Below are 72,089 nucleotides of genomic sequence, written 5' to 3'. Positions count from 1 at the left end.
GCACCAGGCGAACGGCCTACCCGTCGGGAGGCACTAGCCACACGACATTTCATTTAATTTCCATCTGGGATGCTACGGGCAACAATGTGCAACGTCTCTGGATCTTTAGGCGGTTGTAGAAAAAGTGAGTGAATCTGTAGCAAGATTTCATACTTTTCATGTTCTTCCTTTGCCTTGTACAGTCCATCGCAGATGTAGTGTTACATAATATTCCTCTTATTAAAACCCTTCTTTACGTCAACGAGACTTCCTGCTGTCTGATGTTTAAAGGAATTACGGCGATTTCCAAGGCGCTCAGAATTGTGTTGCTTATACACTCTTATTCGTGAGTAATTTATTTGTTTTTGTTGCCCCAGTGAAAAAGAAAATATAGATCTAGGATCTGGTACATGCACTCTACCAAACACTTTATATTGGATAATAAACAAATCTCAGCCCTAATCGTAAAGAATTTATGTTTGTACGACCGACAAATCGACCTGCTTCTGATTGATATAGAACATTCTATAGGCGTGTGCTATCCCTTTACAGCGGACAAAAATAGCGGATAAAGTTTCAAATCGAGAGGGGCGATAACAGAGAGGGGGGAAAACCTGTGAAGTTACATAAGCAACGTTGTAGCCATTTTGAAATCTGTCATCTTGTTTGCAATTCATTTGTTCTTCCCTTTGAAATCTGTGTTTGATCTAGTTTACTGCATTCTTAATGTTAAGACAGAATACCATGGGGGGAGAGGCTGCAACCATAACATGACTCACATCGCAGCTACAGTACACTTTCCTGTTCTTCCGCTCTTAAAACACAAGTTCTAGATAACTTTGAACTGTCTGTGTTTCGTACGTTACTGCTCCAAAGAGTTTCCTTGAGCCGACGATGTTCAAAGTGATCAAATGGCTCTAAGCGCTATGGGACTTAACATCTGAGGATATCGGTCCCCTAGACTTAGAACTACTTAAACCTAACTAACCTAAGGACATTACACACATCCATGCCCGAGGGAGGATTAGAACCTGCGACCGTAGCAGCAGCGCGGTTCCGGACTGAAGCGCGTAGAACAGCTCGTCCACAGCGGCCGGCGTCGACAATGTAAATAGCCTCGAAAGTGATGTCGTTATGCAGTTACAGGACTGAACAGAGTTACGGGATAAAGCACTAGTCTCATGTGCGCATTTAAATGACTGCATAATTTGCTACAAAGGTGTAGGAAGGAAAGGGCGTGCTTGTTAAAGCATTTTATGTTCAAAGCAAGATTTATGTGAATTACACCTGTAGTTTAGTTTGTTACGATGAAGGTGATGCTTGAGCGTCCGTATGGAAATAATTAAGAAAAGTGTTGCTAAGAGCAATCGACATAAATTTTAGCATGAATTGAAATTTACCAACCCCCCTCTCTCTCTCCCTCTCACTCCTTCTCTCTCTCTCTCTCTCTCTTTCTCTCTCTCTCTGTCTCTCTCTCCCTCGCACACACACACCAACACGTAAAGAGAGAGAGAGAGAGCATGGATATGAAAACCAGAATGAAACGAGTTGCCACAGACGTTTGTAAGCCTGAGTTTAGTGTCCCAAGGCATGGGCAAAGTAAAAAACAAAAAGGAGACACGGAGAGAGGAAAAAATTACGACGGAGCTGAGAGAGAGACTGGAACGGATTAGATTACGAAGAAAAAAAACGGCAGCCGCCCAAGTGCTCGCGATAATTTGTGGACAAATATGATTAACGCCGGCAGATCCCAAAATTGGAGTTGGACTGCGTCGGTAGGGACGTGAGACGGGGCCGCAAAATTCCTCAAACCGTAATTATGAGTCGGAGCCAGAAATTCAGCGAAAAGCAGTGGCAGGCCACCATGGGGTGGCGCAGTGGTGGGGGGAGCACGGAAGGAAGCACAGTGTAGCGGGGGGAGGACAGGAAGGGGGAGGAAAAACGCCGGCGGCCGCGGAGAATTGGTTTTGAGGCTCACCTCCGGGTGGCGGTGCGGCGGAATCAGAGTCGTTTCGTGAGAAAGGGGGAGCGGTTTGGAGGGGGGGGGGGCGGCTTTGTGTGGACTCTGGATTGTCGCAGTTGGTCGAAAAGCGACCGGGCGAAAGGCAGCGCCATTGTAACTGCCTCGCCGGGTCTGTCACAGCTGCGGCTCTGGCCGTGACGTGGCGTGAATGCTTTCCTTCGAATAATTTTTATTTCCGAGACAGAAATTCAAATATCGTCAACCTGTAACAGTGCAGAACTGATCGCCTGCGTAGCTTGGTAGACTAAAACAACATGTAAGGTTACCACATCCTACGAGAACTCTGATGTCACTTCACGCATTTAATTACGGTAAAGATTATATGCATTATTTGTAAATGAACATTTATACTACCTTCTGGACTCTCTTCATTTTTGTTGCAACTATCTGTTTATAAATGTATCGTAAATAAAGGAAATTGTCCCGGAGTGCTTTACACTGATCTCATGATCACATGCAAGGCGCATGTTTTATACCTTTGTTGCTGTCAAGTGCTGTTCACGTGACCACTGTGTGCGATGATTGTGGACACGCACTAGCGGATGGATACCAGAGCGGTGTCAGAGAATGAATTGGGCAGTCACAGTGAAACGAAGGCAACGAATGGCCTGTCTGTGCCTACAAAGTTATTGTTATAATTAACGTTTGTGAAAAAGGTAAAGGATTCCAGAATGATATTCACTCTCTAACGTAATGTGCACCGATTCGAAACTTCCTGGTACAGAAAACTTTGTACTTGACTGGGACACCAAACAGGGACCTTTGCCTCTCACGAGAAACTGTTTTATCAACTACATTCAATCCCACAGTGTGTGTGGTCCAGCCAGGTCTTCACAATATCCTTTCATCGAGGAGTTCTAGTTCCGTAAATTTTGTAGGAGAGCTTCTGTGAAGTTTACATAGTGGGAGATGAGGTACTAGAGGAAATATAGCTATCATAACGTATCGTGAGTCGTGGTCCGGAATCTCATTTGGTAAAACAGTTCCCAGCAAAATGTAAAGCCCATGGGTTATAAAAGTAGGAAATCTACTAGCAGTATATCAAATTGACCACCGTGAAGTCTAAATATGCAAATAAATATTTGACTGGTTAAAAATGAACAGAATAAATAAGAAAAAAAATTAATAAGTGGCTTCAATGGAAATTACGTAATCGATCTTTGTACGAATTTTCATAGCCAAACAAAAAATGGCATACCAGAATGACCCATTAAGATCTAGTTTCGCAAAGAAAAGGTTTAATTGCGTGAAGGTAATCAGGGGAGTTACCAAAAAAATTAACAAATTAAGGCAAAATCTGAAATATTTCACGAATAGCTGCTCGTGTCAAGTGTCAAAAAGTTCATTTCTTCGAGGCCGAGAAATTTAGCACATAAAAAGGTGCAGGGGTGTGATATTTAACTCTCAAAGAGGGTTCCTTCGATTCCGTTACTAAATTTAAGACGTTCCCAGAACAGACGGCACTAGGACAGTAAATAAGATGTCAAACAGGTCACGTCTTCAACGCCTGGCTTTAGCGTGCATAAAAAAATTCCTTGGCTTGATAATAAACACTCAAAAAGCCTTCTTCCAATTAAGTACTGGACTTATGACATTTCGAGAGCAGAAGACGCTGGGAATTGGTAAGAGACCACAGTGGTTAAAAGAATTCCGTGATAAACAAAATATTAGCAAATGGCTCATGAAGATGTAAGGGTACTAACACGCCGGATGATGAGAATCATGCAAGAATGTCCACATTAAAACTTCAAATACAAGACGTGTTTTTCTAACACATAAATGTGAACCCTAAAAGTTGTGTAGCTGTCAATGGTAGCTTCCCAAACCTACATATGGAAAGGTACGTATTGGACAATGGAGTAACTATTGTAGAAATTAAGAAACAGGATGAGAGGAGACCAATACTGACATGGGATTTATAAATAGAATATTTTAATTATTGCGTCGGTATGAATAAGATATTTTGTCTTACTCGGTATCTTATGAAGAAGATGACTTCTCAATTAGTCACAAGAAACAATATTTCCCGCAAGACTTCAAAGGAAAACAACAGTGTTCCTAGAAAGTGGCTACTTTAGCTATAAAGATGAACCCAACATTGGCAGTCATGATCCGTATTACTATGTCAAAAGATAGGATCAGAGAGCTCATGAAACTAAACATGACTGTTTTTTTCAAATATTAAAAGTACATTTATGAGTATTAACTTGACTGATGACGATGTTACTAAACTGTTTTAAAGAAAATAAAACTTCTGTATGTGCACTCAAAACCATACAGAAATTTCCCACTTCAGTTTTTTGCAAATACTTTGAAGGATTTCACCCACAAATATAGGACAGGAGAAATAATTCAGAGACACTGAAGTAAATGGACTGATTCTGATATTTATTGACATTCCATGTTCACCTCTCGTCACAGAAAGGCGAACTTATAAGAAATAGTGACGTTTAAGACACCACACTTAAGCATTATAATTTTACAAAGAGAAAATCATTCGTTCTTTACAACAAAAGCAGCCCAGTGCCTTTCCATTCACACAGATTACTTCGCTTCACCTAATTAGCTATTGGAATTTTCTTACGATCTAATACAGTTACCCAAAATGCCGCTGAAGTGTACAACGGTCTTCCATTAGACTGAGAGTGTTAATAAAAAGAAATGTACTTTGTCGACAGTGCATGGAAATACAGATCTTTGAAGCTGGAGGTTAAAACTCTGGGTTTATTAAAAAGTAAAGCCACAGTGTAAAAAGAAACGTAGTTAAGTGCTGCAGTCAACGTTTTCTTTTTCTTTTGTTTTTTCATGTGTCACTACAGGTGACTATATTTCTAGTCAGTAATATGGATAGTGCAGTATACTTCACATTTCACGTTACCGTAGAGCTGAACATACCTTGTTTCACTTGCAGTAAGCTGGATTCTTCACGGACTGATCATGTTGTCGTGACCTTTCTGTAACTACATCATATATTTTTCCCTTGCTTATATCCAAATTTGTTATATCGCTATCTTACACTTCCTACTTGTTACTATATTCATGATTTACCAAACCCTTTTAGGATCTCAGTGAATTTTCTTTGTCACCACTGACATATTATACCCTTGGTTTCGAGATTTTAAGTGTTCCTTCTGTAACGGTTGTCGAGAGTCCTAAGTTATACATAGAAATTGGGCTGTTTGTTATGTTTTATATTATCTAACAGGGTTTCTTGCACAGACGACTTCCTATAATGTGTCCACCACCATAAATGTATACCGAAGTGCTCTATAATGCACCATTTCGTCGTGTACTAGGTTTCTGTTCCGCAGGCATATTGTCAGTAAAAGTTAGTGTGCAATTCTTTTGTCTTGTATCTGACGTTCTACATAGACAGGAATTTGAAATAAGATTTAGGCTGAAGTTTTAACTACAACTTATTGTTTTACTCTGTATGTTTACCTGTACTCTTTCTCTTTCTAAACATATTCTAGCTTTCACTTGCTAGAAAATCTTTATAACTGAATATCAGCCACCATGTTTTATTAACGTTACATATTAATATTTAACTTGTTATATGGGTCAGATGCACTTGACGAAGCGTATCGTAAATACTCGATTTAACTTTGACACGTTAATGCATCTTTGTCAACCATGCAGCTAATGGGTATATGGAGCACATTTGTAGAGCTATTTGGGTACTTGCAATAACCTTTACTGAGGTATGTTTAATAACAATTCACTCTTTGTATTATATTTATGACACTGAATCCCAGCTTCAATAACGTAATACTTTATACTTTGTGTACATTGTCCACAAATCAAATAATGGTAACTCTCTTATACCGAAACTGGTCATCGTAAATAAAGGTTTTACACATGCGATCTAGGCTGAAAAGTTGTGTTTCTTGCTGTTGAATAATTTACTTCCATGTGAACTTACAGAAAAGTATATTTCTAGTCAGTAATAAATTTTTGATGATACACAGGGTGAGTCACCTAACATTACCGCTGGATATATTTAGTGAACCACATCAAATACTGACCAATCGATTTCACAGACCAAACGTGAGGAGAGGGGCTAGTGTAATTGGTTAATCCAAACCATAAAAAATGCACGGGAGTATGTTTTTTAACACAAACCTACGTTATTTTAATGGAACCCCGTTAGTTTTGTTAGCACATCTGAACATTTAAACAAATACGTAATCAGTGCCGTTTGTTGCATTGTAAAATGTTAATTACATCCGGAGATATTGTAACCTAAAGTTGACGCTTGAGTACCACTCCTCCGCTGTTCGATCGTGTGTATCGGAGAGCACCGAATTACGTAGGGATCCAAAGGGAACGGTGATGGACATTAGGTACAGAATAGACTGGAACAGCACATTACGTCCACATGCTAACACTTTTTTATTGGTCTTTTTCACTGACACAGCCGGCCGCGGTGGTCTAGCGGTTCTGGCGCTGCAGTCCGGAACCGCGGGACTGCTACGGTCGCAGGTTCGAATCCTGCCTCGGGCATGGGTGTGTGTGATGTCCTTAGGTTAGTTAGGTTTAAGTAGTTCTAAGTTCTAGGGGACTTATGACCTAAGATGTTGAGTCCCATAGTGCTCAGAGCCATTTGAACCATTTTTCACTGACACACATGTACATTACCATGAGGGGTGAGGTACACGTGGTTTCCGTTTTCAATTACGGAGTGGAATACAGTGTGCCCCGACACTTCAGGCCAATAGATGTTCAATGTGGTGGCCATCATTTGCTGCACACAATCGCAATCTCTGGCGTAATGAATGTCGTACACGCCGCAGTACATCTAGTGTAATGTCGCCGCAGGCAGCCACAATACGTTGTTCCATATCCTCTGGGGTTATAGGCACATCACGGTACACATTCTCCTTTAAAGTACCCCACAGAAAGAAGTCCAGAGGTGTAAGATCTGGAGAACGGGCTGGCCAATTTATGCGTCCTCCACGTCCTATGAAACGCCCGTCGAACATCCTGTCAAGGGTCAGCCTAGTGTTAATTGCGGAATGTGCAGGTGCACCATCATGCTGATACCACATACGTCGACGCGTTTCCAGTGGGACATTTTCGAGCATCGTTGGCAGATCATTCTGTAGAAACGCGATGTGTGTTGTGTTTGTTACAACACGCAACTGAACGTTGGAGGTTTCAAGCGTCAACTTTAGGTTACAATATCTCCGGATGTAAGTAACATTCTACAGTGCAACAAACGGCACTGATTACGTATTTGTTTATATGTTCAGATGTGCTATCAAAACTAACGTGGTTCCATTTAAAAAAACGTAGGTTTGTGTTAAAAAACATACTTCCGTGCATTTTTGTATGGTTTGTATTAAACAATTACACTAGCCCCTCTCCTCACGTTCGGTCTGTGGAATCGGTTCGTCAGTATTTGATTTGGTTTACGAAATATATCCAGCGGTAATGTTAGGTGACTACCCTGTATAGTCATCATTTTGTTAATACATGTAATTAATATGTAACGAAAATGAAATGTTGTGCTTTTATATTAATTTTGGGAACTTTGAAATAATACGTGTCATATGTATGAACGTAGGTCTGATTTAAGAAGATACCCATGAAATACGGCTTTTCCCTTACGCATTTCTGTTGAGCAATGAATACAGCAAAACTACATCGACATTCAGCAGTCCACCTTAAGGTACGTGGCGGAGGGTACCTCGTACCACTAACAGCCATTTGCTCTCCTATTCCATTAACAAATAGAACGAGGGCAGAACGGGCGTCTATATCGCTTTGTTGGAATCCTAATTTCTTGTATCTTCGTGGTGCTTGCGCGCAACGCATGTTGGAGGCAACATAATCGTTCTGCAGTGAAATTCAAATGCCGGTTCACTAAGGCGTTCCAGGGAAAGAACGTTGCCTTCCCTGCGGGGGTTCCCATTTGAGATGCCGAAGACTCAATAACACTTGCGTGTTGTTCGAACCACCAGCAGCAAGTACAGTAGGCCACCTCTAAATTGCTTCGAAGTCTTCCTTTAATTCGACCCGGTGCTGCTCCCTAATCCTAAAGCAGTCCTCAAAAATAGCTCGTACTAGTTTCCTATATGTGGTCTCCTTTAGAGATGAACCATAGTTTCCTAGAAATCTGCGGAAAACCGAAATCGACCGTTCGCCTTTCCTGCCACAACACGCACGTGCTCGTTCCATTTCATATCGTTTTGCAACGTTACGACCAGACTTTTAAACAACATGATTGTGTCGAGCAAGACTCTACTATTGCTGTATCTGAATATTACAGGTTTGTTTTACCTATTCCTTCGCATACACGTAGATTTTTCTAGATTTAGGGCTGGTTGTCATTCATCACAATAACTATAAATTTAGTCTGAGAGATCTTGTATCCTCCTACAGCCGGTCAACTTCGACACCTTTCCATACACCACAGCATTATCAGCAAACCACCGGGGCTTGCTTCCCACCCTGTCCGCCAAATCATTTACGAATATACAGAGTTATAGCGGTCCTGTCACAATCCCCTGGGACACCTGACAATACCATTGTCTCTAATGAACTATCGCTGTCGAGGTCAATGTACTGGGTTCTATAACTGAAGAAGTCTGTAAGCCACTCACATACACTCCTGGAAATAGAAATAAGAACACCGTGAATTCATTGTCCCAGGAAGGGAAAACTTTATTGACACATTCCTGGGGTCAGATACATCACATGATCACACTGACAGAACCACAGGCACATAGACACAGGCAACAGAGCATGCACAATGTCGGCACTAGTACAGTGTATATCCACCTTTCGCAGCAATGCAGGCTGCTATTCTCCCATGGAGACGATCGTAGAGATGCTGGATGTAGTCCTGTGGAACGGCTTGCCATGCCATTTCCACCTGGCGCCTCAGTTGGATCAGCGTTCGTGCTGGACGTGCAGACCGCGTGAGACGACGCTTCATCCAGTCCCAAACATGCTCAATGGGGGACAGATCCGGAGATCTTGCTGGCCAGGGTAGTTGACTTACACCTTCTAGAGCACGTTGGGTGGCACGGGATACATGCGGACGTGCATCGTCCTGTTGGAACAGCAAGTTCCTTAGCCGGTCTAGGAATGGTAGAACGATGGGTTCGATGACGGTTTGGATGTACCGTGCACTATTCAGTGTCCCCTCGACGATCACCAGTGGTGTACAGCCAGTGTAGGAGATCGCTCCCCACACCATGATGCCGCGTGTTGGCCCTGTGTGCCTCGGTCGTATGCAGTCCTGATTGTGGCGCTCACCTGCACGGCGCCAAACACGCATACGACCATCATTGGCACCAAGGCAGAAGCGACTCTCATCGCTGAAGGCGACACGTCTCCATTCGTCCCTCCATTCACGCCTGTCGCGACACCACTGGAGGCTGGCTGCACGATGTTGGGGCGTGAGCGGAAGACGGCCTAACGGTGTGCGGGACCGTAGCCCAGCTTCATGGAGACGGTTGCGAATGATCCTCGCCGATACCCCAGGAGCAACAGTGTCCCTAATTTGCTGGGAAGTGGCGGTGCGGTCCCCTACGGCACTGCGTAAGATCCAACGGTCTTGGCGTGCATCCGTGCGTCGCTGCGGTCCGGTCCCAGGTCGACGGGCACGTGCACCTTCCGCCGACCACTGGCGACAACATCGATGTACTGTGGAGACCACACGCCCCACGTGTTGAGCAATTCGGCGGTACGTCCACCCGGCCTCCCGCATGCCCACTATACGCCCTCGCTCAAAGTCCGTCAACTGTACATACGGTTCACGTCCACGCTGTCGCGGCATGCTACCAGTGTTAAAGACTGCGATGGAGCTCCGTATGCCACGGAAAACTGGCTGACACTGACGGCGGCGGTGCACAAATGCTGCGAAGCTAGCGCCATTCGACGGCCAACACCGCGGTTCCTGGTGTGTCCGCTGTGCCGTGCGTGTGATCATTGCTTGTACAGCCCTCTCGCAGTGTCCGGAGCAAGTATGGTGGGTCTGACACACCGGTGTCAATGTGTTCTTTTTTCCATTTGCAGGAGTGTATTTGGGAACAGATTCCATATGCTCGTACCCTCTTTAACACCTATGTTGGGGCACATTGTCAAATGCTTTCCGGAAATCTAGAAATATGGAATATATCTGCTGCCTTCATCCGTAGTTCGCAGTATAACATGTGAGAAAAGGACAAGCTGAGTTTCCCCATGGACGATGCTTTCTAAAACCATGCTGATTTGTAGAATGTGTCCAAAGACACTGCAGTATATTGATCTGTAATTTTGAGGCTCCCTTCTTTTGCTCTTTTTATACACAGAAGTTAGCTGCGCTTTTATCCAGTCGCTTGGGATTCTGCCCTGGGCCATAAATTTACGATAAATAGAAGTTAAGTAAGGGGCCAATTTCGTGGAGTACTCTTTGAAATACCGCACTGGTATTCCATCCGGAAATGATGATTCATTTGTTTACAGCTCATTTAGTTGTTTCTCTGCACCAGGGATGCTTATCACTGTGTCGTCCATAGAGGAGTCTGTACGATGGTCAAGCGAAGGTATGTTTGTGTGGTTCTCCAGCGTGAACCAATTCTCGAACTTGGAATGTGAAACTTCGGCTTTCGTTTTGCTGTCTTCACTGCCACACCAATGTGGCCAACAAGTTATTGGATGGAACCCTTAGACCAACTCAGCGACTTTACAGAGGACCACAATTTTACTGGGTTCTTTGTCAGATGTTTTCTTAAAGTATGACGGTGGTAGCAGCTGTATACTTCAGGCATAAATCTTTCCACAGACGTACGAATCTCTATTAACCTTGCTTGTCGTCATTTGCGCGTTATCTTTTGAACCGAGGGTACAACAACCTCTGTTTTCTCGGCATTTTCCGAATGTCGTTATTAAATCATGGTGGATCTTTTCCGTCTGTAATCCACTTACTAGGTACATAATTCTCCAGACCACGATTTACAATCTGCTTACACTTTGCGCATAATTCTCTACGTTCATCTTACTGGAAGTGATGCCAGTTCACTAAATGAGATACTAACGACTGTTCATCTGCCGTTTCTAGAGGAAACGCACGCCAAGACTTCTTACCTGATGTATAAACCTTCGCAACCATAGTTACTATAATGACATCATGGTCGCTAATCCCAGTTTCGATATTCATTGTGTAATGGTCGCCTGGTCGTAGATATTGCTAATTGCTATAATCGCACTATTTCACTCCCATTTACGGAGCTTGTTAGCACTTGATGTTAGGTTGGCGCCATTAAAATGCATTGTGTTGTAGTAATCGCTGCAACTTGCTGGATCGCTGCTGTCTCTCGATGCTGATGCTGGCTCTACATCTGGTTATCTAGGGTTGAAAACATGAGGTCCCGTGTTTTTTATGTGCTTTTGATGATAAAGAACGAGCGAAACCAACAAATATGTAAACTTCAAATATTTATTACTCTGGTGGCCATCTTAATTCCACTGTCCACCAAAGACCATGACACAACGCAAAGTAGTATTTCCGTTACATGTTCTTTGCATTGTTTATCTACCTCAAACAATAACACACAAACACACTTTACCAAAGTGACATTCCGACTGCTTCCCGACCGTTCTTGCTGCTTGTATTTATAACATTGTCAAAGAACTACTAAAAAGAGATATAGTTTACAAGTCACATGTACATCTTTTATCATAATTTGTGCAGAAAAGTTATTAATTTGCATCAAGTGACATAATTTAACATGTTATTAAAATGACAGACAGATTTGTTGACATGACAGAATAATTCTCTGTTACAAAAAGGCCGTTTTTTAGAAGTTTGTCAATTGACTTCTCTAATTTGCATAAATAAGTAAATAACATGAATTATTGAGAATTACATTGGTTTTCGTCTAAAATAGGATTGCTTACGTGAATACTGAGTGAAAACGCTCCTAGTAAACAAATAGGTTTCACTGGGTGATTTTTATTTAAGGAGGTCCAAAATAGCTAAGTTGGCCACTATTTTTCGTACTTCATATTAATTATTTAAGATGAACTTAGTGTTTTTACATGATGACATTTGCTGTATCAGTGATCAAGTGATATAAACTTTTGTGTGAGTCAGTTACCCAGTATAATTTAATGGGTCGACTGTTTATGCAGACATGTTATGCAATCATTGTTAACATACACAATAACTTTTCTATAATCATAAATACTCGTTAAACTGGTTGAATTTGGAGGGTATCGCATACTTCGGTAAAGTAAAGCCTTTAATATGTTCCGTTACAATTGTCAGTAAGGTCTGGCATATTTGCAGCTAAAAAAATTTAAGATATTTCAACTGCGTGTGAGCTCCCAAACTAGCTGCTCAGGACAGTTTCGGAAAACTCGTAAAACGTTTTCAAAAGTACTTCGCGTATCTTTCTGACTGTACCCACAGCAACGAATCTACATACTTCCCAGTCTATGCTCAGTAGGTTAAAGACGCCATCAACTAGTAATGTATGATCTGTGTATTTACGTGCTACTGACCGTAGATATTCTTTTACTGACTCCACAAGCAAAATCGGGTGGCCAAAAAAACATCCAACCAACACCTAGCTTTCACTAGGCTTGTTCTGTGGAACCAGATAACTTCACTATCACACTCGGCGTCGACCTCGTTAGATACAGCATTTTTGTCAACTGCAGTAAACCGTCCCCCTCCTTTACCCTTTAATCTACCTTTCACATATACGTTCTATGACTCGAAAAGGACTCAGAGCTTACTGCTTCAGGCTATAGCCAACTGACTCTCCCTAGAATAATTTGAACGTGAGAACTTTCCTGGAGGACAGCAAACTGGGGAAATTTGATACGAATATTTCGGCATTTTACTGATCAAATTTTGTCAGTTGAAGTGGCTTTACTCTAAACTCGGCCTGACTTGCCTTGCTGCTTATCGATGGCGAGTGTCCGACATAGTAGCACAAACTCCCATCTAGCCAAAACAATCCTCATGTGCACTCCATAAGTCATCTGACACCCGAGTAGCTGCTTCCTTTGTGTGGTGCACCCCCCTGTCTAATCAAGGGGAGCCCCACAAATCAGCAACTGATAACGCAGGTCCAAAAATCTGAAACCTAGTCGGTCACAGAGTCTACGAATCCTTTTGCTGAGACCTTCCAATCGGCTCCAAATCGGACACCGATAAACTATCGGAACAATGTTGGAAATGGCGAGCTCTGCTTGCGGCCCATGCATGAGGCCAGCAGCCTTCACCACTTTCGCCAGCCGCCTGTATGAACTGAGGGTAGCCTCAGAACACATGCGACAAGCGTCGTTCATGCCAGCGTGAGCCAAAACTTGCGACTGCACCTTGCACGCTCGATAGCCGCAGCCAGGGCTGCTTCCACATCTCAGATGAGGCCTTCCTGAAGGCATATCGCGTGAACATTACCTTTCTTTCCAGGCCTGAACGCCTAAGCGGCACTCTAATGTTCCTAACGTTGGAGTTCCCGATAGCTAGTAAACTCCTCCCCCTGTGCCTGCTCAGACTTCGCTGAAGGAGCGGCCACCTGTCCACCCACAGGATGAATGAACGAAGCCAGGCAACGAGTCTCCACATCGGTCCTCCGCCTTGAACGACGTGAACGCGTTACCATCAGCCACTCACTCTGCTGTGAGAGCGGATACACTGAGTCAGGTACATCAGGATGTGCCTCGATAGCAGGGCCTGCGGGTGAAACAAGTGACACGTGACGTGTCCCACGCGGAGTGCCAGATTATGCGCCACTGCTACACCCTGAAGCAGCAGGCTGAAGTTGGCTGACCGTAGTCAAAAGCGCATTCAGCTGTTTGCGAACTGGGCCAGCTGCTGCTACATTCATACACAGTATACGCTCACTCTAATCGTCCTCGCAAGATTAACTAAGAACTAAACTATAAAAGCAGACAGAGTCCTAGATATGCAACATGCCACGTTCGTAATGTGTCACCAATGGGCGCTGATGCCTGAGCCATGTTGCTGGCTTTTCTGAAGAAATGAAAACTGCGCTACAGATTACCCGAACTTACACTTACAAAATTCTAGCTTACTCCTCTTAAACTGAAACACACGAAATTAATAAGTATACTACGAGGAAAACACAGAAATAGATAAACACTTAACTTGCCCCTCTGTAGATCTGTATCTGGCGAGAGCTGGATCCTCGATGACTGGCTGACTAAACAAACAGATACTTGTCTTCAAAATAAAACAAATGAGCAACTACTGCGCCACAGACTGAATTAATTCACACTTCCAGAAAACGCGAGAGTAAACATAATAAACAGAAAAACAAGCATGAAATTAAATAAATAGACTACGAGGAGAAGACATGAAAAGATAAACACTTAACATGCAGTTCTGTAGATCTGTATGAGGCGAGAACTGGAACAAGATCGTATTGAAACTTGGTGATAGAAAATTTGAAGACAATTCTAGTGGAACGGTTGTTTCATACATCGCATGTGCGAATAGCGGCTGTGATGATTCGTTAATTGTGTGTAAGGCAACTGTTCTACGGAAGTTGGAAAGATTTAGAAGTTGAGTTATATTCACAGTAAGGTAATTCTAGTGATAAAGAAAATGTTGACTTGATTATATATACAGTCACGGGCCTCCAATTTTGTCACTCAGGTAATTAATTTAGGTCAGTGATGACTATCTTCAGACCTAATAATAAGCATACAAAGGTAGACTGACGTGAAAATGTCTCGAAAACACTGAAACAGAATCAGAAATTATTTCAAAAAATTGTGACTACATTTTCATATCTGGATAGATGCAGTCACTGTTTCATTACGTACAGGGAACCCAAAAGTCAGTTAACCTTGGAAAATGCACTGACACGCGGAATAATATCGATAGAGAGGTAAATATTGACACACTTGCGTTGAATCACATGGGTCTTTTATTGAAATCGAAATGGATTTTAAAATTCTGCCAACAGAGGGCAATGAACAGAAACTTATCTCTCACTCTACTGAAAATCCCAGAACTGTCGTGAGAATCTCACTGCATGACAAGAAAGTCATGGTTTGGTATGGATTTACCACAACAATCGCGATCGGGCCCTTTTACTTCGAGGAAATCTGGGTGATTCTTTTCAAAGAATCAGCGTGATCGGTGCGAGGTACGTCGGTATGTTACAGAATCACATCATCCCTAGACTGGCTGATTGACACCTTCTGGAAGGTATGACTCGATTATTTTTTGAGGGTTGTCTGAAGTCGCAAGTCTATCGCGATCGTCCGACATCATTAGGCATGCTAACAGACAACATCCTGAGGACGCTTATCACCATACCTACAGATATGCTGCACTGTGCGGTTCACAACATTGCACCTCGACTACAAGTATTGTTGATGAAAGACGACCGACAAGTTGATCATTTGTTACAAAGAACACCACTTTTGCTAAAAACCACCTGTTATTCTAATTATTGGTTTTGTATCATATGAAGCGCGGCCTGTTGATGATTTTGTGCGCTCTTTTGGTTTCAGTAGGAATTCGTGTTCTATGTGTGACATGTTATTCCTTGAAGGATTGAATTTTCAAATGTTGACCGACATTTGGGTCACACTATATGCAGATGGTACACAAACAAAGATTGTACATGAGTATTGGGACAGGGCTGTTCTGGGACACTCGGAATTGTTGCCAGATATATCAAAGATGGAGGCGAAGACGTCATCCAAAATGGTGATGGGTAGACTTGGCAACATGGCATGACGTCATCTAAGATGGCGGCCATGATGACATTCAAGATGGCGGATTTTGGTGGGAAGTTTGAATTTTGGCCGCAAAGTGCCACACACTTCTCCCCAAGAAAAAGTTCTAATTCCAACAGGATAATGCATCACACCACAGTTATCTCTATTAAAATAAGAAAATAGTGGGAAGATAGGTTAGTGGAGGTCAGCCAAGTGGCCTAAGACACCCGACTGCCACCTCCTCCAACCTATGGGCGCCAAGTTCTAATTCCAACAGCATACTGCATCACACACCGGTCATCTCTACTAAGCAATGAAAATCGCAGGAAGATAGGCTACTTGGGCTACCTCCACTAACCTGTCACCAGACCGCCACTTCCTCCTATGAACTTACCCCAAGTTTTAATTTTGGTGGCAAACAAAGATTATTTCGCATATCTCAGCTATACTAAGAAAATGACCCTAACATTGGCATACCTCCACTATCCTAAGTCATCTGACGGCCACCTCTTCCTAGGAACTGGGGACAAGTTTGCATTTTTGCAGTACACAAATGTCACTTGCATTTTCGCTACCAACCTAAGAAAATTAATGCAAAGAAAACACACTTATACTAACCTCAGTCACCTGACCGACACCTCCTCCTTGGGATTCATGGGAAGTGGAATCCTCCTGCACTGGGCTGCTGGAGAGAGGAAGTACTTCATTTATTTTCGAACAAATTATTTATGGACGGAGTATATTTATCACAGTGATACAGAACACTCGCTCTGACATACTACACAGCATACAAACCTGCAAACTACTACAAAATGACTCATCTATAATGTACTACACACACGCCTGCTAATTGTAAAGTGTCAAAATAACGTATTGAACAGACTACAGACATGCAAACCACACTTAAGTAATGCAATACATTTACATCCAGAGAGCCAAACAACACCCAAATTCTCAAAATAATAATCCATCTAAAACACTATACAAATTTGCTTGCTAATCGTCACCTATTGAAACCATACACCAGTCTTTATTTAAACAATTATAGACAGCACCACCATCCAGTGTGTTAGTCAGGAGGATGGGACACCAACTGACTTAGTACACACTACCACCGGCAGAGTGTGCGGTCGTCCATGATGTCATCTGATGCGGCAACTACCATTATTCAAGATGGCCACAGACACTGAGTTCACCACGAGGCCTAGTACGTATTTACTCCTCTAGAGAGCACTACCATGGACTTCAAATGCAATTTCGCCAATGCCATTCTCACCTGGACTTGGAAGGAAATAGTTATAATCACCACCACAATCCTCAACCAAACTTCAAGCTCCCTTACCAACCCATGTTGTCGGGATAACATACACTAAGATGCACTAACATGTATTTACATGTACTAAAGTGTACTAACGTGCACTAACATGTACTAACATGCACAGCCCATGATCTAACCCAAGATGGTGGGGGATAATGGGGGAACGACTCTCCCACTGCTGAATATGAGTTTTTATTTTGCATGCATTGTCTACACCATGAGTCCTAGACTCCAACTGACCTAGTACACAGTACCGGCACCAAAGGGCACTGTCATCCATGACATCATGTGTTCAACGACTTTCTATCTATCGCCATTCTAATGGGACACGTCCAACGTTCGCTATTGATGTCACAGAGCCAAGCCCACACGCTCATACTGACCTTACAGATCATGCAGTTTAAATCTGCTGCAGTTCAAAGGAACACATGGGCCCCGCTGCCCCCAGCCCTGGCCCTCCCTGGCCGCCTTTGGGCACTAGAGGCGGTGGCATCTGCATCATACTTGACACACCTGACAAATTCCTCACCAAATATGTCATCACATACGCGCCTTTGATGACGTGATCGTGTGGTACCGAAGACCTATTTTCAAAGTGTAGTCACTCCAAGGTGGCCCGTGTGCACATGCGCACTTACGAAAACACTCTTAATCATAAGAGCATTGTCCTTGTTTGGAAATAGATCACTGTCTAAGCACAGATGAGGGCGATCATACCAAACGCATCTAACAAAGTTTTCACCTTTATATTAATATCACATGACGAAGTAAAAATAAGATCCAAGTCGACCTCACGGAAATTGTATTATTGTCCCATAAATATCGTCGTTCTAATGGCTTTCTTCATGTCTCAGCATGTATGCATGGAAATTCTTGCCCTAAGAGAAACTATTTACAAAAATAGCGCTGAATAACTTCTAATGCAGTCTTCCTCATGGACCTAATGAGGCACCCCATTCTATCACGTGATAGCCTTCCTGCTTTCAACACACACAAATGGCCCCTCTGCTATGTAGAGGCCTCTGTATCCCAACACAAATGATGTGAATGAATTGAGCTTTATGATTAGCTCTTACCGAATTTACCCGCCAAATACCGCATGCCGCTGGTATCGAAGCACCATCCATCTTTTCTTTCTTTCTACAGATAGGACTTTCAGTGGTAAAATTATTTTGCACAAGTCACTAAATTGCACTCACAGTTAAACACCAAAGTCATCTTACACATCATCAAATACATACCATACTCACATGAATATTGCAAGCTGGAAACACATTTACCATTCTTACTACAATTAAATATTATCACTATTTCTGCAACAGTCTGACACTGATCGATGACAACATTAAGCATATTAACATTACAAATCATATACACATTTTATACACCATAAGCCACAGTAACTTCACAATGCAATATATACACATTTTACACAAACAGTCCACCTATCCTTTATATGTGTACAGCACCTGAAAAAAATTATCGTATGCCTACACTCACACCTGCTATATGTGACGATGCTCCTCAGTACTAAGGAAGCACTGTCCATCTTTTCTTTGTTTCTACAGACGTGACATTCAGTGGCAAAAACGCTTTTTACACTGATTTCCATATTGCATTGACAACTAAACAACGCAAATTGCCATACATATCTCCAAATACGGAAAGACTCTTACTCAATTACACTGTTCTCCCACTGAGGACAGGAGTTTGAATATTAGGGCGTGAAACCGATATCCAACCCAGAAATATATCACCACATACCTTTTCGATGTAGAAAACATACAATTCGTATCTTGCGCCAAACAAAATCATCTCTTTTACATCATTCGTATATATAGCACAAAGATGGCCAGTACGGCATATACTCCTCACAGCATTAGATATTTTCCCACAGCCAACAATCACAAGTCATTCACCCCCGACATGCCACCAGAGCACCATCAGCAGACCAAAGTGGCTCTCAGAACTGTTCTACAAATTCGGGATCGTTTCCCCTTTGCACAAATGTGTTACTGTTTCTGCTCCAAACCTGCTTCAAATGGTTCAAATGGCTCTGAGCACTATGGGACTTAACTTCTGAGGTCATCAGTCCCCTGGAACTTAGAACTACTTAAATGTAACTAATCTAAGGACATCACACACATCCATGCCCAAGGCAGGATTCCCTGCTACCTCGCTTTTCTACACATTTCTCCATACTCGAGGATTACTCACGTATTTTCGCCGTAACATTAGGCCATTTTCGCGGTACTTCCTGATATCAAGCACTAGGCAGCATCCTGCCGATCGCTAGCAATAATTCACGAGATAAAGGCTGGAAATTTTTTCTCTACAAACCCCAAACTTTACCAACATGCAGGTTCTGTAAACTACTGACATACTAGAAAAAATTTACGAAACTGATGTTTCAACTCTCGAATACCGATGTCAGTGTTGTACCATATTCCGAATAATCCCTATAATTTACAAGCCAGATAAGGTCTTTCCCATGTCTAGAGAACAGGTCAACACTTCTTCCACATGCTAGATGTACACGCCACAATCGATCTTCTCTCAACTAAATAAAGGCGATAAATGTGCAGAAGCAATCAATATAACAATTTACATGGTAGGGAATAACAGTCCAGTGCAAATGCATCAACATACACAATCTTCTAAGAATCTCCATTTGATCATGAAAGCAGTCCACCACATACTAAGTATTAGTTTGCTATTCGGACGTCTAGATGATGGCAAAGTTAACTTAGATATATTCCTACACTCACACACTCTGCATTCAGATGGCTGCTGCCGTTAACTGGAAAAGTGAATGATTCCCACCACAGGCGAAGCAAACATGGAATCATTCTAGAAAGCCAGTCACATATATATTTTATCATTATACTTACAATTAAATGTTACAATTTGGTCTCAATTGAAGGGCATTCGACAATGAGCGAAGTATCAGAAATACACCCTGCCCTCGGCAATGGCTCTGGAAATAGAAATATCACTATCTTTCTTATGATTTGACACGCTATTCCCTTTGCTATCACAGTACTCCAAGTCAAACCGATACCGTCCTTATGACTGGAAATAGTCATTTCCCTTCCACAAACACATACATTATAAACCTGATGCTCAAATACACTCCTGGAAATGGAAAAAAGAACACATTGACACCGGTGTGTCAGACCCACCATACTTGCTCCGGACACTGCGAGAGGGCTGTACAAGCAATGATCACACGCACGGCACAGCGGACACACCAGGAACCGCGGTGTTGGCCGTCGAATGGCGCTAGCTGCGCAGCATTTGTGCACCGCCGCCGTCAGTGTCAGCCAGTTTACCGTGGCATACGGAGCTCCATCGCAGTCTTTAACACTGGTAGCATGCCGCGACAGCGTGGACGTGAACCGTATGTGCAGTTGACGGACTTTGAGCGAGGGCGTATAGTGGGCATGCGGGAGGCCGGGTGGACGTACCGCCGAATTGCTCAACACGTGGGGCGTGAGGTCTCCACAGTACATCGATGTTGTCGCCAGTGTTCGGCGGAAGGTGCACGTGCCCGTCGACCTGGGACCGGACCGCAGCGACGCACGGATGCACGCCAAGACCGTAGGATCCTACGCAGTGCCGTAGGGGACCGCACCGCCACTTCCCAGCAAATTAGGGACACTGTTGCTCCTGGGGTATTGGCGAGGACCATTCGCAACCGTATCCATGAAGCTGGGCTACGGTCCCGCACACCGTTAGGCCGTCTTCCGCTCACGCCCAAACATCATGCAGCCCGCCTCCGGTGGTGTCGCGACAGGCGTGAATGGAGGGACGAATGGAGACGTGTCGTCTTCAGCGATGAGAGTCGCTTCTGCCTTGGTGCCAACGATGGTCGTATGCGTGTTTGGCGCCGTGCAGGTGAACGCCACAATCAGGACTGCATACGACCGAGGCACACAGGGCCAACACCCGGCATCATGGTGTGGGGAGCGATCTCCTACACTGGCCGTACACCACTGGTGATCGTCGAGGGGACACTGAATAGTGCACGGTACATCCAAACCGTCATCGAACCCATCGTTCTACCATTCGAAGACCGGCAAGGGAACTTGCTGTTCCAATAGGACAATGCACGTCCGCATGTATCCCGTGCCGCCCAACGTGCTCTAGAAGGTGTAAGTCAACTACCCTGGCCAGCAAGATCTCCGGATCTGTCCCCCATTGAGCATGTTTGGGACTGGATGAAGCGTCGTCTCACGCGGTCTGCACGTCCAGCACGAACGCTGGTCCAACTGAGGCCCCAGGTGGAAATGGCATGGCAAGCCGTTCCACAGGACTACATCCAGCATCTCTACGATCGTCCCTATGGGAGAATAGCAGCCTGCATTGCTGCGAAAGGTGGATATACACTGTACTAGTGCCGACATTGTGCATGCTCTGTTGCCTGTGTCTATGTGCCTGTGGTTCTGTCAGTGTGATCATGTGATGTATCTGACCCCAGGAATGTGTCAATAAAGTTTCCCCTTCCTGGGACAATGAATTCACGGTGTTCGTATTTCAATTTCCAGTAGTGTATATCACACACTACTACTAAGTATAATACTTTGTCAATAGACGATTGCCTATGATACCAAATAATACTAACCAAAATCAACGATGGGTGAACGTGTCTCTTAGATTTCTTCCTGCAGCTGCTACCAATGTGTCTTAGAAAGAGAGACATAATCAGCCTGATGTTAAAAAAACCCAATCACAAGAACTACTGCATATTATTGTCACAATCGATCTTGGTTCTACAAATGCACACAAGTATCCATATTAAAAGCCATACACACTTTACGAGGTATGATATTACCTCTGAATGAGGTGGTTTTTTCGAGACAAATACCGTGACCCTGATCGTAGGAATGTATATTATCAGACCACGATCTAAACTCATGATAAAATTATCATACTTTGAAAGTAATTCTTCTAAGGAACGTAGTATGTAAGCTGTATTCGGAACTCCCACAAAACCATAATCCTATATTATTTGTACCACATTCTGTCTCGAGACCATATCAGAGGTTCCACGATATATCCACTGAGTTGTAGGCGATGACTGATTGAGGTGGAACACAAACAGTAGTAGTAGATGATATGTCGATTGAGGTCTTAAGAAAATGTACACTCGCTTCTCAGATCTCTAGTGTTACGCTATCCACAAGAAATAATGTCCATTATGTGGATTGGAGTCTTTCCAGTCAAGCACATACCGGCATTTGGTGATATTGACAATTACTTTAATTATTACAACCCCTACTCAATCATATTTCTGGCACTCTCAAATCTCGAAACGAGTCACCTTTCCCAAACCTAGCTGCTACAGTAAAATTCCAAAGTGATTTTAGTCACCCCCTATGCATCTTGCTACTGCTACCATTTCTACAGCTTTCTGCATGTGAGCACTCGAGTTTATGTCAGAACTGACACTAAGTCAGAGAAAGACATACCGACCACCTTCTGCAACCCATGTAGAAACAGAACGACCTGAGGTACTGCAACAGGCCCGTGTTTTGACCATACGGTCGAAATGTGCACAACGTGGTTCGTATCCAAACTAGATACAGATACTTCAGCCCAAAGAAAATCCGTGTCCATTCAAATCAGTAAGCCCAACATGCTATCATCGTTATTCTCGACCGTTCAACAGAGAAAAAACTATAAAAGCTCAACTAACTTCATCCGATAAAAAATTCACTTAGGCACCAATGCTGTCACGATGATGGGAAGCTGTGGTGGGGCTCAAGCGTGGAGAAAGAATGTTCGCAATACGCCCCAGAATAGTGCATTGTGCAGCCATCGAAGCATTCCTAGTGGTATACACATTCCCTCTTCGAATTTACACCTCAAACTGCTGCTGCTACTGTCGCCTGTGTCTTACAGCGAATACCATACCACGCCATACATCAGATGATTTTAAATAAAAGATACTTACAACATAAAGAAAGTGGAGGAGTTTGATCGCTTTGTGCAGAGTCCCCAAACTACAGTCCTTAGGTCATTCGCAAGCTATACATTTTGACTCATCTCTGACACTGATGGAATAGAAGATAACTCTGCGTTCCATTTCGACTGATTCCTCATATTGATGTCATGTAAGTGTGCACTCTTTCGTTCCTAGGAGCCTTCAGAAGGTGCCATCCATCCACAAAGCTCATTCCCCATCTCAGAAAAGCACTGTCAGTCAATCATTATGTCATAACCAACAGCGTGGCAATGCATGGATGCGATAAAAATGACAGTCAGTGATCGATTTCCAAATAAGGTGAATGCTCTTATGATTAAGGGTGTTTTCGTAAATATGCACTCACGCATGGGCCACCTTGGAATGTCTGCACTTTGAAAATAGGTCTTCATTCCTGTAAAATCGCATCATCAAAGGAGCCTAGGTGATTAAGTATTTGGAGAGGAATTTCTCAGGTGTATTAAGTATGATGGGGATGCCACAACCTCATGCATACAGCACCTAAAGGGACGTCTGTGAGTGGTTTGACATGTGCTGGCAGCATGACTTTGCAGGAAGTGCCCGGCTGGAGTCGGGGTGGCGCCCAGGTGTTCTGTTTAAATCACTGGCAGACATCTATTGCACGATCTGTAACATCAATATGAGCATGAGGGCTTGACTCTGTAACATCAATAGCGAGCGTTGGATATTTTCCGTAAGAGAGGCGATAGAAAGAAAGTGGTCGAACAGATGACGTCAGCAACGACAGCGCTCTCTGGTGCCAGTACTGTGTACTACGTCAGTTGGAGTCTAGATCTCATGGTGGAGACAATGCATGCAAAACAAAAACTCATGTTCAGCAGAGGGAAAGTCGTTTTCCCGCCATTTACCTCCACAATCTTTGGTCAGGTCATGGGCTGTACATGTTAGTACATGTTAGTGCACATTAGTACACTTTAGCAATCATTAGTGGACGTTATTGTACGTTATCCCGACAACATGGGTTTGATTTTGACTATTTCCTGCCAAGTCCAGATGGGAATGGCATTGGCAAAGTTTCATTCAAAGTCTACAGTAGCGCTCTCTGGTGGAGTGAATATGTACTAGGCCTCGTGGTGAACACAACATATGTCTTTGCTTGGTAGAGATAACTTGTGTGTGATGCATTATCCTGTTAGAATTTGGACTTCCCACTATTTTATGTGGGGGGGGGGGGGAGGGGGCGTGGCACTTTCCCACCAAAATTCAAACTTCCCGCCAAAATACGCCTTCTTGAATGTCGTCATGGCCGCCATCTTGGATGAAGACATGCAATGTTGACAAGTCTACACGCTGCCATATTGGATGATGTCATCACTGCCATCTTGGATATTTCTAGCAACAATTCAGAGTGTCCCAGAACTTTTCTTGTCCCAATACTTACATGTACGTCGGATTGGTGTTGATAGCATTCAGATTGTAAATTTACGAAGAAGCTTGTGTGGATAATTATTGGGAGAGTATTATATATAAGTGAAACTGCACGATAGGTACAGCATACTGTATCTACTGAGCTATGGAAATGTTGTCACACTTGGTTCAAATGATTTGTGATTCTATATGTGTAAATTTTCGAAACATGTGTACTTCTGTGTTTTTTCTGCATAATTGCATTTATTGCTTTAAGATGGCCATCAATGACAGAAACTTATAACCTGATTGATAAATGTTTATGGTCTGTGACTGGATTTATAATACATACAAAAAAGTGGATTGAGTGTCGCCGAGATATTTTAGCATAGTTTTTCCAAGCTAGGACAGACGGACGCACTACATGGCAGGCACAACGATTCTGGCAGACAGGTGACAGTTTCGATGACATAATGACTCTTTGACACTCTACTTCGACTATCTACTGTACAACGAATTTGCTTCTGAGGCAGAGTAATGAGATCTGTAACGGATAAAAACATTTTAGCGGACAATAACCCACCAGAAGAAGCGGCTACTCGTTTCTGTAAAGAGCCCCTTAAACGATCAAACATGTTTGACCAAATCTCTCTTATCTAGCTATCGATATTCATATTCGTCTGTATTTTGAGAATAGCCATAAATGCAGACAAAGCGGTCTTGTCATTGACTTTGGCTCTGCGTTTAAGGAAGAAGAAGGTAACAAGACTCTAGTCCAATGAATTGCTTGAAATGAGACATTTAACCATGGAAATATGACAAAGAATGTATTACTCTCAGAACCCGATGACTGCACCAACTTTCTTCGAATAGACAATGAGACGTTTTAAAACTTAGTAACTTCTTAAGCGTTGCTTCACTCCCACATTGAAAAAGAAGACACAAGTATGGGAAAATTTATTCTCTTCTACTTGGTCCTCTAATGACATGTCCTTCAGATACTGTAACATACCGAACATATAGATCACGTCGTTCTTGGAAGGACCAGAGAATTTCGGTTTCTTTTAATTTCATTCCACTCCACTTGTATGCCGATGTATTCGTAAAACATAGATTTTGTTCATAATCTCTTCATGCGTAATATATGGCTGAAAAAATGTGGCATCCCTGCCATTTTTGTAACTGTCAGTGATATTTTGTTTTTATACTTGATCGTAGTTTTCATAGCAGTGGAAAACTCACGATGCAGTGAGATAAATTGTAATAAAAGAAGTTTTCACTAAATACATGCAGCGAAACGTCAATACAAGCAACGCCTACCATCTTGTCGAAATTTCTGTAATTAAAATTTTCATGCAGAAACGTCAAACACGATCTATACTTGACAAACACGTCAAATTGCACCGCATTCGTTCAAACATTTGGCAAGTATAGTTAAGCTTGACAAAATGTTTGACCTTCTACAGGGTCGGTAACACATAGCTCTCAGTGATGACGGGCGGAGACCAAGCACAAGCGAGATGATACGGCGTAGAGCGAGGAGACAGGGAGGCAGCCATAAAAGGGGAGGCTGTGAGGTGCGACAGTGAAACATGACAGGATGTCTGCAGGCAGTGGCTGCAGCGCCGCGCAGAGTGGCGGCTGGCACGCAAACAACGGGACTGCAGATGAGCTCCACCTCCACTTAGCAGAGTGGCTTGGCCAGACCTCTTGGATAATGCTTGTGGCAACTCGCAGATTGCATCCACAAACACCTGACAAGAACAGTGGCCAATCATCAGAATAGAGGAAGAGCAATGGCTTCCATAAAGGAAAAGCAGATAGAGGAGAAATAACAGATTGGTACTGGTACATAACTGGAGAAGGCTTCCACGATCAGTCATTACTTTTTAAATTAATGGAGAAATGCAATCAATGACTTCTTCTCCAGAAATGTGAAACAAACTTTACGGTTAACACAAGACTGGGATCGAGTGAGGTGGCTTAGTGGTTAGCACACCAGACTCGCATACGGGTGGACGAGGGATCAAATCCGTGTCTGGACATCCTTATTTAACAATTCCGAAGGTGGCTAGAGCTGACAAGTGCGAGAATCATCACACAATCAGCTTAACAGCTCATGCATCGCAGCTGCTTACAAGAATATTATACAGAAGAATGGAAAAGAAAATTGAGAATGCGCTAGGTGACGATCAGTTTGGCTTTAGGAAAAGTAAAGGGACGAGAGAGGCAATTCTGACGTTGCGGCTAGTATTGGAAGCAAGGCTAAAGAAAAATCAAGACACTGTCATAGGATTTGTCGACCTGGAAAAAGCGTTCGACAATATAAAATGGTGCAAGCTGTTCGAGATTCTGAAAAAAGTAGGAGTAAGCTATAGGGAGAGACGGGTCATATATAATAAGTACAACAACCAAGAGGGAATAATAAGAGTGGATGATCAAGAACGAAGTGCTCGTATTTAGAAGGGTGTAAGACAAGGCTGTGGGCTTTCGCCCCTACCCTTCAATCTGTACATCGAGGAAGCAATGATGGAAATAAAAGAAAGGTTCAGGAGTGGAATTAAAATACAAGGGGAAAGAATATCAATGATACGATTCGCTGATGGCATTGCTATCCTGAGTGAAAGTGAAGAAGAATTAAATGATTTGCTGAACGGAATGAACAGTCTAATGAGTACACAGTATGGTTTGAGAGTAAATCGGAGAAAGACGAAGGTAATGAGAAGTAGTAGAAATGAGAACAGCGAGAAACTTAACATCAGGATTGATGGTCACGAAGTCAATGAAGATAAGGAATTCTGCTACCTAGGCAGTAAAATAACCAATAACGGACGGAGCAAGGAGGACATCAAAAGCAGACTCGCTATGGCAAAAAAGGCATTTCTGGCCAAGAGAAGTCTACTAATATCAAATACTGGCCATACTTTGAGGAAGAAACTTCTGAGGATGTACGTCTGGAGTGCAGCATTGTATGGTAGTGAAACGTGGACTGTGGGAAAACCGGAACAGAAGAGAATCAAAGATTTGAGATGTGGTGCTATAGACGAATGTTGAAAATTAGGTGGACTGATAAGGTAAGGAATGAGGAGGTTCTACGTGGAATCGGAGAGGAAAGGGATATGTGGAAAACACTGATAAGGAGAAGGGACAGGATGATAGGACATCTGCTAAGACATGAGGGAATGACTTCCATGGTTCTAGAGGGAGCTGTAGAGGGCAAAAACTGTAGAGGAAGACAGAGATTGGAATACGTCAAGCAAATAATTGAGGACGTAGGTTGCAAGTGCTACTCTGAGATGAAGAGGTTAGCACAGGAAAGGAATTCGTGGCGGGCCGTATCAAACCAGCTAGTAGACTGATGAAAAAAAAAATTCTAAGTCGCTTCAGCCAGAGGCCGGGATGGTTTCTTTGAAAGGGCTCAGCCAATTTTCTTCCACATCCTTTCTCAGTGTGATGGGACCCGTGACCTTGCTGTTATTTTATTTTCATTTACACTTCAAGATCGGTAGGACCAAACTGAGGAGCAAATATCCAAGGTCATGGAAGATGTCAGCACATGAAATAACAACATAAAAGTAATAACAGACAAAAATAAAATGTTTATGGACATGAAAGTAGTCAGTCCACAAGTTTAAGTAAACACAATCGACAATACAACAAGAATCAGGTTAATTATTCAAGGACTCCTCGACAGAAGGAGTGATCCACGAGGCAACTCTTCGGCTTCGATTTGAAAGAGCATGAATTACTGCTAAGATTTTCGAATTCGAGCGGTAGCTTATTGAAAATTGATGCAGCAGTATACTGCATACATTTTTGCACTGGAATTAAGGAAGTCCGATCCAAAGTCAGGTTTGATTTCTGCCGAGTATTAACTGAGTGAAAGCTGCTTGTTCTTGGAAATAAGCTAATATTGTTATCAAGAAATGACAGTAGGGAATATATATACTGAAAGAGCCGAAGTCAAAATACCCCAACTCGAAAACAGGGGTCTACAAGAGGCTCAATAACTTTCACCACTTATTGCCCGAACTTCCCGTTTCTGAGACAGAAATATCCTTTTAGAATGGGAAGAGTTACCTCAAAATATAATACCTTAGACATAAGCGAATGAAAATATGCAAAGTAGACAAATTTTCGTGTCGGGCGATCACTCACTTCAGATACCGTTCGAACAGTAAAAATGGCAGCTTTGTCTTTGAACAAGATCCTGAACGTGGGCTTTCCACGACAGTTTACTATCTAACTGAAAACCCAGAAATTTGAAATATTCTGTTTCACTAATCATATGTCCATTCTGTGAAATTCAAACGTCAGGTTCTGTTGAATTGTGTGTTAGATACTGTAAAAACTGAGACTTACTGTGATTTAGCGTTAGTGTATTTCCTGCAAGGCATGAACTGCAATACGAGGTGCATTCAAGTTCTAAGGCCTCCGATTTTTTTTTCTAGTTAACTACTCACCCGAAATCGATGAAACTGGCGTCACTTCTCGACGTAATCGCCCTGCAGACGTACTCATTTTTCACAACGCTGACGCCATCATTCCATGGCAGCGGCGAAGGCTTCTTTAGGAGCCTGTTTTGACCACTGGAAAATCACTGAGGCAGTAGCAGCACGGCTGGTGAATGTGCGGCCACGGAGAGTGTCTTTCATTGTTGGAAAAAGCCAAAAGTCACTAGGAGCCAGGTCAGGTGAGTAGGTAGCATGAGGAATCACTTCAAAGTGGTTATCACGAAGAAACTGTTGCGTAACGTTAGCTCGATGTGCGGGTGCGTTGTCTTGGTGAAACAGCACACGCGCAGCCCTTTCAGGACGTTTTTGTTGCAGTGCAAGAAGGAATTTGTTCTTCAAAACATTTTCGTAGGATGCACCTGTTACTGTAGTGCCCTTTGGAACGCAATGGGTAAGGATTACGCCCTCGCTGTCCCAGAACATGGACACCATCATTTTTTCAGCACTGGTGGTTACCCGAAATTTTTTTGGTGGTGGTGAATCTGTGTGCTTCCATTGAGCTGACTGGCGCTTTGTTTCTGGATTGAAAAATGGCATCCACGTCTCATCCATTGTCACAACCGACGAAAAGAAAGTCCCATTCACGCTGTCGTTGTGCGTCAACATTGCTTGGCAATATGCCACACGGGCAGCCATATGGTCGTCTGTCAGCATTCGTGGCACCCTCCTGGATGACACTTTTCACATTTTCAGGTCGTCATGCAGGTTTGTGTGTACAGAACCCACAGAAATGCCAACTCTGGAGGCTATCTGTTCCACAGTCATTCGGCGATCACCCAAAACAATTCTCTCCACTTTCTCGATCATGTCGTCAGACCGGCTTGTGCGAGCCCAAGGTTGTTTCGGTTTGTTGTCACATGATGTTCTGCCTTCATTAAACTGTCGCACCCACGAACGCACTTTCGACACATCCATAACTCCATCACCACATGTCTCCTTCAACTGTCGATGAATTTCAATTGGTTTCACACCACACAAAGTCAGAAAACGAATGATGGCATGCTGTTCAAGTAAGGAAAACGTCGTCATTTTAAGTATTTAAAACAGTTCTCATTCTCGCCGCTGGCGGTAAAATTCCATCTGCCATACGGTGCTGCCATCTCTGGGACGTATTGACAATGAACACGGCCTCATTTTAAAACAATGCTCATGTTTCTATCTCTTTCCAGTCCGGAGAAAAAAAATCGGAGGCCTTAGAACTTGAGTGCACCTCGTATTTGATATTGGGCAAATGTTGCACGCAACATCTTTTACTACCAAGTTAATGTCGTCAGCAAACAGAAATATTTTAGAGGTACCTGTAATTGTGGATAATGACTTTCGCTGTCTGTTGGTAAAGTAAGAGGTGAACCAATTGTGAGCTACGCCCCGTATTCCGTAATGGTCAAACTTCTGGAGCAATATTTTGTGATCAACACAACCAAACACCTTAGCTAAATCAAAAAATATGCCTAGTATTGGAAACCTTATGTTCAACCAATCCAGTACTTCACAGAGAAAAGAGAATATAGCATTTGCTGTTGTTAAACGACTCGTAAAGCCGAACTGTACATTTGATAGCAAATCGTGTGATACAAATTTATCAATTATCCTCACATACACAGCCTTTTTAATAACTTTAGCAAACGATGATGGCATATAAATAGATCTAAAGTTGTCTATATTATCCTTTTCTCCCTTTTCATATAACGGTTTTACTACTGAGTGTTTCTATCGTTCAGGAAACTGACCATTCATAAGGAAAAAATTACAAATATGGCTAAATACGGGGCTAACATGTGCCGCACACTACTTAAATATTCTGCTAGGCACTCCATCATATCCATGAGAGTCCTCAGTCTGCAATGATTTCATTACTGACTCAATCTCCATTTTGTCTGTGCCACAGAGGAGTATTTCAGACATCAATCACGGAAAGGCATTTGTCAAAAAGTTATATGATTCCCTGTAGAAATTTAATTCACCAGCACTGCTCAGAAAATGATAATTAAATACTGTACATAATCTGCTTTATCAGCAACAGAGATATTTCTACTATCAACTCACTTTATATCGTCGACCTTGTGCTGCTCACCAGACACTTCCCTCATAATTGACCATATGGCTTTAATTTTATCCTGTGAATTAGCTATTCTATTTGCATTCCACGTACTCTTTGCATTCCTAATAACATTTGAAGCACCTTACAATACAGTTTGTAATGGGCTACTACTTCTTCATTGTGACTTCTTCTAACAGTTAGATATACTTCCCACTTTGTTCTACATGATATTCTTATCCCACTAGTGAGCCACCCAGGCTGCCTAATACTGCTAGTACCCCATTTAGAACTTTCTAATTGAAAGCAACTCAGAAAGAGCATTAGAAATATGTTAAAGAAAGCATTATATTTATCATCTACATTACCGGCACTGTAAACATCCTGCCACTTGTAAAGTGTCAGGCAAATCGAACACCTTCCATGAAATCCATAACACGATAGCAAATCTGGCAGTATGTCACATAGCTCCGAATAAATCCTGACATTAAATTAACCAAAGTAATACGATCAACGAGTGAGCAAATGCAATACCACAGACTAACACAAGAACGCCTAAATGCATGTCATACCTTCCCACCATGAAACAAACGCAGTTCCGAGGGGAGAAACGAGAACAGAAGCCGAGAGCAGAACCGTGTTAAGCTAGAAGGCCCTACAACAAGGGACGCACACCCACATCACCGGCTGACCGCCAAGACCACCCCCTAGCCCATGTTAAAAGATAGAGCCCTCCAGAAGAACAGTATAGATCTTACAATAACACTAAAAGGGCCACACCAGCTGCAAGTTTTAGCGTGAGACTATAAGTGTGTCTGTTACAGTGCAAAGGTTAAAAAGGTGCCCCACCATGAAAAGTATAACGTTTCTCATTGGACAGACAGAATTTTTGTAGGCGGAGCTTAAGGTTAACACTGAGACCCTGATTGATCGGTTGAAAACACAGCCATTTAGCTTTTCTTAAACCAACTTCGGTAAACTGTAGTAAGGAGAAGTTAGAAAGAGTTGCTTCTGAGACGGCGAGGTGTGTGGAGCTGCGCCGCCCGCCACCCCCTAACGCTGAATAACCACCGACAAGGTAATGAATGAACGCGATAAGAGTCATTAGGCTTCACTCAGAACTGCAGAAGTCTCATCTGTTACACCCCCTTTTTACGTAATACTAGTGTCGATCGTCAATTAAACTTCACGGTATTCACATTTGCTATTAGAAGCTAAAATCTGAAACGCGATAATTTTTCTGTAATATAGTTATTGAGAAGCCACATCAGCCACTGTAATTTATGACAAGTCAAATAAGTAATTAAACATAATTGAGTGTCACTGGAGACCTTTTTGATAGTTTTCTCTTTTACGAAGCTTAACGTAAACCTAGATTATAGATGTGATATGGCTTAGGTCATCCTTCGATCCATTGTAGAACTTGGAAACCCATTCAGGGAATATTCGTTCACATTTTTGTTGAAAGCAGTTGGTTTTTTCACCCTGTATTAAAATATTTCCTTTTATCAGTAGTGCAATTTATAAACAATGTTTTGTGAGTAGAATAAAAATTCCAATGCTAAACTTAACTACTTTCTCGACGTTATTTTACCAGCTAACTAAAGATAGGAAAGCCTTGAACCCCTTCCACAAAATTTAGTTAGTATTAAGATTCTTTTATAGGGAGTGAAGTGGAGCTGACGCTGAAATCATTAAGTATTTGATTATATCAGCGCTAGTCTCACTGAACTCTACATGTCATGTGTGGTGTGGCGTATCCTTACCAGCTACTGGTCCTAGGTTCAAACTAGTCAATTCGCTAAAAAACACGCTCAGAGCATCATTGCGTGTAAGTGGTAGGAAGACACGACTTAGAACAAACAGACACCACGCAGAATGTTAGACACTCTTGTTCCTTGAGGAGGTTTAAAGAACTCTCTATTGCTGTTGGATTAACTTTCCTACATGGTTTGTAATTATATGGACATTTGCTTCAGTACAAAAGCCTTTTAGTGTTAAAATTTGTGCATCACGGTCTGAAAGGCCATTCACCCTCTTACTAACTGAATGCCCATCTAGTAATGAAGAATGAATAAAGATATTGTCTATGGCTGAGGTACTGTTTCCCTGCACCCTGTTTGGAAAAAACACGGTCTGCATCAGATCATATGAATTTAGGAGATCTACCAACATCTTTTTTCATGCACCATCGTATAGAAAATTAATATTGAAGTCACCACAAATAAGTAATTTCTGTACGTCCTACAAAGCGAATCAAGTACCCTCTGTAGTTTGAGAAGAAATGCTCTAAAGTCAGAGGTAGGGGACCTATAAACAACAACAATTAGAAGTTTTGTTTCACTAAATTCAGCTGCCCCTGCACAACATTCAAATATGTGTTCAGTGCAGTGCCAGGATACATCTATGGACTCAAAAGGAACTCCTTGAAAAACAGCCAGCTAATCTGTATACCGATAAAGGTAGTCTCTGAATTATCAAATTATTTGTGTGGTGCTCTGATGTGTCAATAATTTCAGAATCAACATTTATAAGCAGTTCATTAACTTTATCTCTAATACCTCTTATATTTTGATGAAACATGCTAATTCCTTCTTTACTTGGAAACATGACATCCTCTGAAGGTGAGCTGTTAGTTAAAGAGACTTCCTGTAAGCAGGTACACTTATCAGCTGACTTCAGTCTGCAAAATATGTAGCTTTAACACCAACTACTACAGGAATTTTTCCATGAGTAGTCCCACCATCATCCTCCACACTGTCACCTATAAGCTTTGCCAGCCTCCCCTTCTCATACCTACTGAGGTGCAGGCCTGGGCAAGTGAAACACGATCTACTGATGGACCCAAATGGCACCACTGAAATTTGAACCATACCCTTGCCATTAGAGCCCTCTCCAGCACTATGTTAACGCGCCTAACAGCCGCATTAAGATGAGTCCGATCATGACACTGAAACAGTTGCACGAAATGCACATTAGTGCCACCAGTTTGAATAGCTATTTTTACCAGGTGACCTCCTACTGTAAGACGTCGTGGTCTCCTGACCTTCATTGCTTACATATTCCACCCTCACAATCATATTCAGCACATCAAGACATTTCATTCGAACCCAAACTCGATAAGATAAAGTCAGTGCTGTATGAATTCATGTAAATGATATGCAGTTAACAAGTAAGCGCACCGTGGTTGAATTACTCCAGGCTGGCGCACACACATACATTCCAGACACGACGCTCACAGCAGCTTTTAGTTCGAGAGAGGTAGACCACACACCAGGAGGCCGGTCCCTTCAGAGGACAACCTAGCCTATGTCGGCCGGTGACCGCCCATGGAGTGGACAGCGTGGGCTTGAGTAAAAAGGGGGAACGACCCCATGTACGGCTTAAAAGCAAATTCCGCTAAATTGTGTGGGAGGGGCCAGCCTACGCATTCTTTACACATAGCACGCAGTTTCAGAGATTTTCACAGGGAGACAGCAAACACCAAACGCCAGTGCTACAAGTTTCCAGATTGGTCGCCTTAAACAAAACGCCATTCTCCCAATTTAGAATGGCAATGGTGATTTTCAGACGATATATCTGACGCCTTCAGCTGAAGGAATAATGGAAGAGACCAAAAGATATACCTCTTCATGTCTGGCATGGAGAGGCGCCGTTCCGTTGTTACTCTTGTAGTGAGGAACAAGTCTCTCCTCAGTACTTCACTGGGAGAGCACCTCTGTCGAGAGCGAATCGAAGTGCTACTCTATATTGAGTCCTTGCGATTAGGCGTTGTTCACTGTGTTGGCCGACACACTTATTGTGCAGTGTGAACATACAGAACCATAGCTAAAAGCTTGCGAGCGAAATTTGAGTGGTATCATGGTGGACTGGTTATGTGACTGGTGTATCATGCCAATAGACTAGGGGCGAATAGGAATCCTTGATTTCATCAAGGCATAGGAAGAATTTGATTGGCGAAGATCAATCTAGAAAGAACGAGAGTTCAGCGGCGAGGGGTGAGGGGCGCAGACAGCTGTAATCGCAGCTTATGGTATTGTGCGCTACAGCTATTGCGAGCCCCATATTTCCTCCACAACAGCACCCTTCACTGCATTTCACATGCGACAGCCTCGACCGTACCTAGTAACATTCTAAAGGATAATTATTCAAGTTGGGTAGGCGCGCCTCTCAGCTATTCTGCGAAGTCAACAACCATCTTAAACTTTGTATACAAATTTCATTAGGGAATCCTGTCCTTGAGAGGTAACTTCACATTTCGAAAATAACGTGGATGTAACTTGTTCAATTCATAACTAAAAGTGCCATTGTGATTTCTCAGAATTTTTGCAAAATAAATAATAACTCTCGTTAGTTTCATGTTTTTCTTACACTAACTAGCACTACTCCAGTACCCAAGTATCCGACTAGTTACATAAGAAATTTTGTGAATTTTTGTGTCATTTCCTTACAGCGGACGACTCCAGAAGATATTTATTGCTGAACGTTTTCCAGGCATTTCTCTTTAGAACGCTAGGAGCGTCTGTCTGACTTCTGTAGTAGTGTGGGGGTGGAAATTGCATCTTGCAGGAGGCACAGGGTAAAAGTTACATCTCAAATTAATCCGTAGCGCAGAATAAAAGAATAACAGTAAGAGATCAACCCCAAACGTCAGAAAATGGCGGCCCTGCCAGGATAGGTAAAATAGGTAAGCTACCAGGATAGGAAAGTGCAAAATATTTAGGTACGGCAGGTCGCAGCAGTAGCACTTTGAAGAACTTTATTTTATGTATTAAATAGCTATTTGCTAAGATTGGGATCAGAATAGATACAGGTAGTGAAGAAAGCAGAATTGTAGGGAAATGGGCGTGTGTTATTTTGTTGGAGAATTTTGCATTTCTTTACAATTTTTGTGTAGCTGTTAGGGCATAGAATTGTCAGGTGATAGGCACAGACGCTGAGTGACGCGGAGACGCCGTGTGACGCAGCATCATAAAAATTAGAATTAAGAAATAACATTATTTCCCCCTTTGCAAGCGCACAGGTAGAGATTGGAGACTGTAGCAGAGCAGACAAAACATTAGCCGAGAAGTCACGGCGTTGTTGTTGTTGTTGTTGGTTCATCCAACTGGTAAGTGGTCGTACAGTTTTGTAGATAGGGTTGTGGTGCGTTGAAAGAATTTCCATGTTAACGAGAGCACAAGCGAAAAGGTTACGTGAGAGACAGCAAGCAGACAAGATGAGGGAGAATCAGCCAGATACACAGCAAGTAAACGAGCTTATTGAGAATAGGGTAGAAGGTGAATCTGAAAATAGGACAGAAGGTGAATCAGAGAATAGGACAGTCGGGGAGCTGCAGAATCAGCAGGCTCAGTTAGACTGGGATAAAATTGAGACAGATCAGACAGATGGGAATCGAAGGGATGAGAACATCGGATTTCGAGAATATGACATTCCAGGTAGGGCACATTCTGAGCCAGAAATAGACAGCCCACGTAGGAAATGGCGATGATTAGAAGCGAAACGAGCACAGGAAACGCGTTTGTTTGCCGCATATTCCGGGACAGAATACGCGTCAATACAGTCAATGAAACGGCAGTTAGCTAACGTTCAAAAAGAAGTAGACAGTAAAGAAGAGGGGGAACATTTAGAATACGTCGAACCTATCGTACACATTCTAAATATGCCCCAACAGCAGACACAGAATTTTGCGGAGTTACGAGCGCCACGAAAAGGTTCCGTAACAGACGCAAATGTACCTGCCAACACAAGGCATACACAACAGAGAGGGCAGAATGCGGAGTTGTTTGCGTCACGTAATAGTACAATGACAAACCCAACTAGTCCTCAACACAGACAGCACGGGTTATTGCAGTTATCAAACTTAGAAACGCCACAGCATAGCCCAGTAAACGACGTAACTGGCCGAGTGGAAAACAATAGATCGAGAATACATGGTTCAGCAGAAGGTAGTGTTGCAGGACAGGACGCGATCATGGAGATGTTACAAAAAATGAACGCTAATATGACGAAGCAGAATCATGCCATTAAGACGCAGATACAACAGGATAATCAGAAATTGAGACAAGAGATTAAGACACAGATCCAACAGGTTAAAATCCGGATGGAAGAAGGGATCGCCAGAATTGTTAGTCAGATCACTCAGATAAACAAAGACGCGAAAGAATCTAGAGAAAGAATTCAGGTACTAACACAAGGTCAGCAGCAATTACCCACTGACGTGGACAAGGTCCAATTGCCCATCGTAAACGTTGACAAAAAGGTTGAACATTTTACGAAAAAAGCCACTAGAACAGCAATACAAATTTCGGAAGAACAAGCAATTCAAAGGAAGGTAGCAAAGGTGGCACTGAAAAAGTATGATCAACGGATCAATAAAATATAACTTAAAATCAAAGATCGGTTTGAAAAGCTTCGAACAGAGTTGATACAAACTATCGAAGAAAAGATCGAGACCGATCACACCTGTAGCGAAACAACTGACGCGTAAAGCATTAATTCAGTACACGAACACGCGCCGTCTCAGAAAGTTCAAGTAGAACCAGGGCTAGACGTATCACTCGCGCAGAAATCGAAACAGGAAACCCCGATTGAAGTAATACATGACATGCCACAGGACCAGGCACAGTATCTACAAAAACGGAACACATACATTCAGCCGATACCAATCGAAAGACAGGCAACTGAGCCAGTAAATCCAATGACACAACATAATAGCAGCATATGTAATATACAACGAACGACGAGAGTGGAAACACACGAACAATACTTTTGTTCACCAATGATACGTTATGACGCGGATATGAGTCAGGAAACTGAGAATAGGCAGACAGGCAATAGATTAACAGAGAATAAACACGACGACATAAGCAGTGGCAGATTATTTGAGTCCATGAATCAGCCACAAACCGGATATACGAGTAGATATGATACAGACCACTTCCTTACATAAGAAAATTTCAACATTTCAAGGAAGAAGGCGGTAGTTTGCATGCACGCACATTCATCGACCAGTTTCAAGTAGGCTTACCAAACCGCTGGAGCGTAGCTCACGAACTTGACTTCATTTGTGCACACATGTCAGGGACAGTAGCAGAGGTTATGCAAAAGATCGCGGGTACCTGTACGTCTTACCTACAGTTCAGAACAGCATTTCTCGAAAGATATTGGTCCAAGGAGCCGCAAAACCAAATTAAATACGAGTTACTTCAGATGACACCTTATGAAAACTCAGGAGAGAAAAGCGTGGTAAAATTCTTTGATACAATGGACAAAAAGAATCAATGCCTAGACAAACCATACAGTAACGGAGAGCTGATACGGCTGTGTAGAATGAGATTACCGGTAAAGTATCAACAGGCAACAGTAGGACAAATGAAAATACCGAAGATTTCAAAGAGGTTTTAAGGGAACTTGAATTTATGTTTTGAAGAAGACGAGGCGAAAGAAAAAAGAAATGAGAAGGAACAGCAAAAGGAGAGGGCTAGGAACGAATATTCCAATAATAATAATAATCGTAATCCTAACACCAATAATTTCAGACAATTTAAGAGACAAGGACAGTGGCACAATGGAGACAATTGGCATAGAAACGATAACCAGAATAATTGGTACCGATAAAGAAACGGTAGTGGACACTCATACAGTGGCGGATATGGATTTAGGAATCAAAATGCCAACGGTCAAGGGTACTTTGAAAAAGGTCACGATGTTAGCAACTCGCGAGACCAGAGCGCGAATAATTACCAAGGAAATTATGGTCCACAAAGACAAGAACAACACAGCAAAGGGAAACCAGAAGTAGAGATTAGGCCACCAAATCCTGAAAAACGTAAAGATTGACGGGAAAATCAGGAAGAGGTTAGGCAAACTGACGTCCATTCATTAAAACACTCAAAAAAGAACACTCATGTTTTGGAAGCAGTTAGATCAAAATAGAAAAAACTGAAAATACCCAAAATTCAGACAAACGGCGACTTACGAAAATTTCCGATAAAGAGTCAGCACCAGATACACTTAAATTACGCTACATAGCCTGGGAAAAAAGCATAGAATGGGAAAATTCTGAAAGCGAGGATGACCTGCCACCACTTCCGTGTATGAAAGAATTAAGCGATGAAGAACTGTTAACCGGACTTAGAAATATATTTGACGAGAAGTAAGTAAGTGAATGCGATAAAACAGAGCAGAGTATCCTAAATAAAAACAAAACACAGACGCCACGAACGCAAAAGACGTATAATGTATACAATATGGGTGGCTATGAGGAGATAGAGAGAGAGTACATTCGGGAATGTTTGGAAATGAAGGAAAAGGAGAGACAGGAGCTCGAAAACAGACGAAAAGAGGTAGATAGGTCGCAAAAGGTTTTACTCACGGAGTTAACATCAAAACAAACAACAACACAAAGGGAAGGTACAATTATCCACAGGTTAAGCTATGAATCTATAGCAGAGGATTTGATGCAAGAAAAGGAAATCGTAATATCCACAATTATACAACCCATATTAAAAATAAACCTTGGTGAAATCACGACACAAGCAATCATAGATAGTGGGAGTCAAGTGACGGCTATATTAGAAAGCCTAATTGAAAGGTGCTATAAGAGAGAAAGAATTACCGATTTGAAGGACAAAAAGGATAAGAGTTTATGGAGCCTTAGGAAAAAATGCAACAGAGGTGAAATACGAAACACTTCTTTCATTCAATTGCCTAGGTTATGAATCTGAAAACTATTTTATAATCGTACCAAACTTACAGCTGATATGATAATCGGTGTAGATTTCATTAATGAGCGCAAGATTCACATTTGCATACCACAAGGCTTCGTAACAGTAGATGATGTAATACTATATTTTATTCAAACTTTGAACGATGAAAAAGAACAGGGAAAGGTAACGCAATTACATTTCATTGAAGAAGGGAATGAAATAGAGGAGGAGAGACACCCTACATATAAGTTTGAGGAAAACCTTGACCCACTCCCACCCGAAATAATCAAAGAAATACATCAAGATATTAGTAAGAAGATAGATGAAATAGATGGTATTTAGCTCCACGATAAAAAAAAATTAGAAAGCATATTGAGATCACATTCACAGGTATTTGCACCAAAGACAGGTAGTATTAAAGATTTTCAATACAAATTTGAGGTCAAAGATCATAAACCCTTTTGTGTTCCACCTTATTCCATACCATATAGTTATCGAGAGCAAGTATTTCTTGAAATCAGAAAAATGTTGGATGATGACATAATAGAACCCGCCAAGTCACCACATAATTAACGCTTACACGTTGAAGTAAGAAGGATGGGAGCATACGTTTGGTACTCGATTCAAGACAAATAAATACAATTATAATTTCGGAAACAGATAGACCAGAGAAATTGGAAGAGTTGATTCAGAAGTCTCATGGAGTACAGATTTTATCATCCATCGATTTGCGTTCAAGTTTCTGGCAAATAGAATTGCAGCCTTCATGTCGAAAATACACAGCCTTTATTGTCTTTGGTCATTGCTACCAATTCAAACGTTTACCGTTTGGCCTTAAAATTTCGTTACCTGCCTTTATTGGCAGTCTAAATTCTATACTAAATCTCGACATACTTCAGAAAATTACTTGCTATGTGGACGATGTTCTTGTGGTGGAGGCAACGTGAGCAGAACATAATTATATACTGGATAATTTCCTACAAATTATGAAAAAACATGGGGTCACCGTCAACATTACTAAATCGCATTTTGGAAAATCAGAAATTTTATTTTTAGGACATATCTGCAAAAGGTATAACGCCAGACGAGAAGAAGATAGACGCTATTCGTCATATTCCTACTCCCTACAACAAGAAAAGTCTAAGGGTATTCTTGGGGTTTGATAAATTTTTACAAAAACTTGATATGGATAGACACACTTGCAGCACCTAGACTGTGTGCACTGACAGGAAAAAACAAGCAGATCAAGAATTTCATAAGTTGAAGGAGGCATTGAATAATGCTCCAGTTTTATCACAACCATTTTTAAGTCAGGAATTCTGTCTAGTAACTGATAGTGCAAAGACCGGGCTAGGGGCAGTACTATTTCAACAAATTGAGGAAAAAGGTAAGAAAATACATAAAGCAATAGCCTTTGCAAGCAGAGTACTATCGAAAGCAGAAAAGTATTATTCCATAACAGAATTAGAAGCTCTATCCGAGGTATGGGCGTTTCAAAAATTTTGACATTTTCTGTTTGGCAGAAAAACACAAGTATACACAGACCATAAAGCATTAGAGTCTTTAATCTCCTCCAAATTAACCCACCGACGTTTGGCAAGATGGACGCAAATTCTGCAGGAGTATGACTTTTCAATCACATACATAGCGCGACCTGAAAATATTCTGGCCGATGCATTGTCTAGTTTACCACAGAGAATGGCAGAGGACCAAAAAATCAACATTGAAGATGAAGAACGGACTAACCATTATCTAAAAAACGTACCATTCGAAAATTTTATCACAAATGCTTTAAAAAATTTATCTGACGAACAAAACAAAGATCAGACCCTCCTCAAGATCAAACACCAATTTACTGATAAAACCAACACTGAAATTTTTCAAACGTAGTATTGATGCTTTACAATGGTTAGCATGCATCCCTGACGAACTTATTAATTAATACATTTGGTACACCCACTTTAGCAGTGCACATTTTGGACCCAAGAAACGCTATCTAAAAATGAAACAAACAGTACACTTCCCAAACATGGCGCGACGTATTCGACGCGTTCTTAAAAGTTGTAAAAAATGCATACAGTCATAACATGTGACATATCAGACCAGACCCCCAATGTTTCCAATTAACCCTGATAAATTGAGACAGATTGCTGCAACCGATATTTATGGTCCAATTCCATGAACTAGCATCAAAATACACTACACTTACACCCTTAAAGAAAGCCACTGGATTTACCATTAGTAACGCATTTCAAAAGGACTTTATACAACAAGTTGGGAGAGAGGAAAGGAACATCTCAGATAATGGGACCCAATACAGATCAGTGCATTGGAAAAACACATTAGACAAATTAAAAATCAAACCCACCTTTATTTCCAAATATAAACCAAGTGGAAATCTGGCCGAACATACCATGAAAGATTTGGGAACACTTTGTAGGCTGTTTTGTAGAAAGAACCATTGTATTTGGGACCTATATCTATGAGACTTCCAAGAGGTAATTAATGAGAAACCAAACAGTAGCACGACTTATCCACCAATTACAGTATTAAAGAATATAGATCCACCTTAAAAAATAAAAGAAATAATTAAATTTCCAGTTATTCCCCGAAAGCAACATAGACAAATCGTCGCTTCTGCCCTACAAAACATTCGCTCAGCAGCAATGAGACGTAAAATAACTCAAGACAAATCTGCCACAAAGAAACGCTTCACAATGGGCCGAAAGGTAGTCGTAAAAATTCATTACCCTTCACAGAAGAGTCAACATAAATGCAGAAAATGTTTGGCAATCTATAAAGGACCAATGATAATATCCAGGATCGCTCATGAAAATGCCGTAGAGCTAACGAATCCTAAAACAGGTACAAGTATTGGCATCTACCACGTGAGCCACCTAAAAGAATGTGAATGAAAGAAATGGTAAAAGAGATGAAAGGGGAACCGACAGAGGGGCAATCGAAAATCGTGTACTAATCACTAAATCAAAAAATAAATTAAGAATCAACAAAATGACACATTAATTAAAAGAAAAAAGAGACACAATTCACTCCAACAATATCTTGTAGAATCAAGTACACTGCAACATACACACACACAAACAATAAATGGTGCACAACAATTAAAAGAATGAAGAAGTGGTAGGACACAATCAGAATAAAGAAATATATGTATCTAATGATTTCTGCCACTTTCAGAAAATTTTTGCATTAAATGAAATCAGAGTTTTTTTGTAAATAACAAATATATGTAAAACAAAAACTGTAAACATTTCTATGCGTCAGACGGACTTGGCGACAAACACCAATTACCAGCTCCCTTAACACCAGATGCTTCGAGATAGCGACGGAGAGTGTACAGACATGTTGAGAAAGCACCTAGGACAATAACAACAACATGAAGACCAACGCCACACTGGAAATGCAGGTTGCAACCAGGTTGGACTACGGGAGGACAACGTGCAGCACGGACATTTTATATCTCACGACCACTGCTACACAACGGAAGAGCGTGGGGAGAATCAGAATATGATGAGACGACAATGAAGGTACAAACTGCAAACTCATCAAGTAACAGTTGGAAAGGCAGTCAGATCCTACAAATCCTATATCACTCCTACACTAAAGTTCACATGTTCTTAGCCCAAGAAGCACAGAAGATGCAAGAAAGAAGAGGAGAACAGAAGATGCAAGATGAGCAAGGGCAGAAGACAGCAAGATACCTTTCTCTCCTATCCTACAAAGCAAATTGCTACAAACGTCTTTCCATGAACTTTGAGGCATGGCAACTACTACAAATACCTCTCCAAAATTAAACCTTGAATCGTCAAACAAATACAAGCGAAAGGCAAACGGAATATTAAGGAGTACCAACCAACATTATCTAGAAATAGATTCAGCAAAATGAACGGTAGTCTCCCTACCACATCATCAAATCACCATACCGAACCAGGTGTGAAGTACCAAGACGTCACAGCACAATATTGGGTGACGATCGTTGTTAGTCAACTACAATCATCGAAGTGCCATACCGTCCCAGGTGTGACAGCAAAGGAGTACCAAGACATCACTGTTTATGCAGTAAACCACAGTCATCATCATCGGTTAAAAGTACCACTCCATGATGACAATGTCAACAAGTAGGACCTGGCATCGCATGCTAGAGTGCTTCTCTCATGATTTGTGACACCCATACAAATGAGTCGACGCCTTCCAGTGTTTCAGTGGGGATCGTAGAGCACAGAAACTGAGGCAGCAGAAAAAAAATGATAAAATACGAATGTAAAGTTAAGAACATGATGTATTTGTAAAAACATTTTTTTTTCCTTTTTTGTAAAAGTAATAATTTATTATGTATGTAAAATCCACAATTTATAGATACCTTAAACCTTTTGTAAAGAACCTTGGTTGGTATAGTTATATAATCTCACAAAGTCAAGGAAAGTCTATTTATTTCTTTTATACGTAAAATTAGAAAAGGATTTGTGCAGAATTTTTCTTCTTTAAGTAACATTCAAAAACACCTTTTTGGGGTAATAATATCAGTACCGAAGATAGAATTAAGAGGAAACGCTTCTTCATTCTTACAAAAAAAAAAAAAAAAAGATGCATAAAGAAAAAGATAATGCCTAAATAAATAAAACAAAGTAACACAACAGAGATTTTGCGAACACTTACGCAAGCTTAACTACATAAAACATATAACCATACAAAAACATGATACACTGTACACTTCTGAGTTAAAAAAATTAATATTGTAAAAACAATTTTTTTGCAAATGAAAAAGAAAAACAGAGACACGTACTGGCCATGAGAAAGAATAACAACATTTGTAAAGCCTAAATTGGCTTAACAACAAAAAATAAATTGTAGAATTCAAAATACAGAAACAATAGCTATAAAAACCACTAAAAATTGTTAAGAATGGCTGAGAAAAGTTTACTGGAAAATCTAAAAAAATAATTTTTTCCTGACTGTCAATGTTTTCTTAGGCATTCACAAACCCCAGACTAAAATTTTGTCAGAAGGAGGGAGGTATGTAACACATCGTGGTCTCCTGACCTTCATTGGTTACATATTCCGCCCTCACAATCATATTCTGCACATCAAGATGCTTCATTCGAACCCAAACTCGATAAGATAGTGTTGTATGCATTCATGTAAACGATATGCAGTTAACAAGTAAGCACACTTTAGTTGAAATACTCGAGGCTGGCGCACACACATATTCCAGACATGACGCTCACAGGAGCTTTTAGTTCGAGAGAGGTAGACCACACACCAGGAGGCCGGTCCCTTCAGAGGGCAACCTAGCCTATGTCGGCCGGTGACTGCCCATGGAGCGGACGGCGTGGGCTTGAGTAAAAAGGGGGAACGACCCCATGTACGGCTTAAAAGCAAATTCCGCTAAATTGTGTGGGAGGGGCCAGCCTACGCATTCTTTACACATAGCACGCAGTTTCAGAGATTTTCACAGGGAGACAGCAAACACCAAATGCCAGTGCTACAAGTTTCCAGATTGGTCGCCTTAAACAAAATGCCAGTCTCCCAATTTAGAATAGGAATGGTGATTTTCAGACGATATATCTGACGCCTTGAGCTAAAGGAATAATGGAAGAGAGCAAAAGATATACTCCTTCATGTCTGGCATGGAGAGGCGCCGTTCCGTTGATGCCCTTGGAGTGAGGAACAAGTCTCTCCTCAGCACTTAACTGGGAGAGCACCTCTGTCGAGAGCGAATCGAAGTGCTACTCGATATTGAGTCCTTGTGAGTAAGCGTTGTTCACTGTGTTGGCCGACACACTATTGTGCGGTGTGAACGGACAGTGTTATAGTTAAACGAATGCGAGAGAATTTTGAGTGGCATCGTGGTGGTCTGGTTATCTGACAGGTGTACCACGCCAATTGTTAGACTAGGGGCGAACAGGAATCCTTGATTTCATCAAGGCATAGGGAGAGTTTGATTGGCGAAGGTCAATCCCGATGGAACGAGAGTTATCTTCTTTGTCAGCAGCGATGGGTGCTGACTGCAGTAATCGCAGCTTATGGTACTGTGTGCTACAGCTATTGTGAGCCCCATATTTCCTCCACAACAGTACACTTCACTGCATTTCACACGTGACAGCCTCGAACGTACCCAGCAACATTCTAAAGGATAATTATTCATGTTGAGTAGGTGCGCCTCTCAGCCATTCTGCGAAGTCAACAACCATCTTAAACTTTGTATAGAAATTTCATAAGCGAATCCTATTCTTGAGTTGTAACTTCACATCCCGAAAAGAACCAGGTTATAGCTTGTTCAATTCATAACTAAAGGTGCCACTGTGATTTCTCAAAATTTTTGCAAAGTAAATAATAGCTTTCGTTAGTTTCAAGTTTATCTTACACTAAATAGCACTACTCCAGGACCCAAGTGTCCCACTAGTTATGTAAGAAATGTTGTGAATTTTTGTGTCATTTCCTTATAGCGGACGACTCCAGAAGACATTTAATGCTGAAAGTTTTCCAGGCATTTCTCTTTAGAGCGTTAGGAGTGTCTGTCTGACTTCTGTAGTAGTGTGGGGGTGGAAATTGCATCTTGCAGGAGCCACAGGGTAAATTGTACATCTCAGACTAATCCGTTGCGCAGAATAATAGTAACAGATCAACCCCACACCTCAGACTACATCATATTCTTCGTGCCTATCAAGACTCTTTCCTGCTCTACCCACTATCACTACCTTGTCGTCCTTCGTAATATTCCTATATGACTCCCCTATGCTATCAGTCCTCTGAGCCAACTCTGCACTAGGCTTCTCAATGCTGGTTACTTGGCACTAACTCCCCAATGCTTCCCATAAGTTTTGGCCTACATCTCTACCATGTGAACCATTTAGCAGCAGGAACCTTCTTCTTTCTGTTAGGCTTTACAACTGACTTAGGCCTTATAGCTGCTGGCGAGTACTGCATATACACTAGATGTACATCGCCAAGAAGGTCCCCTCCACTCGAGTGTGGCAGTTAATTAAATCTATATCATATACGCAAAGTATTACTGTCTGAATACCCCTAATTCCTAGCTGCCTTCTTGCCAACTGCCGGTTTCCATTCCCCACCACCATTCACCCTCCTCAACCTATTTAGTTCCTCCTTTGCGCGTTGTAACTGCACCTGAAGGGCAAAGATCTTACACTCCTGCTCCTCTATAAACTTACTTCTACTAAAGATTCTGCATTCCCAGGAGAGGATCTCGCTAGAATCTGGCTTCCCCACTGCATTCCAATACTTTGAACAAATCCCACACCGTAATCCACAACTCACAAACCTATGACAGAGGGCACACTTCTCACTCATGGTAAAATTTTACAGTTACTGAAAAACCTATACTTTTACCTTACCTAACTTCAGTTGCACCAGTAGAACTACTTATAGAACCAACAATAGGGATCTCGAAATTCTCTGTCTACTAAGAAAGAACTACTTGTATTAATACTATTACAGCACAGCTAATATCAATATCAACAAATCTTCACAAAATTATTAATTAAAACCAAAAATTCTAGTGGCCACTGGAACACTCAACAAAGTTAAAACACTGAATGAAAATTTTTACTCAGATATTTCACTAGAAATAATAAGAAATGTCAACGGAAAACTAAAGTTTCAACGCACAGTAAACTCTAAAAAACACAGGGAGCGAACGTTTCCAAACGTTTATTAAATCGTTATTTCGCCACAAACAACAGTAAACACCGCTAAAAACTATTACATTTCATAACTGTATAACACTGCAGAAAAAACTGTCCCCGAAATTAACTAAGCAACAAAAGTGGATGAGCTTAAGAGTGTTTGGGAGTGCATTACGCGACAGAGAGGATAGTAAAACGAAGTAATATTAATTTGAACTTTTATTATTTCAAAGGAAGATTCAGTTCACTATTAATTCTGAATATTTTGCAGGTGTAAGATACACACATTCCTGTTAGGCAAATACTTACATTTATTTATTATTGAGGCATGTTTCCTACGTAAAGCTCATGTACTCGAGTCCAGTAGCCACTTAGTAACTTAAATAAAAAAGTAGTTTTACAGTGACGATCTTGACAGGACTACGGTTTTTTTTTTGGTGAAAAATAGTGATTGAGAACGCAGTAATGAGATGTAACTTTGAACAGTATTCCAACGGGTCCACCAGTAGGGATAGCATCATCGTCAACAGAACTGGTTGTGAACCGGAAACTTACATAATCTTGGATAGCAATGGTTCAAGGCAATCTCCTCAGTGGCACAAGGCTGCAGCATTACTGTTGCAAGAATGCCAAGTGCACCTTGTTTTGCTGTTGGGGAAATTGTTGAGTGATTTGGCATGTGATAAATTTGATGTGGTGGAAGTTAATTAGCGTTGTGTTTGATATTTTTTAACTCTCAGGTGTAAATATTTCGTGAGGAAAGGAGTGTGTACGAGTAGATAGGTTGTGCGAGCTCGGGTCGATAAAGAGAGTGAATATGATACTGCTGGGTTCCATGATTCCCTATTTGAAGATTTAACTAATAGAGAATCTGTGAACGTGGAATTAATAGCGAAATTAAGTGTGTCAGAAATTCAACAACACAAATAAGAGACGGGAAGCTATAGAGCGGACCCCACATAGCTACAAAACAGTATATCAGTTGCCTCCAAGTCAAAGTCAGTTTGGTATAGCAGCTAACTTCAGGGTGTTACAGGAAGGCAAAGAGAATCGAGAGAAAATGACCAGAGACTACATAAAGGAATTCTAAGAATTTCCGGAAAGCCAAGAAAAAATTGTAAAATGTTGTAGAATCGAGAGAAAGCAATAAACGAATTAAAGAGAAGTCAGAACTAATTGGAAAAACGATTAAATGAATAATTTAAAGTAACATTTCAGGAATGTCGAGAGGAAATGGCGAAGGTATTTAAACCTAGGATGCATGGTGCCGAAAACACACATGAATGCATATGCAGGGCCTCCAAGGCCCTGCCCTAATTTAAAATTTTCCTCTTTTCATATAATCATTCTCTGGAGTTAAATTTATTTCTGTCAAATTTATTGTCATATTGAAAGATTCCTAAGAGACAGTAACAGGATCTGGTGGGCCTGATTAACATTTTATTAATTTTTAAAAAACTCTAAGAGTGAATTTTTATTAGTTACATCCATTTACATACAATATATTATTATTATTATTATTATAACGATTGTTCCCCTTTAGGAGAGCGATTGAACTTGAATTCATAATTTCATCTTCAGATGTTTTTCTTCTTTGCTTCCCAAAACCTCCTCATCCTCTCAGAATGCTCCTTCTTCCGTTCCTCTGTCCATTTTTTACCAGGCTGACGCGATGTTCTTTCCCCAAACTTCACACTTGTGATTTTATGCCGGCACTCGGTGCGATCTTCGAGATTTTTTATGTTGATCTGCTGTAGATCCCTCTGGACTTCTTTCTGCCATTCTGTGCCACATTTACTCCTTGTTATAATATTGAATTATTTCTTTGCTGTTCTGGAGTCTTCCATCCTGTAGATGTGTGTATAAAATTTGGCTCGGCGCTTTCTGATTTCACCTGTTACTATGTTGATCTTCCTATAGAGCTCGTTTGTGGTCTCTTCATCCAAATGCCTTTTTTGTTGATTGGACCGTAAATCTTCCTGAGAATTTTTCTTTCCTGCTTTTCTATTTCCTTAATTTTAGAATGACCATCAATCACCATTGTTTCAGCTGCATAGATTGCTTCTGGAAGAACCACTGTTGTATAGTGCCTTAATTTTGCGTCTGTCGAAATGCACTTCTTGTTGTAATGCGTCCATGTTAGCTTGTAGGCTTTCTGGAGCTTGGTGATTCTTTGTTCATTGGCAATTCGGTTTAATCCTGAGGTCTGTATAGTTTCACCGAGATATTTAAAATGGCAGACTTGTGCAATTTTACCATATTTTGTTATTAAAGGGGATTTATTTTCTGGCTGCCTTTCCATATATTGGGTTTTTTCATAATATATCTGTAGTCCGGTTTTTTGTGAAATTTCATGTAGCTTTTCCACTGCGTGAATCGCTTCTGTTCTGTTATTTGTGATAATTGCAATATCGTCAGCGAAAGCAAGGTATTTGCCTTTAATTCGGTTCTCTTTCTTGATACCAATTTGGATACCCTTTACGTGAGGTTCCCATTCCCTGATTATCTTTTCTAGAACAATATTGAAAAGGATTGGGGATAGTCCGTCCCCCTGTCGGACTCCAGATTTGATTTCGAAGGGTTCTGATATTTCGCCCATGAATTTCACTTTGGCCGTTGTTCCTGTAAGTGTCTGTTCTGTGATTTTTAGTGTCTTTCGGTCGATCCCAAATTCTTCCATGATTTTAAACAGGGTTCCACGGTCCACTGAATCATATGCTTTCCTGAAGTCGATGAATGTAACTACTGTGTTTCTGCATTTCCTCATTTGTAATATTGTCTTGAAGCACCAGATCTGTTCCGCACATGACCGTCCTTTTCTGAATCCGGCCTGGTATTCACCAATTAGCGTATCTGCTTGGGATTCTATCCTGTTTAAAAGCGCTTTGGAAAGGATTTACATACAACATATACAAATAATTTTATTAATTCACTTATAAGCCGCAGTTTACATTTTATAACATTTATTACAACCAATTTCTTCAATTAAAACATTCTTATTATTCACAATATTATGTATATAGGCAATATTTTGACAAAATGTTATTATTCAATGTACACATAAAATTGAATTTTTGTTAGTTTTCAACCTGTGAAAAACAAGAAGCACAAAGAACGCCACTATGTTCCTTACAAATGTTGGTTTTACACTTAGTGCATGCCCGCATCTCGTGGTCGTGCGGTAGCGTTCTCGCTTCCCACGCCCGGGTTCCCGGGTTCGATTCCCGGCGGGGTCAGGGATTTTCTCTGCCTCGTGATGGCTGGGTGTTGTGTGCTGTCCTTAGGTTAGTTAGGTTTAAGTAGTTCTAAGTTCTAGGGGACTTATGACCACAGCAGTTGAGTCCCATAGTGCTCAGAGCCATTTGAACCATTTTGGACTTAGTGCATGACATAGCACTTTTCCTGTGTTTATTATATGGACAATAATTGCATCTTCTTCTTTTTCCTGAAACAGGTAGTTGGTTCGGCAATGTGACATATTTTGAACACCACATCCTTGCATGACATCAACGATTTTCTTTGGAAGATTAGGGATCTGAATACGAAGTTCCATTAGTGGTCTTACCATTTCCTCTGCTAAATCTCTTAGGAACAAACGCCTTTTATCACTTCTTCCACTATGGTATGTCGGATGTTGGGCGGAAAATAAAATTTTATTGTTCATTGCTGCGACGTCCATCATATTCATCCATAATGCAAATAGCCATCTTCTTGTTTGTCTCTTGCAAGTGTAATAACGAATTTTATAGTCCATTTGATCACCTCCACCCTTCGTGGAGTTATAGAACTTTATTATACCTGGTTTCCTTTTTGCATTAGTTTAATCAATGTTTCTGTCATGATGCATTGTGCTAATGAGAACTACAGACTTTTTATTTTTGGGAACATAACTCACCATTGTAATGTCACCGAATAGGTTCATGGGGCTTCCTTCCCGCGTAAACAATTCCGTCTAAAGCACATGCAGATGTCGCATCACATACCCAAAATATATTTATGCCATACTTGGCTGGTTTAGAGGGCATATACTGGATGAAGCTGCATCTTCCACGGAATGGGACTAGCTGTTCGTCAACTGTGAGCGAATCATTGGGAATCATTCTATTTCTACACTTGTCAAGAAATAGTTCCCATACAAAGCGAACAGCTGCAAGTTTGTCATCTGCTGATCGAGCTAGACGGGTAGGCCTGTCATCAAATCTATTCATTCTCCTTATATCCTCGAATCTGTTTACTGATATGGTGGCCTTATATGTAGGATTTGCCTTTTAATCCAAGAATAATTCTCTAATATGGACATCACAGCTCTTCTCAACACCAGAAAGCAGTAAAAGACCAAGAAATACCTCCATTTCAGGAAGGGAAACGTTTTTCCTAGTTTTACCACGTAAAACAGCCACTCTTCTGCTTCAATATTTGTGCGGTTAGTGATTTCCTCTAGTATTTCATTGGAGATGCAATAGTCCCAGGCATCATTAGGTTTACAGGTTTTCAAACCACGGGCTGGACCAGGTGCCTTCATTACGATATTATGGACAGGTGTACGAAAAGTTGCAGGAGGATCTAATTTCCAAATAGTTCCATTCCGACTAATGTATGTGTGGTCTTCTATACCTTTTTGTGGTGGTTCTTCATTTTCAGACTCTGATGAAGTAATATTACTGGAAGGACTGTCATCTGCCTCAGTATTCACATCTGCAGGTTCATTGGCTGATTCTTCACTACTTGCATCTTGAAAAATATTTTCTTCCTCGCAAGAATCATCTTCTTCAAACCACTGAGCCACAACACTTCCAAGATTAGCTGCATTTGCTCGTACTGACACTATTGCTGTCTCTCGAACAGCAGCTTGTGCAGCACTAAACGAGTCATACTCGTAACAATATGGGCCTTGCAGCAACAAACAAACTACAGTAACAATGAGGCTGACAAGAGTAGCACAGGATAACAATACTATGCAATAAGCAAAAAGTACTATGCAATAAGCAATAAGCAAAAAGATCAATAATACACCGAGATTGTCAATATGTTAAAGTAGTGTGTATTATTTTTTTGTTATACTATTACTACTACAGCTACTGCTGCTGTTGGCACTCCTGTGGCTGGAAATACCACTACAGTCTTTGTTGAATTAATAACTGCTCCGAAAGAAATGCTGAAGACAATGTAGGCTAAAGAACATTTATAAATGTTTGAGAGCTTCTGAAGCCCTTCTTATGCATTCTCGGTGTATGGGTAAACGTATTGAATTATACAAAAAACTTAAAAGGGTATCTCGTTCAGACTTGATGGGAGGAATGTCACAGTGTTAGTGAAAGAGTACTGGAAAGCAGTTTGAAATCAAACTAAATTTTTTATTTTAAAAATGAAGACATACAAGGGCCTCCGAGGCCCTGTATATGCATCCTGGGTTTACGAAATGTGAAGAGAAGAAGTAAAGTCACTATAGTTCTGAAGAAAATGCTAACGTATGGATTCGGATTTATTGTCAGTAAGTGAAGAATGTACGCTGAAAGGGAGAGTTTAAGCAGAGAATTCAATTATTATTGTCAAAGAGAAGCTGGAACAGACTGTTACGAAACGAAAATAGGGTTTAGAAGAGAAATACCTGAGTTTCTTAGAACTCGAGAAAAAAATTTGAAGATGTGTTATCTTTGAAGTAACAAGACGAAAGTTTATCTCAGCGGTGTTTGGTAAAATTTTCTTGCAAAGACGCTGATATATAAGAAAGAGAGATAAGGGTTCAAATTATATGTACTCTGGTTCATACTAGCATAGATATGACAAAATTTACTCCATTCTTTTGAGGTACTGGGAAGATATTATTTTGAAGCAAGCTGTGAAGTAAGTCAATGTTGTATGCTGGTTAGCGCAATGCGTACTGCGTGAAGGTAATTGGTATCTGCCTAGCATTATTGTGCAGAGTGGGAAACATTGGGAAGAGAGATTATCATCATGAATGTGAACGGGACAGTTACTGCTCGTCCAATTACAGACAGAAACACAGACAGTGGTGGAATTACAGCAGAGCGAGAGTCGTGTTCAAGCATATGCACACGGCCACTAGCGAAGGATACCATACAGAGCCGAGGCGTTACGTTATCGCAAGAATTGTTAGAAAGGTGTAAATATCGTCTAATGGAAGATGCAAGAAGAAGTGGAAGAAGATTGGCAGGAGGCTGACATAGATGCACTGGAGGATAATAAAAGGCAACAAAATGGCTAAGTGGTACTCGAAAGTAAGAAAACTAAGAAACATTTTCATTCAGTATGCTGAACAACCACTCGAAACTAGATTGAAATAAATTCGCTGAAATACGTATGAACAGCGATTTGTTTAATATTTCTGAGTGTCTGTAGTAATGCTGTATGCATAGTGCCAGCAGCAGTGTAGACTGTCGTTTTAATGAACAGAGGTGAAAATGTACGTTCTGAGGACGCTGGAGTTTTACGCGCTGCAAGTATTTGATATCTTCTCACGATTGTAGACGCTAAGGCATTGTGCTGTTTCGACTGCTTGTTCGCTGCGTGAGTGATGTTGCGGAGCGGACGCACGACGATGCTGCACCGCTGTGGTACACCACAGTGAACTGAGGGTCGATCAGGACAAATTTCGCAATCGCTGTGTTAACTCTTCAGCTTAACGTGGGTTGTCGCCAACTTTCAACCACGCCGCCGGCCACTATTCAACAATCGTGAGGCTCCATACACTGGCCCGGTATTTTGAGCTACAGAATAAAGTTGGAAACAGCTCCTAACACCACTTGTCAACGAGTATTCGCGTTGCTTAAACTGTTATTTAGCAAAGTTAAACGCATCTAATGCGTGTGTTTGTGACTGCAAAATGATCTTCAACTTCTATTAACAGCATTTTTCTTTTATTATTTCGAACTATGTGTATCACAATTTTGCCGGTTTTACGTTACTTACACAAAGAATAAATTTTCTTTTCTTTTGATGTCTAATACGCACAGTAATGACTTTCGTGACGCTTTCTTTAATCTTAACGTAGAAATGAATGGTTCGCGGGAACAACTGCCGCTATGCCTCTGTGTCGGCTCGAATCACTATTTTAGCTGCACCGTCTCGTCGCGAGATATACGTTGCAGCAAACAATATATTGGATGACTCTTCTAGTATCGTACGTTCTCGAAACTATAATGGAGCCAACACTGTGATGCAGAACGCCTCTCTTGCAGCTTGTGCTAGTGGAGTTGAATGAACATTAATATTTAGCAACATTCCCATGTCGCAAATGTTCTTTATTGGATCGAAAACGGCGCGTTACACCCGGGTATAGCATCATCAGGTTATCTGGATGTTCAAGAGAAAATAGACGTAATCAATAATCGGGTGTGTTCCTTTCTTCAACTATTATATTCAAAAGTAATGAACAAAAACGCAAAAGGAATAGGAAAGCCCGCTTTTCAATAATTAGTCACCCAGAATGGCTCAAATTGAAAGAGGGCCAGTTAATGTCACCAGCGTATAGCCCAACTCACAATTAGTTCATAACCTAAAACGGGCGTGTAACTGTGCCGTCGGATCAGGAGTCTTCTCTATAAAACAAGACAAAACTGCAAGCCACAAATCAACACAAATGATGGAAGTGGATGCGTGTATGTATGTACGTACGTGCTGACATCAATTAAACTATATTAAGTAAAATCGTCATAGCTTCTGGACGGTTTTGCGTTAAGACTTGCAAACTGCATGGTTGTCTGCGGGGCACGTTGGGAATTAGCATGCGCATGTATGGTTTGGTTTAGCGACGAAACCCACTTTCATCTGGATGGCTTAGTCAATAAGCAAAATTGGCGCATTTGGAGGACAGAATCTCCATTTCGCGATCGAGAAGTCACTTCACCTTCAGTGGGTGACTGTGTGGTGTACAGTCTCCAGTCACGGAATAATCGGTGAGACATTTCTTGATGGTTCATGCAAGATGGAGCTCGCATGCTGGTTCTCGGGTACCCAGAGGACACTGGCATTGGCATCGATTGGTCACGGTATTCTCCGAATCTGAAAACATGCTACTCCTTCGTGTGAGGCTCTATTAAAAGATAAGGTGTACAGCAATATCTCATAAACCATTGCTGAGCTGAAAACAGCCATTCAGAAAGTCATCAACTGAATCGATGTTCCGACACTTGAGCGGGTCATGCAGAATTTTGCTGTTCGTCCGCGCCACATCATCGACAATGGAGGCAGTCGTATCGAACATGTCATCACCTAAATCCGAATATCTGTAGTGGCGTTTAAATGTTGAATGAAAAGTGTGCAGACCGTAGTTTTATCTAATTTACGTTTTTTTCGTATAGTTCAATAATTGTCACCCTGTAAGTATGTATTTTCCACATCTACTCCTAAACCAACGCATCAATTTAACCTAACTTTGTACACATACCATTTACCGCCTGGAAAAAATCACTGTGAGTTAGGAACCACCTACCTATCAAACTGATGGGGGTTGGGAGAATAACCATTTTTTTAGCTATTTATTATTTGAGAACGAGAGTACTTAGAGACTTGCAACATACTTTATACATAATTTCAAATCTTTACGAAACTTTTTCTCGCTGACGAGCCCCACAAAATGAAAAAGCAAAAAAAAAAAAAAAAAAAATGTTGCTTCCTGCTTTTTCGCTCTTCATGTAGTAGAACTACCACATGAAGCATGACGTTTAATTTATTTTTTCTTTACTGTTGAAAGAACTCGTTACTCATTTTGCAGACAGTAGTCACATGTACTATTGAATAAACCAGAAAAATTACATCACTGTACGAAGGTTATTTCAGGAGATATGACGTCATAAACACTGAAAGCGTGAAAAACTACCACATCATGCAAGACATTTAAATTTATTACTTCGCTGCTGCTACCTCTATGCACAACACGTTTGACAGACTCTATCTACATTTGCTGCTAAATGTACCTACAAAACTATATGGCTGTACGAAGCGTAGTTGAGGAGATATGACGTCGAATATTGAATGCGAGAAAAATTGCCGCATCATGCATGGCCCTTTTTATTACGTTGCAATTAACTATATTCGAAACATATTTTTCAGATATTATCTACACAACTGCTAAATGTACAAACTAAAATATATCATTTTATGACACATAATTGAGGAGATATGACGTCAAATATTGAGATGCTTGAGAAACTGCCTCGTCACCCACGACGTTTTAATTTACTACTTCTTTGTAACTAACTGTACTCACAACATATTTCGCCAACAGCATCCACATATGCCGGTGAATTACCTTGAAAAATATATCGATTTAAAACATTTCGTTCAGGAGATACGACGTCATAAACAATGAGATGGTTAAGAAACTGCCACATCATGCACGACGTTTTAATTTATTACTCATTTGCTACAGAGTCTATATGCAGCACATTCTGCATACGGTATCGACATATGCCACTGAAGCTACCTAAAGAAATATATCATCCTACGAGACACAGTTCAGAAGATACAACGTTACAAATGCTGAGATATGTGAGAAACTGCAGCATCATGCGTGACCTTTTATTTTATTACTTCCTTACTGTTAAGTCTATTCACGACATCTTTGGCAGGCGGTAGGCAAATATACCACTGGATGTAAATGCAAAATTATATCATTGTACGGCTTATAGTTCAGGGGATACGAAGTCATGAGCATTAAACTGCGTGCAAATGAATCTGCAGGGCGATATTCGCTAGACATACAGCTCTGTAGAAATACGAGTGAAATATGTTGAATATGTATGAAATACGTTTGTCATGTATGTATGCAAGTAAGGCCATGGGTTAACCTCTGGAACGATTTCAATGAAATTTGGTACACACGTTAGCTACAATTTGGAAAGAACTGCAGTAAGGGTAAGAACCAGCAGCCCCTATGGAGGCCAGAGTCATAAGATAAAGGGAGCACGGGAAGATGGACAGGCAGCCAGAGGAAAGGACGAGACAGGCACAGAAAGTAAGTGGAAGAGGTGGACAGCGATAGAGAAGAGGGAAATGGAGTCAGTGGAGAGACGAGAAGAAGTACAGAGAACGGAAAGAGGAGGCGATAGACACAGACAGGGGGAGTAAGAATCAGAGAGTTGGGGGGAGAGGAGATTAACAGACAGAGGTGGAGGAGAAAATGGACAGAGAGAGGTAAGAAGAGGATATAGACAGAGGAGAGAGAAGGAGATGGTTACAGAAAGGAAAATAGAGGAGATAAACAGGGAGACGAGTAGGAGGAGATGAACAGAGAGACGTGACCAGGAGATGGACATGGAAGGTTGGAATAAATACATCACCTGGCAACGCCAGGTACTCAGCTAGCATTCGATAAAATAAAATGCAATTACAACACTAGGGGTTTTTGAGGTAAAACCGTAAAAGAAACATAAAACAAGCCTTTTAAATTGAAAACATTACCTTCAGAATTAAGTGTTATGTACGGGGCGAAGGGTAGAAGGCATATACTGAAGAGCACATATCAATATAATTAAGTAAAATGACTTAAGCAAAAGCAGTGGCTATGATTAAGAAAAATGTATAGGCCTATAGAATTAATTTATAAGCGATTAACTTCAAGTAGACTCTCCTGGGAACAGCAGGACCCTTGAGGATGAAAGAAAAGAAACTACAAACCCCAGGTATGCCGTAGTGAATTATGTAGTTACAAAACCAGGTCACTCGTAAGGTAAAACTATAGACACAGGTATAAACGCAAAAAGCCTCATTGATTAAAAACCATTGCAGGAAATTAACGTTTCCTTAATGACATGGAAAATAGTGTCGTAAAAGTCCTACTTTCTTTTTGGCCAATTGATCAGTTAGACATTCTCCGCAGTATATGAATGCTTAACGATTTTAGTTTCTTCCAGAAGGTTAAGTCTCCTCCCTCCGAGAACGCGGTGTGAAAGCGTGAGGTTCCTGAGCTTGGGTGGCTGCTGGCCACTAAAAAAAAATGTAAGCTAATGTGCTTGGAATGTAGTTTTAATGATCGTTCTCAAAATGTTCAAATGTGTGTGAAATCTTAAGGGACTTAACTGCTAAGATCATCAGTCCCTAAGCTTACACGCTACTTAACCTAAATTATCCTAAGGACAAACACACACACACCCATGCCCGAGGGAGGACTCGAACCTCCGCCGAGACCAGCCGCACAGGCCATGACTGCAGCGCCCTAGCCCACTCGGCTAAACCCGCTCGGCGATCGTCCTCGTTTGGCTGATGTAAGCTTCATTACACTCCTTACACCCAAGCTTGTGAAGGGTGTCTCTCACAAGAACCGTTTGAACCATTTGAACTTTCCTCCCTCCCCCTCCCATTTCATCTTCACTTTATATATATTCAAATAACTTACGGTTTTGCTGCCGGATGACCACCGCCAAGTTAAGGTCTCACAGTTTATATATAATTTGTAATTGCAGTAGCAACCCGGCCCGGCTTGGCATGCGTAGCATTAAAGTATGTAAGGCGAGACGACTTGACTGGCGTAGCTTATTTTGTTTGCGGGCCAGTGCTTACTGTTGTAAATGAATTTCAGAGAACAACCTTAAGTAACAGAATATCATCACTTTCATATCATTTACGTGATGCAAGCAGCCCACGGCAGGAACATTATCTGGATTCATAAATGTTATGTGTTCAATATTGAACTATTGTTTCACGTGAAATCTCATATCACTGATGGGAGCACATTGTGCCGAAAGTGTTCAGTAAACGTAGATCCGTTTTGCAATTATGAAGTGTGGGACTCCGTATGCCCGATTAATTGTAAAAATAATATTCCAACAGCCGTTATTTTTATAGCTTCTTATTTAAACTGTTCAGGGGCTGGTTGTTACATGTACGAAGATCATACTTTTTCCGTGAAGTCTTATACGGAAACCAGTCGCAAGTATTGGTTCCCTGTTATACCTGGTGTTCTCGTAAGAGCGTGGAAAAATGTAACAGGACGTAGAGGATGAGCCTCTGAACAATTTGAGGTAGGGAACCTGGGGTTCGAGAAAACAGCTTAAGGAGATAATTGGTATAAAATCACAGTACTGTCTACTATTTTTCTTACATTAAATACAGTTAACTGCAAATACCACGATTAGCACAATGAACGTACAGTTTGTACTGCAGCTTAGAAAATGTGCTGAAACTGACGGCCATCAACCTCAATGCAAGCATGAGACAGGCGAACATGATTCTGATGCACCCTGACAAATATTTCTAGTATGTTTCGAATCGCATCACAGGTAGCTACAGTTCTGGCAACTAATTCCTTCTCCACATCCATTGAGAACTCATACACAAGTGACTTCAGATATCCTCATAGGAAACAATCAAGAGGGTTCAGGTCAGGTGAACTCGCAGGCCACGGAATAGGACCTCCCCTTCAATACAGCGACCAGGAAATATTTCCTAGTAATGAGGCTCGTCCTCCTTGTTTCTTGCAGGGTGTAAAAAATTGTTCAGATGGCTCTAACCACTATGGTACTTAACATCTGAGGTCATCAATGCCCTAGACTTACAACTACTTAAACCTAACTGACCTAAGGACATCACACACATCCATGCCCGAGGCAGGATTCGACCCTGCGACCGTAGCAGCAGCGCGGTTCCGGACTAAAGCGCCTAGAAACGCTCGGTTACAACGGACGGCCAGAAAGTAAAGAATGTACGTGTAAATAAACAGCACAGTCCGTGTAAATTTGTACGCAGTTAATGTAAATAAGCAGGAAAACAGTAATGTTTAGACCAAGCAGAAGACAAGTTTGGTTCCATATCTCCTTAAGCTGCCTTCTCACCATACGTTCCCCATCTCAAATTGTTCGGTAGAGCATTCTCACCGCCCTCTTACATTTTTGCACCCTTTTACGGAAACACCTTGTGCGCATGTACGACTGGATGCTTTGTATCGTTCATGCTACAGATCCTGAAGATGACTCTGTTGAGGAGTCGAAAGTGGTAGCCTAAACAAGAAGGTATAAAAGTAACAGATGTTGGAATATTGTTTTTATAAAATGAGAAAGAATCAAGGGTATACGTTTGTATGAGTGATTCAACACGCATCTAAGGCTGGCTGAAGTGGCAGAAATAGAAGCAGAAATAAATAACACTCATAATGTACATGGTTAGCTCGTGTTACAGCACTCCTCTGGTCAAGCTTAGTACGCCCTGTAACACATTCTTGAAACTCGTTGCCACAGTTATTCCTTGTCGTGGACTCTTCATATCAGAATACTTCGTCCTACCTCGCAAAGAAACTTGTCTCCGGGCACGGTTGATTGAAGAAAGGCAGAAGTCAAAAAGTCGTGTATCTGCAAAGCTGCTGAAACAATGTACTGCAAGGAAAGAAAGCAAGTTTGCCGAAGTTTCTGAAGCTGTTCTCCATATATTCTAGAGGCAACTATTCTCAAACGGTTCCATGGAAACTCTTCATTTAGTATATTTGATTGTTTTAAATTGTACGGCTCCCATCTCACATTGATGATGGGGTAGTTATCTTTCCGTTACTGATCATATTTAGTACTGTACATCAAAGTTGATTAACTAAGTGCCGGTTTCTCGGAGAATTTTCTGTGAATTAAAAATGCGAATTCCAGTTGGTAATCTGAGGGAAGCAGAAACTGGCAGCCTGACTTCTTCCAAACGGACAGTATGGCTTCAAAAAAGATCAAGACACATTTGATGGTGTCAGTTACTGGCATCCAAGTTTGACTTAATAACAAACAGTATTTGCTGACTGTTTATACGAGCCACACCAAGGCGTACGACTGCATCTTGCCTCCACGATTACTGCAGCAATGGAGGAACGTTGGCATGCCTAGTATACTTACCCGTGCTCTATAAAACGTACAGAGCAACAAGTCTTAATTATACGATAAAATGAGGGATAGTTAGGGGCCCGGCACACCAGCAAAGGTTTGTCGCAGTGTTCGATCTTGTTGTTGTTGTTGTGGTCTTCAGTCCTGAGACTGGTTTGATGCAGCTCTCCATGCTACTCTATCCTGTGCAAGCTTCTTCATCTCCCAGTACCTACTGCAACCTACATCCTTCTGAATCTGCTTAGTGTATTCATCTCTTGGTCTCCCCCTACGATTCTTACCCTCCACGCTGCCCTCCAATACTAAATTGGTGATCCCTTGATGCCTCAACAAATGTCCTACCAACCGATCCCTTCTTCTGGTCAACTTGTGCCACAAACTTCTCTTCTCCCCAATCCTATTCAATACTTCCTCATTAGTTATGTGATCTACCCATCTAATCTTCAGCATTCTTCTGTAGCACCATATTTCAAAAGCTTCTATTCTCTTCTTGTCCAAACTGTTTACCGTCCATGTTTCACTTCCATACATGGCTACACTCCATACAAATACTTTCAGAAATGACTTCCTGACGCTTAAATCTATACTCGATGTTAACAAATTTCTCTTCTTCAGAAACGCTTTCCTTGCCATTGCCAGTCTACATTTTATACCCTCTCTACTTCGACCATCATCAGTTATTTTGCTCCCCAAACAGCAAAACTCCTTTACTACTTTAAGTGTCTCATTTCCTAATCTAATACCCTCAACATCACCCGACTTAATTCGACTACATTCCATCATCCTCGTTTTGCTTTTGTTGATGTTCATCTTATATCCTCCTTTCAAGACACCATCCATTCCGTTCAACTGCTCTTCCAAGTCCTTTGCTGTCTCTGACAGAATTACAATGTCATCGGCAAACCCTTCAAGTTTTTATTTCTTCTCCATGGATTTCAATACCTACTCCGAATTTTTCTTTTGTTTCCTTTACTGCTTGCTCAATATACAGATTGAATAACATCGGGGAGAGGCTACAACCCTGTCTTACTCCCTTCCCAACCACATCTTCCCTTTCATGTCCCTCGACTCTTATAACTGCCATCTGGTTTCTGTACAAATTGTAAATAGCCTTTAGCTCCCTGCATTTTACCCCTGACACCTTCAGAATTTGAAAGAGAGTATTCCAGTCAACATTGTCAAAAGCTTTCTCTAAGTCTACAAATGCTAGAAACGTAGGTTTGCCTTTCCTTAATCTTTCTTCTAAGATAAGTCGTAAGGTCAGTATTGCCTCACGTGTTCCAGTATTTCTACGGAATCCAAACTGATCTTACAGACGCTATTATTTAATGTGTACACTTGCGTATCTAAATCCATTTTTTGTTGTGTACTCAGTAATGGATGACACCTGAGCTGGCGCGCTGGCACGGTCTCCAACTGGCGCCACGGGCGGCGCTTTTCAGTTTGCCGCCAACCGCAAGCCGGGCACAACGATCGGTCTCCGCGCCGCAGCCAGAGAGGTGGACATAACGAGTTGTGGTAAGAGCCGGTCCCAGGTAGCAGCAGGCTGTTCAGTGCTGGCGTTAGCGTACCACAGATGTAGTACGGAGTTTCAGGGTTTGCAGTTCGTAGCTACAGTTCGCAGTGAAGATCAGTCTACCAGACTTAATCTACAAATGGAGTGACATTTCGCCTTTCGCAAAGGGACGTTTACTGCAATGATTTGTAGTGCTTCGTCCGGTATGGGTATAGACTTGTCGATACTGTATTCTGTAGCCGAGCGGTTCTAGGCGCTTCAGTCTGGAACCGCGCAACCGCAACGGTCGCGGGTTCGAATCCTGCCTCGGCCATGGATGTGTGTGATGTCTTTAAGTTAGTTAGGTTTGAGTAGTTCTAAGTTCTAGGGGACTGATGACCTCAGATGTTAAGTCCCATAGTGCTCAGAGCCATTTGAACCATTTCGAAACTGTATTCATAAACGCATGCCTAGACAGGTCACTGCTTAGCTGGATATGTAAGCAAGCACATCCAATGAGTTGCTCTACAGCTTTAGTTGGGTTGGGTTGGGTTTGGTTGTCTGGGGAAAGAGACCAAAACAGCGAGGTCGTCGGTGTCATCGGATTAGGGAAGGACGGGGAAGGAAGTCGGCCGTGCCCTTTCAAAGGAACCATTCCGGCATTTGCCTGGAGCGATTTAGGGAAATCACGGAAAACCAACATCAGGACTGCGGGACGCGGGATTGAACCGTCGTCCTCCCGAATGCGAGGCTAGTGTGCTAACCACTGCGCCACCTCGCTCGGTCACAGCTTTATCGCAGCCAAGTAATGTGAATAGTTGTGTGACACTAATTTGTTTGCACTGCCAAAGTTCCCCCGTTCACCTCGGAGCATCTAACTCTAATATGACATGTGCAAGCCATTCTATCCAGACGACCTGTATACATCATACGCACAAGGTCCCTGCTACTACACAACAGGCATGAGCCTTGTGAATGTCCACTTCATATGTCCCACGCTATGCAAAGTGAATTTTGAGGGTTCCATAGAAATATCGCCAACCGAATTCACGGATTGTATTTACACCCAAGCACCAAGAACGATGTTACTGGGCACCAGTTCAACGAGCTGTCAAATACCTAGGCCTCCATATTAAAAAAGCGAAAAAGTAATTCATATTATGCATTCAGTTACAGGGCGTTGGTTGGGTGGCAACCGAAGAGTATGTATGACTTCATCGTACCCTAATCCGGCCATATATGGACGACGGTTGCGTTTGCTATGATTCTGCCACTGATTCTGCAAATGACTGACCGATGCCAATATTAAGCGATCAGTTATTACTTGGCTGATCTCCGGTGAACCACTACGAATGCTCTTTTTGTCGAAGCTAATGAGATTGCACTGGAGACTGAGAAGACACTTAATTGGCTGAAAATATCTACTCAAACGCGCACACGTTGCGCAAGATCACGATGTTGGGACAAAAATATGTTATATTGGTCTATGAAGAAAGTGTCACAAATATCTTTTATGATACTTCACCACCATGCCACCGAATCGCAACAGGTTCGTACCATCCATTTTTCATGACTGATTCAAGGAATATAACAACAGATTTGACATTCTAATGCGTACACCAAACACGCAACCCAATATGAGCCGAAAACTGTTGAAGCATAATACAAAAGACATAAAATCCAGTCTGAGCCCTGCGATCATTTTTATGTTAATAACTGGCAACCAATGCTGTACAATCGCCATTAAGTAATGAGATGCTCAATTGACTCTTTTATTAGAATACGTTACGCGGTTCGGGATTACACCCATCTCCAGACATCAAGAACTTCAACTCTTTCCTAACCAATCAGGCGTACAGCCTTGACAACTCAAAGAAAGTGTCCAATAACATATAACTATAACTGCACTTGTGTCGCAGTTATAGTCATATGTTATTGGACACTTTATTTGGGTTTTTAAGGCTGTACGCCTGGTTGGTTAGGAAGGAGTTGAAGGTTGTGATGTCTGAAGATGGGTGTAGTCCCGAACCACGTAACATATTCTAATAAAAGAGTCAATTGAACATCTCATGGCTTTACTGCGATTGTACAGCATTGGTTGCCAATTATTAACTGTTGAAGAACTTCTTAAGTATTGGAAGCATGTCCACCGTCTCCAGACACATAGATCGCATACTGATGATTGGCCGGCCGGGATGGTCGAGCGGTTCTAGGCGCTACAGTTTCGAACCGCGCGACCGCTACGGTCGCAGGTTCGAATCCTGCCTCGGGCATGGATGTGTGTGATGTACTTAGGTTAGTTAGGTTTAAGTATTTCTAAGTTCTAGGGGATTGATGACCTCAGAAGTTAAGTCCCAGAGTGCTCAGAGCCAATTGAACCATTTTGAACTGATGATGGTGTTCGAAGCGCGTATTACGTAGAACAGACACGCCACAGTTCCCACTCACAGCTCTCTCTGGAAGCCTAAGATTTACAGCGGAGCTCACTGTAATACTAGAGGGCCTTAAATAAGCTGACCATTTACTGATAGATACAATCATTTTTCTGAGCGGCTCGTCATCAGCACTACTGCTTTTACGGAATTTCCTCGTCAATGGCATAAAAAATTACTTAGTGTAACAGATCATAGTCTGTACACACAGATGACAAAAGTAATGAGGCAGCGATATGTACATACAGAGATGGCTTATCGACATTATACATTCCAACTGCTCTCTTTGCTCCCCCTTCTCATAGTAGAAAATCACGCTGGATTCCGTGCAGTGTCATTTGTATTTGGTTGTTGCCAACACCTTTGTCAAGTGAGGACAATTTACGTATTGGATGTACGTCAACATACATAATTATTCCTTGTACAACTTCTTGATCAGTTTTGTGTTTGATTTAAAGAAAATAAACACAAGTGTAAATTTTTAGAGCGACATTTATCTGTTAAACAGCTAAACTAACCAGGATTCTTTCCCATCAATGTTTTTGTAGAGTAACGTCTATCAATTAATTTTTTGAATAAATTATATTAGAGCTATGGCACCCCATTAAGGACTCATATCAGGGCAACTATAAGACAGTGTTATATACCTTGTGCAGATTCAATATAAACCCTCTTGGGTATGATTTGCATGACATTGTGTCTTTGCCTTCTAAATTGAATATAAGTTAAGGCTCCCACAACAGCAAGCACGAGGTTATTTTCCACCTCTTGTGTGGGGCTAATGATATGTGGTAAATGTAAATGTGCGTGTGTCTGGGGCCTCCCGTTGGGCCGAACGCTCGCCTTATGCAATTCTTTACAGCTGACGTCGCTTCGGCTACTTGTGCGTTGACGAGGACGAAATGAAGAGTAGATAACACAATAACCAGTGGCCGGGTGGAGAAAATCTCTGCTCCAGCTGGGCATCGACCCCGGGCTCCTAGTAAGACATTCTTCACACCCACACTGACCACTCAGCTCTGGTGGTCGACATATGGTGATCAGATGAATGACACACGTTTAGATGAAAGGGTGCCAAAACAAAAGCCCAGCAATCAACCAGTTATAGAAGAAGAAATTCAACGAATACAGTTAGTTGCAGTACTGAACTCAGTCAATTGTCAGAGTCTGTGGAAGGAAATATAGAAGAAATATAGAAAGAAGGGGGCATTCCATTATTAACGCTAAGAGGAGTTAGGATTATGGATTTCAGACTAGAAAATGCACCTGTAAAGTTGTTAATTTCGTTTGAATTTCACTTAGGGGTGTGTATGTTTTAACAGTTTAAGCTTAATAGTACATCGTGATGCACTGCGATCGTCCTAGGACGGGACTGAATGGTCTACAACCAACTTCAGTGAGACTCATTAAAGGTACAGGAAGGTGTGATTTAGGGCCTGAATCTGACACGGTAGTTGTACAGTTACTTGCCTAGGCAGTACACAGTGGAGATAACGAAACTAAGTGTTAATTTTCTGCACTGAGCTCCATTGGTAGAAAAGCATGGGATGTAGTGCTTGATTACTTGGTAACTTATTCACTACCTTAGAAATCACATGCTGTTAGCCTGGATGAAAAGTTAAAAGCTAAGATATCTGAGATAGTCCAAATTCCGATAAAGCCGCATACCCTCTCCTATACTAAACCACAATAGGTGCCGTTAAGCAAGTATGATGCAGCAGAAAAACAGCTAGTCCAAAATTAGCGTGATGCGGTAAGAAGTCCTGTTGATAGTCACTATAGTAGTCCAATAGAGACTGTACCTAATAAGGGTGGATCTGTGCAACTGACACAGGACGCTCGGAAAGAAAATCAAATTGTTGTAGAAGGAAGAGTTCGACCCGAGGTTATGGATGAGTTGTTGCGAAGGGTTTGGTGGGGTAAAAACTATGACTTACTGTTGGCCTTATGACAGAACATGCTAGAAACTCGCTGTCGACAGAATACAGCCTTTTTGTACAGAGGAAGGGTTGTAAGCATCGTGTTTCTATGTTTGTATGTTGGCAGCCATATGCAGTGCTATAGACTGCAGTAGTATCGTGATAGCGCTGTGCACCCTCTGTAAGAGAGTCTGTGGCTGGTCGGACTCGCGGTTGGAAGTTAATAGTCAGCAGTCTTGGAGGTCAGAAGTTAATAGTTATCAGTGTTAATGGTCGGAAGTGCGGACGGTCTGGACGTGTGTCCGTCATGGAGATTTAATATTGGCTTGACATGGATTGTAAAATGTGGGTAATCGAATTGTTGAGGATTGTATAATATTTTGAACTGTATGTCACATGATTAAGGTAAAGTCTGCTAAATACATTGTTTGCTGTGCAACAAAATCTTTCCTTTGCGAGCCACATGCCTATTAGTAGTTAGAGCCTACAGAACTTAGAATCATTTTATTTAGCTCTCTGTATACTTCGTGCATTTTCTGTAGTTCCTGTCATGAAGATTTTCTGTGAGGTAAGTGACTTATGAAATGTATGGGTTATTGTAGGGATATCTTCTAATTCAGGTCCATTCATTTGTGTTAATTAATAGTCAGATGGCTTTGTCCTTGTGTACTGTGAGTAATACATGAATAAGTTTGAGTTGTATTTGTCAGGAATAATTCTGTACGTCAGAAATGAAATGATAAAAAATAGCAAGGTGACGTTCCGTTCAGTTTCATTCAGCAGTTTAAAAAGGTCGACTTGCATTCAATTTCACTCAGCCGTTTCAGAATTAAATAAAGAAGTTTCAGGGTATACTAATTTACCTCACTTCTATGTTGTCTAACTGTGTTGACGTTGGCCTTCGTCTGAGCTGGACATCAGGTGTGGGAGACGATCTACCAAAGCACGTTTTCTTCTGCATTGACGACTGGCTAATTACGGCGAAAAGCTTCAATGAACACAGTGTAACGATAGCGAAGGAGGTCCGTGTGTGGGCAGGGTCGTGCAAAATTTTTACGGCATATGATCAACAATAATGGGATATCACCAAACTCTGCAAAATTCGAGGCAACATTGGAAGTAGCTGAGCCGAAACGAACATGCCAAGTATTCGGTTTCATGGCCAGATTTTATAGCAAATTTCTTAGAAACTAAGGTCTCAGTGCTCTGTACCTGATACCTCTCACTTTGCAGTTCTGTGTAGTGCAGGTTGAGCTGTGACAAAAAGAATTTGAAAGATTTCAATATGGCTCTGAGCACTATGGGACATAACATCTTAGGTCATCAGTCCCCTAGACTTAGAGCTACTTAAACCTAACTAACCTAAGGACATCACACACGTCCATCTGCGAGGCAGGATTCGAACCTGCGGTCGTAGCAGCAGCGCTGTTCCGGACTGCAGCACCTAGAACAGCACGGCCACAACGGCCGGCATTTCAATATGAAATATGCCTTGCCTCGATACTAAATCATTCTGACCTTACACAATACTTCAATATACTTTCTTTATTATTGTTACCTTTGGACATTATCCACTCAGCCGGCCTCTAATACACTCCTGGAAATTGAAATAAGAACACCGTGAATTCATTGTCCCAGGAAGGGGAAACTTTATTGACACATTCCTGGGGTCAGATACATCACATAATCACACTGACAGAACCACAGGCACATAGACACAGGCAACAGAGCATGCCCAATGTCGGCACCAGTACAGTGTATATCCACCTTTCGCAGCAATGCAGGCTGCTATTCTCCCATGGAGACGATCGTAGAGATGCTGGATGTAGTCCTGTGGAACGGCTTGCCATGCCATTTCCACCTGGCGCCTCAGTTGGACCAGCGTTCGTGCTGGACGTGCAGACCGCGTGAGACGACGCTTCATCCAGTCCCAAACATGCTCAATGGGGGACAGATCCGGAGATCTTGCTGGCCAGGGTAAGTTGACTTACACCTTCTAGAGCACGTTGGGTGGCACGGGATACATGCGGACGTGCATTGTCCTGTTGGAACAGCAAGTTCCCTTGCCGGTCTAGGAATGGTAGAACGATGGGTTCGATGACGGTTTGGACGTACCGTGCACTATTCAGTGTCCCCTCGACGATCACCAGTGGTGTACGGCCAGTGTAGGAGATCGCTCATCACACCATGATGCCGGGTGTTGGCCCTGTGTGCCTCGGTCGTATGCAGTCCTGATTGTGGCGCTCACCTGCACGGCGCCAAACACGCATACGACCATCATTGGCACCAAGGCAGAAGCGACCCTCATCGCTGAAGACGACGCGTCTCCATTCGTCCCTCCATTCACGCCTGTCGCGACACCACTGGAGACGGGCTGCACGATGTTGGGGCGTGAGCGGAAGACGGCCTAATGGTGTGCGGGACCGTAGCCTAGCTTCATGGAGACGGTTGCGAATGGTGCTCGCCGATACCCCAGGAGCAACAGTGTCCCTAATTTGCTGGGATGTGGCGGTGCGGTCCCCTACGGCACTGCGTAGGATCCTACGGTCTTGGCGTGCATCCGTGCGTCGCTGCGGTCCGGTCCCAGGTCGACGGGCACGTGTACCTTCCGCCGACCACTGGCGAGAACATCGATGTACTGTGGAGACCTCACGCCCCACGTGTTGAGCAATTTGGCGGTACGTCCACCCGGCCTCCCGCATGCCCACTATACGCCCTCGCTCAAAGTCCGTCAACTGCACATACGGTTCACGTCCACGCTGTCGCGGCATGCTACCAGTGTTAAAGACTGCGATGGAGCTCCGTATGCCACGGCAAACTGGCTGACACTGACGGCGGCGGTGCACAAATGCTGGGCAGCTAGCGCCATTCGACGGCCAACACCGCGGTTCCTGGTGTGTCCGCTGTGCCGTGCGTGTGATCATTGCTTGTACAACCCTTTCGCAGTGTCCGGAGCAAGTATGGTGGGTCTGACACACCGGTGTCAATGTGTTCTTTTTTCCATTTCCAGGAGTGTACATGATACACTACAAAAAGGTACATTCAGACAGATTCATCACACGTAGACCGAAAATTGGTTTACAGAGAGCAAATAAATCATGATACATTCAGCTGCCAAAAGGAATGACATATACAATGATACATCATGCGTTGGTAGTTGTGAGTACGCTGATAGTAATCTGTTGTCCACTAAACCTTGCAGCAATTCAGTTGTTTGGTGGTATCACAGTGAGCATCAGAAATTGATGTGTTCGATGGCTTCTGGCATTTTGCTGTCACATAGGTGCAAACCAGTGAGTTGTAGGCTACAAAGCTGCAGTTGAAACCGTTCGTGTTTAAAGTGAAGGTGGAACATGGTAACTTTCTGTGGTACATATCATGGCCATGGGAGTATCACAGTAGTGCGTGATACACATGCGGTTGTATAGCTGCACAAGGCCTTTCTCTTTGTTGGTACGATATACGCAACGTATTGTTCCACAAGGGCATGACCTGCTGCTGCACGTCTTGCAGTAGGTCTGTGTGAGGTAGCGTTCTCATGAGCAGTATAGTTGTGAAACGTCAGCTGGAGGGTAAATGGACGCATTGCTACAGCGCACGGGATATATGCAGCAGTGCAAACGGCACGGAACGTCTGCGGCTGCGGAATGTCGCAGTTTGCCAGCCGCATCGCCCACAGCGAGACAGAAATCGGATGGCTCCATGCGCAGTGCTATGAACCAAGAGAATCAACTGGGCAGTTCACACGGGGTGTGTTGGAGGCGTGCGCAGAGGGGCCAGCTGACGACAATCTGTACTGGGAACGCAGTGGCCAAATGACAGACAGCTTGCAACGTTGCGTGCTCCGTTCTGTGTCTGTGACCGCAGTGTGTCTTCTACAATTTCCTCTGAACACGGAGAAAAACGACACAGAAATTTTAGCAACGGATGTGGAGAAGAGACCTAGTGTTTGGAACGTAACGCTCGGGGAAACAAGGATAAACACAAGGAAGAAACTGCATGATGTAGTACCTTCTGCGAATTATATCCTGATTTCAAAGAGCATTCTAGTAGAGGGACAAAATCTGTCACTAAATTTTTTTCTTCTTTTCATTCTTTTAATAATACTTTTGGTTTAAGGATCAGTCGGAACTGCAAAAGAATTAGAATTAGATTTCCCGTACTCCTCACGAAGTTTTGTTCAGAGATTCGTCAACTCTGATACGTTTTGAGAAACTCCTACATCTCTCATATTGGTGGCATATTACAACTTGTTTCTTCTGACACAAGCTGGCAGAAAGCCTGTTTCAGCTGCAATAATTGAGAAGGCCAATAAAGATTTTCTTAAAAAAGAAAAAACAACAAGCATGCAACTATGGACAAGGCAGATCAAATAAATAACAGAATTTATCACAGTATGATTTATGAATTATTTCCGGTACGACTGATCGAAGGTAAGATATCGGGAAAACATTTAACATATTCACTATCGGTATAAAGGTGAATTATATGTAACCTGTAAATTATTTTGTTATAAAGCTGGAGGACAAATGCAAAGAATGACCGATTTGAATGATATAATTTGTTACCGGATATACTAAAGGATACCCTTCCCATGCTCGTTGCAAAAAGAATCGACAATAATGGTATATATAGTTTTGTATCGCATGTATTAAGTCATGTGATACTATCGGCAATTACATGGTTAGCAAGACATATACGTACATAATTCCCGGTCAATATTTAGTCATTATTTAATGCCGTCTATGGTTTCGAAGTTGATTTTAATTTTCCGTTTCGTGTTCTTCTATTTTAGGCCAAAGGATTCAACAAACGGGGCGCCACATTAGGGACTGTTATCGGAAATATACAAAGAACGCAAAAACACCTGGTTCAGAAGCAGTAAATGGTTCAAATCGCTCTGAGCACTATGGGACTTAACATCTGAGGTCATCAGCCCCTAGAATTTAGAACTACTTAAACCTAACTAACCTAAGGACATCACACACATCCATGCCCGAGGCAGGATTCGAACCGGTGACTGTAGCGGTCGCGCGGTTTCAGAGTGAAATGCCTAGGACCGCTCGGCCACACTGGCCGGCTCAGAAGCAGTAAAATGACTGAAATACGTATGTGCTGATCAGCTGATCT

Source organism: Schistocerca cancellata, unplaced genomic scaffold, assembly GCF_023864275.1.
Source record: "Schistocerca cancellata isolate TAMUIC-IGC-003103 unplaced genomic scaffold, iqSchCanc2.1 HiC_scaffold_718, whole genome shotgun sequence".
Classification (NCBI taxonomy): domain Eukaryota; kingdom Metazoa; phylum Arthropoda; class Insecta; order Orthoptera; family Acrididae; genus Schistocerca; species Schistocerca cancellata.
The sequence above is the reverse complement of the archived record's forward strand: the minus strand, read 5'-3'. Positions refer to the sequence as shown.